General features: G+C 39.7%; 3 protein-coding genes and 1 pseudogene across 4 annotated transcripts; all 4 read left to right on the forward strand.

Annotated features, from left to right (window-relative positions):
• Positions 1-20,872: 20,872 nt before the first annotated feature.
• On the forward strand, positions 20,873-21,337 carry LOC138868755 (uncharacterized). Its single transcript, XM_070146325.1, has one exon. It carries the CDS (start codon positions 20,873-20,875, stop codon positions 21,335-21,337), a length of 465 nt encoding a protein of 154 aa, XP_070002426.1.
• An 8,650-nt stretch (positions 21,338-29,987) lies between these two features.
• Positions 29,988-38,698, forward strand: LOC104235016 (transmembrane 9 superfamily member 7-like). 2 transcript variants are annotated; one of them, XM_070174426.1, is made up of 5 exons: positions 37,071-37,109; positions 37,201-37,311; positions 37,542-37,651; positions 37,727-37,839; positions 38,464-38,698. In XM_070174426.1, the coding sequence occupies exons 3-5, from the start codon at positions 37,586-37,588 to the stop codon at positions 38,696-38,698; spliced, it is 414 nt and encodes a 137-aa protein (XP_070030527.1). In that variant the 5' UTR covers positions 37,071-37,109; positions 37,201-37,311; positions 37,542-37,585. The 2 variants fall into 2 exon arrangements, with proteins under 2 accessions (XP_070030528.1, XP_070030527.1); XM_070174427.1 differs by lacking the exons at positions 37,071-37,109; positions 37,201-37,311 and adding an exon at positions 29,988-30,276.
• An 11-nt stretch (positions 38,699-38,709) lies between these two features.
• Positions 38,710-39,779, forward strand: LOC138891230 (transmembrane 9 superfamily member 7-like; annotated as a pseudogene).
• A 5,080-nt stretch (positions 39,780-44,859) lies between these two features.
• On the forward strand, positions 44,860-45,780 carry LOC138868756 (uncharacterized). The gene is made up of 2 exons (XM_070146326.1): positions 44,860-45,183; positions 45,253-45,780. The coding sequence occupies exons 1-2, from the start codon at positions 44,860-44,862 to the stop codon at positions 45,778-45,780; spliced, it is 852 nt and encodes a 283-aa protein (XP_070002427.1).
• Positions 45,781-72,089: the final 26,309 nt, after the last annotated feature.

Consider the following 72,089-nt stretch of genomic DNA (forward strand, 5'->3'; position numbering starts at 1 on the left):
TTGCGAGGCATTATGATTTGTTGGTTATAGGCACATATGGTGCGGTTCTATTGGGGTCTCATAGTGGAATTCGAGCAGGAATAGTATTGGGTATTGCTCGGTGGATGGTGTATCGGTTGTGTCCTTTCGGGTTTGTGTGGTGTTATGTCATTTGCTCTGCCATGGTTATGATGGTTTACTTTTGGTAATAGACATCAATTACGCGTGGTTGTTGATTTTGAGCATAGTGACTTGAGGTGTTTCATGTGGACCAGTGTTTGGATAAGGTAGCGCATTGTAGCAAAGTTATGTGGAGGTATGATCCCTCGGGTTAGATTCGTGTGTTCTGGTTCTACGATATGTGATGGGTTCTCAGCATTGTGTGGTGGTGGTACTGGTGAGCTTGCGGTATAGCTCTCTCATTTGATCATTTTTCCATGAATTGAGTACATATGGACTGTTGTTTATTGGTGTGCAGGCCGCACGTGTTGTGGATCTAGATTGTATCAATGTTTCATGTCACTAGAGTAGTCGTGTTAGATGAGATGAGGTCACTGAGATCTAGAATGAATACTATCGGATTCCATTTCAGCATGTTGGAAGGATAATATCGGGATTCGGCTTAGAAATTTACTATGCTCCTTGCCAAAGGAGAGGGAGCTTCATGAATGGTTGATCTGAGGAATGTTTATGACTTTTTGCGTCTTTCTTTCATCATTGGTAGTATACGAAAGTGTTGGAATGAGACTTTATTTGATAAGAGGTTTATTATCGATATTCGGTTGTTGTGTGCAGCTGCCAAGATTTGAAGTTATCGATACAAGTGATTGAGTTATGTGGTATATCATGCAATTTCATCTAGGGTTACATATATGGTTTGTTACAACTTGTTTGGACTTATCCAGTGTATAGATGAGAGATTCTAACATTATAGATAAGTACAGAAATGGAAATTTGGTTCTAAGGCTCATGGGCTTGGTTGGATTGCGAAATTTCAGTCATGTTGCGTTATCAAACCTATATGGGATAGGGTGATGTGGGATCACCCCCCCCCCAGTATGTGCATGGTAAGGTTATGCAGCGATTTGATGGCTTTCGGAACAACTCTGGGCACGTTCGAGGTAGAATGTATGTTTAAGTGGGGGAGCATGTAACGACCCGACTGGTCGTTTTGAGCAATTGCACTTTGCTTGCCAGTTCTCGGGCATGACTATCCCCGTATGATGTATTGAGACTTATGTAAATCGTCGGTTTTGGTTTTCAGGATAATCGGAATAGATTTGGAAGAACAATTCTCAGCTTGAAGCTTTAAATTTGAAAGGTTTGACCAAGTTTGACTTTTTAGTATTCGATCTTGAATTTGGATTTTTATGATTTGGTTAGCTCTATTAGGTGATTTTGGATATGGGAGCACATCCGGAATGTGATTTGGAGGTCCGTGGTAGATTTAGGCTTGAATTGGCGAAATTGAAGTTTTGGTGTTTTCCGATTGGTAGTGAAAATTTTGATATCGGGGTCGTATTGGAATTCCAGAAATTGGAGTAGGTCCGTTGTGTCATTTGGGGCATGTGTGCAAAATTTCAGGTCATTCGGATGAGGTTTTATAGACTTTTTGATCGATGGCAGAATTCGGAAGTTTTGGAATCCTTAGGCTTGAATCCGAGGGTGTTTTGAAGTTTTGATATTGTTTTGAGTGTTCCGAAGGTTTGAACAAGTTTGAATGGTCTTTTGTGACTTGTTGGCATATTTGGTTGAGGCCCTGAGGGCCTCGAGATGGATTTGGATGGTTGTCGAAAAATTTGGACTTGGAGTTGTGTTGCAGAATTTGCTGCTTCTGTTGTTTCTGCACCTGCGGATTGGGGACCGCAGGTGCGATGATCGCAGGTGCGTGGAGGCAGCCACTGGAGCGGACTCAGTCGCAGGAGCGGATGATTAACCGCACCTGCGAGCCAGCATGTGAAGGCCTGGGGCACAGCTGCAGAAGTTGGGCCCCTTAAGTGAAAACCATAGAAGCGGTAGCGCAGGTGCGCTTAAGGGACCGCAGATGCAGGATCCCTGGGTAAGAAAACTATATAAGTTTCCCTTCGAGATTTTTAGCCCTGTTTCACCATTTTTGATAAGGGCTTGGAGCTTTTTGATAGGATTTGAAGAGGGATTCAAGGGGTAACGCTTGGAGGTAAGATTTGTGAACTCAGTACTCGATTCTATGGTGATTTCTAACTGATTAGACATGAAATTATTGGAATTTAAGGGTTAAAATTGGAGAATTAGGGCTTGAAATTGGAGAGTTTTCATTGGGGATTTGAGGGGTCATTTGAGGTTCGATTTTGATGTTCTTGGTATGTATAGACTTGTGGGAGGATAAGGATTCTAGTGATGTAATTTTTGTCAAATTCCGAGGCATGGCCCAGGGTCGGGTTTGAGCCAATTTCGAGATTTTTAAGTTAATTTGATTATTTTCGCTTGGGCTTTGTTCCTTTAGTGTATATTGATGATAATATACTGATTTTGGTTAGATTCGGAGCAATAGAAGGCCGAGTCGAGAGGCAAAGGCATCGCGGGTTAGAGTTTGGACCGGTTTGAGGTAAGTAATGATTGTAAATGTTGTCCTGAGGTATGAAACCACGGATTTTACATTGTTTCACTACTTTGAGATGAGGCACACGCTAGATGACGAGCGTGGGGGCATGCACCTTTAGGGATTGTGACTTGGTCCGTCCCGTACGACTACTAAGTCGCGCATTTAATTGAAAACTATTTGATACTATTATGGTTTGGAAAGTATTACTATGTTTTGGGTTGAATGCCATATTTGGACCTCGTGCCAACTGTTTGGACTCTTAGGGGCTTTTTGCTACTATTCCTCATTGTTTTGACTTAATATTTCTACTCAGTCATGCTCTGTTTTACTGATTTCATAACTTAGCCTTATTTACTCAGTTTTGATACTATAAATGATATTTTAGGTTGAATGCCCTGTTTTACTGTTAGCTTGAGTGGATTGAGAGGTTTCTGATTGAGTGAGGTCGAGGGCCTGTGTTGTGAGGATATTACGGGATCGGGCTGCACGCCGCAGCAAGTTGATACTGATTCATGATATTGTGAGGCCGAGGGCCTGATTGATCTAAGCCATGAGGTGGCTTGTTGTTATGTGAGGCCGAGATACTAATGGATTATACCACGAGATGGCTTGTTATAGCGCTTGGGTTGTAAGAGCCCCTTCGAAGTCTGAACACCCCCCAATGAGCGTGGGTACCCAGTGTGAGTGATGTGATGTAGCCCGAGGGGCTGTTGTTGATTCATATATTTGCCCGAGGGGCTAATTACGAGTGATTGTGAGGTAGCCTGAGGGACTGTTCTTTTGATATTTCGCCCGAGGGGCGGTTTATGATTCATTTTTCCCTAGGGGCTGTATACGAGTGAGTTTTTGCCCGAGGGGTCGATTATGTCTTCCTCATTTCTACTCATTGTTTCATCACTTGTTTGAAAACTGCTGAAAGATGTTCTAAATGGATTTTTACACATCTTCGAATGATTTCTACCAAAAATTGGATTTTTAACGAAATGATTTGATTTATATGTTGTTTAGGAAACACATTGTACTTACTGTGGTCTTATGATGTGGATTATGTGTTTTCTTACTGCTCAGTCTTTATTTACTCTTATTACTTACTAATTTGGCATACTCACATTACTTCTTGTACCTTATGTGCAGATTCAGGTATTTCTGAACCCGGTAGCGGGTGTTGATTGCTCAGTGGCGGGTTCATCAGAGTTAGCAAGGTGGTTGTCTGGCGTTCGCAGCCCTACTCTTCTCCCTCTTATTTTCCTTAGACTGTTTTTAGAACATATTTAGACTCTTCGTAGTATTCAGAACTTAGTAGATGCTCGTGACTTGTGACACCCCGATGTCGGGCTTATGTATTTATTCCGCACTGGTTATTTAGACTTATATTATGAGATCTCTTGTTAATTAATGGTTTAAAAAATGACTTTTATAGAATAATGGTTTGATTTGGGAATTGTGTCGACTAGCCTAGTTTCACGATAGGCGCCATCACAACGGATCTGTTTTAGGGTCGTGACAGCTAGATTCTGCATGACACCTGACTTATTTCGTTCCTAACTAGTGATATCAGAGCGAGGTTCAAGACAGGTTCATCTTAGCAGTTTCAGTTCTAGCCACAACATGTTTGACGATAATCGTGATTTTTGTCTGAGAGATTTGACCGGTGTGCTATGCACGTTGAGACAAACATCGTGGTGGAGAGTTAGAGATGCGATCTGTTGAAGATTATGTGAAGAAGATGAATCAAGTTTATTTTGTCAGAAAATTCAGGCCAAGGGAGAGAATTGTTAGGTGTTGTCCTGATTTTCTTACCATATTTGATTTCATATCTCTAGAAGAAAAGGAAAACATATTTACCATAGTTGGATTTCCCTTCTTGTAAAAGGAATTTATAAATCTCACATATTCGGCTAGTACTTTTTCTTGTAGGAAAAGGTTTGGACTTCTATAAATTGAGGATCATTCCTTCTTATTCATTAGCATCCACAATGTAGCCATAGAGGGCTTGAGAGTCTTGTTTAGGGGGAGAAGTGTTAATGTGTCACTTGTGTTTGACTCTTCGTGAGGTTGTTCTCTCAATATTTTGTATTCTCTTTTATTATAGTGGATTGATCATCTCCTTCGTGGACATAGGTCAATTGACCGAGCCACGTTAAATGTTTGTGTCTTTTTTTAGTATATTTCTCTTTTGTTGTCACACTTATCGTCGTTCAAAGTTTGTTTTGCTAGATTTCGTATGACATCTGACTTATTTCGGTCCTAACAAAAGTGATCATATTCAAGAAGCCATGAATAATATGGTCACCTATATTATCTGTCTTTTAACCCCTTTTTTGTCCGTATTAAATATAGGTCGGGACGGATAATATATCCATGTTTTCATTATCCCTTTTCGACCCGTCTCATATCCGACCCGACCCGCCCGTTTGCCACCCCCTATCTAGTATTGAAGAGTAACTTGGGTGAGTAGTTCCTGGTTTTTTTCTTAAGATTGGAAAGCCTATGATAATCTGCAGTTGCAAAGAGCTAAATAGAGCAGAAAAAGTAATTTCTTTTATCTCGGCTTGTTTACTCTTTATTCTCTGTTTTTAATGTGTAGTCTTCGTCTCTTCTCAGTTTCTTGCTCAAAGTCAAAGGATCAGAATGCCTATATTTGGGTTGTGCCTGCCAGAAATGATGTTTTGTAAAAATGAATTTTACCATGCATAAAGCGTTGCGGCTCTTGTCGTTAACCTCTAAAATGTTTCTATAATTATATATTCATGGTTTGAATGTTCATGATTCTTATCATGCTCTTATGTACAATGGATGGATTTAAGAACTTACTTGGTTAAGTCAATACATACGTACGTTAAAGTTGCAGGTTTTAAGTCCAAGTAAAGAGGTTAAGTCAACCAATAAACATATTTTAAGCTTTAGATTTAATTCTCATGTAAGGTTTTTCAAAGAAATTACGAAACACGCACGAGGTGGCGTGGTACTGTTAAAAAGGCCGACTTCTAGCTATAGACTTTATTTCTCATATACGTTTTTGGACCTTTTGGTAGAACCATAAGCATTTTACATTGTGTGTTTATAATTATTAATCCAAATTACTTATGTACGCTCATAAATTTAGGGTAGCAGATATTCCTTAATAGAAAATGTATAATGCCATTACATTTTATGCATAATGAGTATCATTTTGTAATCTGCACCTCCTGCTTTGCAAAAATGTTTATGATGCACAGATTGCTCTTGCCAATTGAACTGTAAGCAGCCGATGACAATGCAACTTGTGCTTAAAGTTCCCCTTAAACAAGAATGTATACGGTCGTAATCGGGTATGCCCGTATTTACCGTGAAAATGGTAATAATAATTAAATTTAATTTTGTGGTTCTCAAAATACGTGATCTACTTTTATGCTAGTTATTAGGCAATGGGTGCTAAGTAGAAGACTAGAAAACAAGATTAAAGCTTAGAGACGATGTGATAATCGAACCGAGCGGCTGGAGGTCGGGGCCCTGAGTTGCCGTATATGAAGCCTCGAGGTCGAGTCTGGAATTCGGCTTAAGGCAATCGAAGAGGGACTAACAGTTATGAGAGCTAAAATGATAGCTCCTTATGATCAATGATAAGTAATAAATGAAGAACAATAGATAGAACACAATAAATGTAAGCAATAAATGGGAGTAATGAGAGCAAGAGAATATGTTTTTGTGTATTTAGTATTGAGCAACAGATGTCTACAAAATGATAAAGATCCCCTTTATATATGAGGGGGAATCCTAACATAGTACAAATACATTAATTACAAAGATATGGAGATGGTACAGCTAGTTAATGCCATGATACAGGCTTAGACTAGCCTGACAGACTTTGTCGGCTCTAGCTAGGTGCCTTGGGAACTTCCAACTTTTTCACCATAACCGCTGATCTATACGGCCTCGAGGTCGGGCGTCGATAGTCCCTCGGGGTGAGTCCCGACCATAGCCTCAAGCCTTTGAAAACGTGTTGACGAGGCATCATAATAGCGGAAAATTGGGCCCTCCGATTTTACTGTATACAGATAGTCCCCGCGTTTCTTAGAGTAGAACGATAAGAAACGACTTCGATACCCATCTCTTCGAACTTCCCGTGATGATGTTATACTAATAATGTCATACTTATGTCGTAAGCCCTTGTGACAACTGAGGCGTCCCATCGATCCATCTTCCCAGGATTATTCAATGCATTGCCGACTTTTATTCTTCAAAGCAAAAATATCGCCGCCGGTCCAGCTCCCAAAAATGCATTGGTTGCGCCTGCCGATACGTCTTTCAAAGACATTGATGGCGCCGTCAGTTACGCTGCCGCCTTTCTATAAATGGGGACCTCCTGGAACCAATTCTTCATTCAAATGTTCTTCAACAGCCTTTCACCCTTTCTCTCCATCCTCATCCATTGTTATTTCCCATGTTTGAGGCTTGTGGCCTTAAGGTTACATGGCGACGTTCTCATCAGTTACGCCATGGCCTTTCTCCAGGGCTTTTCCTAATCGAGCGAGATTGTACTTATTTGTTGTTGTTGTTGTTGACCCGAGGTGATGAGAGAGAAATCTCAAATTATCCTCGCATTAGAGGATATGAGGACTATGAACTTCTTCTCATCTCTCCTGACTACCCGGCACGGAACCTCAATCCTTTTGCTTTCCGTGGAGTGAGGTGGTACTATCTACTAACTGTTGCATTCTGCGCCGGTGTAACGTCTCAAGAAGTGGCTTCACAATAGTAGTGCTGGCAAAATTCATAGTAGCCAGAGTTTCACCCAGCCACTTCTTTATCATTTTCTGCTTCTTCCACGTCACTTTCCTCTTCTTTATCTTTCCCTTGAACATGCCTCTTTTGAAGACCGAGATGTGACCCCCGAGGAGATGGTGCTCGAAGATACTGCCGTCGAGGATGCGCCCCCGAGAATAGATCAGGCTCTTGGATTTTACTTTATGTCTACTTTTTTGCTTCTTTGTTTCTGTGTAAGGACCCCTCGTGGGCTTTTGTAATCATATGTAAGGAATACAAATATGTTTCTTCAATTTGTCTTTGATTTATTCTACATTTCCTTTTATTTGCATTTGTGGAGAATCTGAATGCATGACTCCACCGATTGGTGCGAATATCGAACCCGGGTGCAAGTATTTCTTTCTGCCCTTGATTGATTAATACAATTCCATGTAGGACTCTTTTTCCATTCCTTGGACCGAGCCCGGATTAGATTGATAAACTCGAGTCGTCGGGATCCCCGACTTCTAGTTGAATGAGAGTGGGGTTTCGAAATTTTAGTACGAGACTTAGCCTTTTAGACCCCGTGATAGTCTTCGATGGGGGGATTTGCTTGGACGCCTAAGAATAAATATAGCCTTTAGACTTTCGGGAGCAGTCCCCGAGTGGGCGTTCGCTCAAGCTCGGGCTACTTGGAGACTTGTTTTGAACTCAGTGTAGATAGCCTCAAGGCATTGCAGATAGATCCCGGATGAGGGCATACCTAAGTATAGCTGGTACCTCAAGGCCAAGTCCATATGAGTAGAGTTTTAGCGCTTATCTTTTTCTTGAGAAAAGCCCTCGAAATCGGGTACCATCTCGAGTCTCGTAACAATATTAATGGCCCCTTAGAGCATATCTTCTACTTGGTGGAGGTCCTCGAGATCGGGTTCCATCTCGGGATGTATAGTGATGTCATTGGCTTCCTGGAACCTATCTTCTTTTTTATGGAGGTCCTCCAGATCGGGTACCATCTCGGGACTTGCAATGATGCTAATGGCTTTCTGGAGCCTATCTTCTTTTTGATGGAGGTCCTCGAGCTCGAGTACCATCTTGAGGCTTGGTTGATGGGGGGTCTCTACCGCCGAAACGTCGTATGGCGGTGTTAAGTGTATGGCAAGGTTATGAAATGACCGAGGAGATTTCGCCGGCACATCGTCCCAGGGCGATAAAAGCTCTAGCCAGCATTTTGTAATTGGCCTTTAAGGTAGGCGGGTAGTTGCCGCTTTTTCCATATATAGTGTTATCTTCGCCCTTTTGAAGAATCCGCCATTCTGAGTAGTTATCCTCTTTTGTAGAGTTCTCCTTCCCTGCGTTAAGTCCTCCACCATTTTAGTTTTGATGCTCTTGCTCAAATTCCCGCTCCAAATCTCTAGTTTTACCACAGTCATGGCCGCTACATCGGGGTTCGCTCGGCAAGGAAAAGGGGGTTCCAACTCTGGGCATTTTGTTTCAGGGGGGATTTTCTTGAGTCGGCGAGGAAGTATTATGGATGGGTGGAAGAGGTAGTACTGCGGGTACGTTCCTCGGAAGAGAGCATCATGGACCATGCCGAGGGGTTTTTGAACGTGTATACGTACCCCTTTACGCTGGGTCTCCTTGAGAGGGTCGTGCTCGACTTCTATCAAAAGTACTAGGTTACCTTGGCGCAGATTCATCCGTCATCTTGGAAGATAGTATTGATGATGAGGTTCTTTACGGAGAAAGCAGGGCTCGAATTCACTCTTAGCCATCTCATCAGGTTGTATTGGCCTTTTTACCATCGAGGTCTGCTAACCCTACGATGCCGATAAAGTACGCCTTTCGTTGTTGATGATGAAGAAGATGGAGATCAGGGGTGGATGAGCCGATTTGTCCGAGTACGAACTATCGATATTATCCCTGCGGAGTTTCTGCCATTTCCTTAGGAATGAAATTTTACATGTAAGTGGTACTCTTGTGCCTTCGTTGTTTTGTTTATGGCGAAAACGGGCTCTGTAAATGCGCCTTCCTTTCCTTTTCTGCAGCGATTTCGTGGGTACCGGGCGAGGTTCGTGATCTACCAGATTGGGTTTAGAAGTTGGCGACCCACTCGACCTACAATGAGCATAAGTGGCGAGTTTTATCTAAGGATAGGTGGGAGGCCAAACACCACGATACGTGCTATGTGATTTGCTCCCCCCCCCCCTTTTTCTCTCGAAAGGGCGCTTTTTCTTTCTATGCACTAACTCTGTCATTGTAGGCATTGGGGAGTCCCTTAAAGCGAGGTCGTGCCCTTTAGGAGAGGGAGAAAGACCGCCGGCTTCAGGATTGAGGGGTGATAATAATAATAATAATAAGCAGAAGAGGCCTTTGCAGGACGATAGTGTTTGTAGCAAGACGAGTCCGGCCCGGAAGCTTAGAGAGGGCGTATCAGACAAACCTGCAATACCCGAGGTCTCTGTCTTTAGAGAAATGGTCCCTCCTCCACTTCCATCTTCCTTTACTGTCGAAGGTGCTTCGAGGAGCGAGGGTTCTCTGCCGATAGCTTCTTCTCCCGTCGAAGGCACTTCGAGGGATGTTCGACGCCAAAGGGCGCATATATTGGGCGATCACTTCGAGAAGGCCGTTTGTACTGGTTTTATAGTTTTGTAATTTTCACTTTCTTAATATGTTTCTCCTTCACAGGTTTTTAAAAAGCTCAAATCTGAGTTGCTTCGCCGTGAGGCCAGATTGCGAAAAGCCGTAGACGGGGAAAAATTCCTTAGGCTTCTTTGCGATGAAAGGGAAGACGAGTAGGCACACTTGCGGTATGAGGCAAGTCGTAGTCTGAACTACGAAAGCTACCTCGAGGAACATGCATCTTCTGTTTTAAGGGAGTGCGCATTTCTTTTTCCGTCCTCTGAGGCTAATGTTTCATTTATTTTAGCTGCAGAAAAAGATAGAGGACCCGGAACGCCTTTGGAGCAAAGTTGGCTGATCCAAGCACGAGTATTATGAGTTGAAGGATCGGGTGGACGTTCAGGGTTCAGCGAAGAAGGGTGCTTTAGCTAAAGCTTCCGCCTTTGAGGTTCAACTTCGCTTAGCTCGTAATAATAGCTTGGTTCGAACAGATATGATTACAAAGCTCGAGTCTGAGCTTTTGAAGATAAAGGCCGAGGTTGTGGATGCCCGGGCTGAAGCGGTAATGAGCTGAACCAAGGCTAACAAAAAAGTGGCAGTCTATTTGAAAGACGCTACTCGTGCTAAGCTAAGGAGGGCTCTCGATCGAGAGAGTAGGAATGAAGAGTACGCGAGATTCAAATCTCGGAGGGAAACCCTCGAGGAAATTCATGCCAGGAGCTTCGATCTCTCGGAAGAGATAAAACAGGAGAAGGCGGAAGAATATGATGCTAGGTTCCTTCTGTCTGATGCCGAAGATGGCGAGAAAGAGGCCGACGGACCATAGTCACTGAGGGCGACATGGATTAGGCCTTTTCCTTTCTTGTTTTATGTATAGTGCTTTCAGGGAACCTTGTAAATGACACTTGTATTCCTTTACATGTATGTATAAAAGGAAACCTTGCAGTTTTATTTTTTATGCATTTCTGTTTGCCTTGATTTTAGCCAGACGAACTAGTTTTCGAGCTAAAACGAATCCTTAGATTTGTGGTATAGCCCTAGGGCTTATTGGGTTAGCTCGTAGGCTCTTACGCGCTTGGTCGGTACGACCTTTTAGTGTGAGCTGACGACAGTGGCTCTCATGCTCTTGCTTTTAGGCATATTTAGATAATTGTTTTGGGTTCAGTCTTCGAATCGGGTTTTGACTCGAGCTCATTCGACCCTCAAGTTTTGAATTTAAAGTTGGCCCTTGGACTCGTACGCGTTGGGTTGGTACGACCTCTTGTATGGGCTGGTGACAGTGGCTCTTACGTGTTGGGTCGGTACGAACTTTTATATGGGCTGGCAACAATGGCTCTTACGCATTGGGTCGATACGACCTCTAGTAGGCTTTGTTTTTCCCTCGTTAAGTACTTTTGAAGTTGTGTTTGCCTGACTCTTCGACGATTTGACAAAAACCTCGATGGTGAGTCGTTATATGGCGATAGTCGAGCACTTCGGGAGATTTGTCTCGGTGGTTGAGTATCTCTAAGCCTTATAATTAGGAGCTGACATGGTCGAAGCTCTTTTGCTTGTATCGAGGGTAGCCTGTTTAACAGGTTCTTTTCGAAGTATATTTGAAGTAATTGAAGGCCTGTGATTTTATAGCGACGGTCGGGCATCCCCGAGTCGTGTTAGTTTGACTGGTACAGCCTTGTGACCGTAGTCATTTGTGTTTGGCCGGAGCCTTTTAGTCCCGAGTAGGGGTGGAAAAATGGTTCAAAAAAATAGTTAACCACCCATATTATCCACTAAGAAATGGATTGGATAATGAACTTTTTAAAAATGGGTCAAATATGGATAAGAACCATATTATCCATTTAGAAAATGGATAACCAATGAGTAACCAATGGATAACCAATGGGTCTAACTTTTATATTTGTAAAGCCTCAAATTGGGGGTTCCTCAAGTTAGGGAGACTAAGAATTCTCCCAAAAGGGATCATATACAAGAAGTCATGGATAATATGGGTAACCCATATTATCCGCCAGTTAACCCATTTTTTATCTGTATTAAATATGGGTCAAGCCGGATAATTGATCCATTTTTTTATTACCCGTTTTGACCCGAACCATATCTGACCCGACCCGCCCATTTGCCACTTCTAATCCCAAGTGAAGTAGTTTCGGCGTCTATATCGAGGGTATGACTTTTTAGGGGACTTACAAGTTTGATATATAGCTTTAACTTTGAGATCGGGTTTATGCCTTTAGTAAGGTCTTACAAGTTTTACATGCCTTTGAGGTCTTACAGTTATTGTCACTTGGTACAAGTGTGGTTCATGCCTTGCTTGAGGTCTTACAGTTATTGTCACTTGGTAGAAGTGTGGTTCATGCCTTGCTTGAGGTCTTACAGATATTGTTGTTGCCTTATATAGGTCTTACGAGACCGAGACTGCCCGCATGTGGTCTTATGGCCTCGGGCTTTGATAAGTCGATGGAGATGGAGATTGACGGCATTCCCCGAGGCATCGAGGATTTTTTGGCTCGGGAGCCATTACTTGTAAACTTGGTATTGCCTCATTGAGGGCTTACGATTTCGGAGTTTCCGAACCGAAGGTCATGTGACCTTGAGTTTTTGACGCCAGTCCCCAAATGTTCGGGACATTTTTAGCTCTGGAGCTATTTTGTGATCTTAATGTTGCCTCATTGAGGGCTTACAAGTTAGGAGCTTCGACCTGGGGGTCGCATTGTTTTGAGTTGTTGATGCCAGTCCCCGAGTGTTCAGGATGTTTTTGACAGAGGATCCGTTTTTGCAAAAATATCAAGTTTCTTTGATTACTTGGTACAAGTATACACATTTTTGTTGTTACGGGCTCAGTTGTTCCATGTGGACATGGTTCGTTCGACCGTTTGGCCCGGTACATTATTTTTCTATCGAGACCCCACTTAGCGCATATTGGCTTCTCTGAGTAGGTGACCTTCTGGGGGGATGCCCCCCAAGTATTTGAGGTTGATTGCAAAAGAAGCCTTGAATACTTGTTGAGTCTTCCTTAGGTAGCATATAGATGTTGCCTCGTTAAAATCCTTGCCGGTAAAACCCTTCTTGGGATAAAAACCCGGTCGAAGGAAAAGAGTGCAACGCATGCTTTTGAAACCTAAGGTCTTCGAGATGGGAAGAGCTTCGGCCGTTTTGATCGGGTACCTACATTTAGGTCAGTATAAAAGTTAACTAAAAAAAGTGATGGCCATACCTTAGTGTTGACGGCTCTTCGGATCTCGATGTGATTCAATCACTTGTTACGAGGACTCGGTACGGTCCTTTGTTTTTTTTAGTCGGGGTGACCGAGAGTGTAGCTCGTTATCGCTATTTTACTGTTTGCTTATCCTTTGGTTCCTTCGAAGGTGGAGGTACTGGTGTCGGTGTCACATCGTGTGCTGCGAACATCTCCCTTGCTGCATGTTGTTCCCCATACATGGTTTTTATTCCGTCCTTTGTTGGGAAGTACATCATTTGATGAAGGGTTGAAGGTACTGCTCTCATACAGTGTATCCATGGCCTTCCAAGCAAGGCATTGTATCTCATGTCTCCTTAGTTGACATGGAATTTGACATTTTGGGTTGTGTCGGCCATGTTGACTGGGAGGGTGATTTCCCCTTTTGTTGTTTCGCTCACCATGTTGAATTTGTTTAGGACTCGAGAGGTGGGCACAATTTGGTCAAGCAGTCCGAGCTGCTCTACCACCCTCGATCTGATAATGTTGGCCGAGCTACCTGGATCCACAAGTACATATTTAATTTGAAATGTATTTACAAGGAAAGAGATTACCAGTGCGTCGTTGTGAGGCTGAGACAAGGTCTCGATGTCCTCATCGCTGAATGTGAGAGCATCCTCGGGTATGTAACCCCGAGTTCACTTTTATCTTGTGATGGATATTTTTGTTCTCCTGATCATGGGTTCTTCTGGGGCATCAATGCCTCCCAAGATCATGTGGATGACATGTTGTGGCTCATTTGTTTCGTTTTTCTTGGTCGCCTCTCTTTCCCGAAACTAATTTTGGCCCGGTCTCTGAGGAATTCTCAGAGGTGGCCTTTGCTGAGTAGTCGGGCTACTTATTCCCAGAGCCGGTGGCAATCCTCGGTCCTGTGGCCGTGCATGTTGTGAAATTCACACACCAAGTTAAGATTTCTTTGCGAAGGATCCGACTGTATAGGCCTAGGCCATCTGGCGTCTCTGATTTTGCTGATGGCAAATACGATGTCTGAAACATCGACATTGAAGTTTTATTCTGACAAGCGAGGTGCCTCTGTCGGCCCTGCGTGCCTATCGAACCCTGCTCTACTGACAAGTCCCCGAGGGTTCTAACCTCGATCCATTCTTCGATCATTCCAGGGTATGTTACACCTTGGGGAGTTTCTTCTATCTTCGGTGTATGGTTGGTATCTCTATTTATTCGGCTTCGACTCTTTTGCCAAAAGCCTGCTTGGGTATACCGAGCCCGATGGGGATCCTAACTGGTCATCCTCGACCCTAATCTTCGATTGGTATCGGTTGTGGACGTCCGACCAAGTCACGGTGGGGTATTCAATCAAATTCTATTTCAGCTGCTTCGAAGCCACCGAGCTTCGTTTATTCAAACCTTGAGTGAAGGCCTGCACTGCCCAGTCGTCGGAGACCGGTGGTAGTTCCATTCGTTCCATTTGAAAGCGAGACACAAACTCTCGCAGCATCTCGTTCTCTCTTTGCTTGATTTTGAAGATGTCAGATTTCCTTGTAGCTACTTTGATGGCACCAGCATGTGCCTTTATGAAAGAATCTGCCAGCATGGCAAATGAATCTATTGAGTTTGGGGCCAGGTTGTGATACCATATCATTGCCCCTTTCGAGAGTGTTTCCCCGAACTTCTTTAGCGGGACAGACTCGATCTCATCGTCCCTTAGGTCGTTGCCCTTCACTGCACAAGTGAAGGCAGTAACGTGCTCATTGGGGTCCGAGGTTCCACTGTACTTCGGAAACTCGGGTATTCTGAACTTCTTCAGAATAGGTTTTGGGGCCGCTTCTTGCGAGAATGGCTTTTGCATGAATTTCTACGAATCTACACCTTTTAGAATCAGGGGGCGCCCGAAATTTGATCGACCCTGGAATTGTAGGTCTCTACCTTCTTGTCGTTGGCTTCTATCTTCTTCTCGCCTGACTCGACCCTCTTTATGAGGTCCTCGAGCATCTTTACGATAGCGGGGTTGGCTGCCGACCCATTGTTTCTTGATCTCTCTAGTACCTGCTCAGCTGGGGGAGCCGTCCTTGGTGCTACCGTGCTGGGAGTTTTCTGGTGACTTTACAGCTGCGCAATTGCAAGCTGTTGTGCCTGCAACATTTCAAAAATAACGTGAAGGCTAACCTCCCGTTCTTCCCTAGTTGGGATTTTATGATCTTCTTGTTGGTCTCCTTGGTGCATGCTCCTATTAGTGTGGGAGCTTATATCGACGTGTTGGGCATCGCATTAGACCGCATCCACGGGAATCGATTCTGGTGCATTCTCCGGGTTTCGTGGTGGTACACCAACACCTGGAACATCCACACCATTCTCTCCATGGTTCTCAAGATTGTTGTTTACTGAGTTAGACATTTTGACCTGAAATCAAAGATCTTGGGCAAGAAAATGTGTGAAAGATAACTTGCATTATGTAGTAAAACCAACAAGAAAATAATCACTATTATTTTTAGCCTCACGGTGGGCGCCAAACTGTTTACTGTGAAAATGATAATAGCAATTAAATTTGATTTTATGGTTATAAAAATACATGATCTACTTTTATGCTAGTTGTTAGGCAATGGGTGCTAAGTAGAAGACTAGAAAGCAAGATTAAAGCTTAGAGACGACGTGATAATCGAACCGAGCGGCTGGAGGTCGGGGACCCGAGGTACCATAAATGAGGCCTCGAGGTCGAGTATGGAGTTCGGCTTAAGGCAATCGAGGAGGGACTAACAGTTATGAGAGCTAAAATGATAGATCCTTATGATCAATGATAAGTAACAAATGAAGAACAATAGATAGAACATAATAAATATAAGCAAAATGGGAGTAATAAGAGCAAGAGAATATGTTCTTGTGTATTTAGTATTGAGCAACATATATCTACAAAATGACAAAAATCCTCTTTTTATATGAGGGGGAATCCTAACATAGTACAAATACATTAATTATAAAGATATGGAGATGGTACAGCTAGTTAATGCCATGATGCGGGCTTAGACTAGCCTGACAGACTTTGTCGGCTCTAGCTAGGTGCCTTGGGAACTTCCCACTTTTTTTACCATAACCGCTGATCTATACGGCCCTGAGGTCGAGCGTCGATAGCCCCTCGGGGGTGAGTCCCGACCATAGCCTCGAGCCTTTAAAAACGTATTGATGAGGCATCATAATGGCAGAAAATTGGGCCCTCTGATTTTACCGTATACAGCCCGATTTCCCTAGGTTCGAGGGATCTCCCTAAGCCCGAGTTCAGGTAAGGTTGAGTTCGAGCCCAACGTGCCAGACCCGAGATCGAAGACAGAATGCAAGGCCCGAAGATTGAACTACGATGAACACCAAAGTCGAGTGTACTTGACCCCAAAATAATGCCATTATGGATTTCTAACAGAATGAGCGAGATTCCTGCCACGTCCCCAAAATCATGGGCAAATCCCAGAATAGAATTGTACGATTTCGTACTAGGCAGTTAGACGGCTGTACTAATAAGATTCTTTACTGTAAATAGAAATGTACCTTATTTAGGGTTTCCCTATTATATAAAGGGGACCCCAATCATTTGTAACATTATCTAATCATTAGCATAGAATATACTGTCATACGTTTTACTTATTGTTCATAAGAATTGTTCTTTAGTTTTATTATTCTTGCTTTATTGTTCTTGCCCGTCTCAAGATCACTTGGCTCGAGATCAAGACTGTCCTATCTATTGGTTTGATCTTATTTATTTTCCTCATATATACTTCATATTTCTTGATTATTAATTGGTATTGAACTAAATCACGTATCTTTAAAGCCACAAATCAAATTTAATTGTTACTCGTATTTTCGAGGTAAACAGTTTGGTGCCCACCGTGGGGATAAAGATAATAGTGATTATTTCATTACTGATTCTCATAACACATGTTATTTTTACACTTTTTCTTGTCAAGAATTTTTGATTCTCAGGCTGAAACATGTCTAGCTCACAAAACGCGCATGTTCATGACAATGAAGGTCTTGGAGAAAACAACAATATAGAGGTCGGTGTACCACCAATAAACCCTAAGGAAGTGTCAAATATGGAACCAGTTGATGTTAGTTCGTACATTGCTCTAAACATGGATTTAGGCACAGACACCGGTGGGAGTGTAAGCAGGGAAGCCCGTTCTGGTGGTCAAGGAACATAAGGAATGGAAGATGGGGGAATCAACCTTCAAGTGATATTCGAGATTCTCCAAGCTCAACAGATCGCCATCGCTCAACTTCAAAGTCAGAATAAGACTCCGAGTATAGCTAAACTAGAAAACACTCAGCGTGTTGAACCAGCCCAAGAGAGATTGAACGAAAATGACTTGGGGACTGACCCCACCATTATGAGGATGCTCGTAGAGCTCACCAAGAGGATCGAGTCTGGGGAAAAGAAGATTGAAGACAATGACAAAAAGGTGGAAACTTATAACTCCCGTGTCGATCAATTACCGAGGGCACCTCCAGTCTTGAAAGGTTTAGATGCCAAAAAGTTCATACAAAAACCATTCCCTCAGAGCGCGGGTCTGATGCCCATTCCCAAGAAGTTTTGCATGCCCCATATACACAAATACAACTGGACAACTAACCCTAATGAGCATATTACTTCGTACATTTGCGGGATCAAAGGAAATGACTTGAATGACGATGAGATCGAATCAGTTTTGTTGAAAACATTTGGAGAAACACTGTCGAAAGGAGCTATGATTTGTTATCACAACTTGCCTCCTAACTCTATTGATTCGTTTTCTATGTTAGCAGACGCGTTCGTGAAAGCACACGCCGGGGCCATAAAGGTGGCAACGAGGAAATCGGACGTCTTCAAGATAAAACAAAGAAACGACGAGATGTTAAAGGAGTTTGTGTCTAGGTTTCAGATGGAGCGCATGGAATTACCACCGGTCTCAGATGACTGGGCAGTACAAGCTTTTATGTAGGGTTTGAATGAAAGAAGTTCGATTGCGTCTCGACAATTAAAGCAGAATATGATCGAGTATCCACTTGGGAGCCCCCTCGGGGTCAATTCATCCTAACAGGCTGGCGGCTAAGCCCCCGAGGGATACAGACAGGGAATCAAGATTCAACAAAGAACAGTATCAGCCATATGTTGATCGGAGAAACAACGGCTCGAGTCGTAACATTCCTCGGAATGATTGGAGAAATGATCAAGGTCAAAGTTCTCGGGGACTCATGAGTAAGAATGGGTTCGATAAACATACTGACCTTGCAGAGGCACCTCGATTGTTAGAGTATAATTAGTGTAGATGCGTTGGGGATTTTGTCAGCTATTGGAAGGATCAAAGATACCATGTAGGCCAGGCCTATACAAACCGATCATTCTCAAAGGAATCCAAACTTGATGTGTAAGTATCATGACACACATGGCCATAAAATCGAAGACTGTAGGCAACTAAGGAGGAGGTAACTCGGTTGTTCAACGAGGGTCATCTTCAAGAATTCCTTAGTGATCGAGCTAAGAATCACTTCAGGGAGAGAGATGCAAATAGAAAAAATGAGCAGGAATAACCACAACATGTTATCCATATGATCGTTGGCGGTGTCGATATCCCACAAAAACCTGTGCTTAAATGCACCAAGATGTCAATCACAAGAGAAAAACGGACCCGGAGCTATGTGCCCGGGGACGTCCTATCATTCTATGACAAGGAAGCAGAAGGCATATCCCAACCGCACAATGACGCCCTGGTAATTTCTATTCTTTTAAATAAAATTCAAGTTAAACGTGTTCTAGTGGATCCAGGTAGCTCAGCAAACATAATCAGATTGAGGGTCGTGGAACAACTCGGCCTACAAGATCAGATTGTACATGCGTCCCGAATCCTAAATGGCTTCAATATGGCAAGCGAAACAACGAAAGGGGAGATAATCCTACCAGTAAACGTAGCCGGGACCATACAGGATACAAAATTCCATGTCATCAAAGGCGACATAAGGTATAATGCACTCCTCGGGAGACCATGGATACACAACATGAGGGCGGTACCTTCGACTCTTCGTCAGATCATGAAGTTCCCAACAGAGGATGGAGTGAAAACAATTTATGGAGAGTAATACGCTGCAAAGGAGATGTTTGCAGTTGATGAGGTGATATCGGTACTAGAGCTTTCGACCTCGGAAAAGTTGAACACCAAAGGTAAGCAAGTGGCTAAATAGCAATCACCGTCTCCAGACTCGATGGAATCGGAGCAACAGATAATCGAAGATGAAGAAGAGGATTTCCTTACTCCTCGAACTTTTGTTGTTCCCGATAAATCTGATGTAACCAAGTAACCGATCGAGGAATTGGAACAGGTCATACTGATCGAATACATACCCGAGAGAAAGGTATACCTGGGAACGGGATTAACCCCCGAACTCAGGAAAAACCTAATTCAATTTCTTATTGATAATATGGATTGCTTTGCTTGGTCCCATTTAGATATGACAGTGATTCCATCGGAAATAACAACACACTGGTTAAGCCTCGATCCCAGGTTCAAACCAATAAAGCAAAAAAGGAGGCCTCAGTCCGAGGTGAAGCACGTATTCATAAAGGACGAGGTAACCAAACTTCTCAAAATAGGGTCTATTCGGGAGGTAAAATACCCCGAATGGTTAGCCAACGTAGTAGTAGTTCCTAAAAAGGAAACAAACTTAGAATGTGTGTAGATTACAAGGATTTGAACAAAGCATGCCCAAAAGACTCTTTCCCACTACCCAACATCGATCGTATGATCGATACCACGGTCGGCCATGAGATCCTAACCTTTCTCGACGCCTACTCGGGGTACAATCAAATTCAGATGAACCTGGAGGACCAGGAAAAGACTTTGTTTATCACCAAATTCGGAACTTATTGTTACAATGTAATGCCCTTCTGGCTAAAAAATGCAGGAGCCACATACCAACGCCTAGTTAACAAAATGTTCGAAGAACATATAGGTAAAACAATGGAAGTTTACATTGATGATATATTGGTTAAGTCCCGGCGCGCAGAGGACCATTTAACTCATTTGCAGGAAACATTCAAAATCTTGAGGAAATACAACATGAAGCTTAACCCGGAAAAATGTGCCTTCGGAGTCGGCTCGGGTAAGTTCCTCGGCTTCATGGTATCGAATCGGGGTATAAAAATTAACCCTGATAAGATCAAGGCTATCGAGGATACCATGGTCGTGGATAATGCGAAGGTCGTGCAAAGGCTAATAGAGCGAATAGCTGATTTGGTTCGATTCATTTCGAGGTCATCAAATCGAAGTCATAGGTTCTTTTCCTTGCTCAAAAAGAAAAAGGATTTTGCATAGACCTCGAAATGCCAGCAAGCCTTAGAAGAATTGAAGTGATATTTATCGAGCCCACCATTGCTTCACACCCCGAAGGTAGATGAAAAACTTTACTTATATTTGGCAGTGTCTGAGATAGCGGTAAGTGGAATCCTAGTTCGAGAAGATAAAGGTACACAATTCTCTGTTTATTATGTAATCCGAACCCTGGGAGATGCTAAAACTAGATACCCTCACTTAGAAAAAATAGCATTTGCATTGATAAGTGCATCTAGGAAGCTAAACCCATATTTTCAATGTCATCCCATATGTGTATTAACCAATTTCCCCCTTCGAAATGTTTTGCATAAGCCCGAACTATCGGGCCGGTTGGCCAAATGGGACGTTGAACTTAGCGGGTACGATATCGAGTATCAACCCCGAACTGCCATCAAGTCTCAAATCCTTGCTGACTTCGTGGCCAATTTTATGCCGACCCTTATACCCGAAGTGGAGAAAGAACTCTTGCTAAGGTCGGATACATCATCAGGGGTATGGAACCTTTTCATGGACGGTGCCTCGAATGTGAAAGGGTCCGGGCTTGGCATTGTCTTAAAGCCACATACAGGTAGTGCCATTAGGCAGTCCATCAAAACTTCTAGATTGACTAATAATGAGGCCGAGTATGAGGCCATGATTGCAGGTCTCGAGCTAGCTAAGAGCTTGGGAGCAGAAGTCATTGAAGCCAAGTGCAATTCATTATTGGTGGTAAACCAAGTAAGCAAAAATTTTGAAGTTCGAGAAGATAGAATGCAATGGTACTTGGATAAGTTACAGGTGACTTTGCACCGCTTCAAGGAGTGGACTCTGGATCATGTGCCTAAAGAACAAAATAGCGAGGCCGATGCATTTGCTAATCTGGGATCCTCGTTCGAAGAAGATAATATCGTCTAGGGGATTGACATCCAGTTATCGAGGTCTGCGGTTGAAGAGGGTCATGCCGAGATAAATTCAACAAGTTTGAATTGGGACTGGAGGAATAAGTACATCAATTATTTGAAAAATGGAAAACTCCCATCGGACCAGAAAGAATCGAGGTCCCTACGAACCAAGGCTGCTAGGTTCGCATTAGATGAAGATGGAACACTGTACAGGATAACATTCGATAGGCCATTGGCGGTATTTTTAGGGCCGGGGACACCGATTATGTTCTCGAGAGATCTACGAAGGTACTTGTGGGAATCACTCCGGCACTGAGTCTTTGGTTTAAAAAATTATCATAACAGGGTATTACTAGGACAACATTGGAAAAGATACTAAGGAATTTGTCAAAAGATGTGACAAGGGACAACGGTTTGCACCGATGATCCATCAGCCTGGGGAACAACTCCACTCGATCCTATCCCCGTGGTCGTTCATGAAGTGGGAATGGACATAGTCGTCCCTCTACCAACGGCCCTAGGTAAAGCCAAATTTATTTTGTTTATGACTGATTATTTTTCTAAATGGGTGGAAGCATAGGCCTTCGAGAAGGTCAACGAAAAAGAAGTTATTGACTTCATCTGGGACCACATCATATGCCGGTTCGGGATACCTGCCGAGATTGTATGTGAAAATGGAAAGCAATTCATCGGTAGCAAGGTGACGGGGGTTCCTCGAAGCACACAAAATAAAGAGAATCTTATCAACACCATACCAGCTAACTGGAAATGGACAGGCCGAGTCAATAAACAAAACCATCATTCAAAACCTAAAGAAAAGGTTGGACGATGCGAAGGGAAAATGGAAAGAAGTTCTACCCGAGGTTCTTTGGGAATATCGAACAACATTGAAGTCTAGCACAGGGGCTACTCCTTAGTATATGGCTCCGAGGCCCTTATCCTTGTCGAGGTCAGAGAACCCAGCGCCAGGTTTTGAAATGCATCGAAGGAATCAAATCACGAGGCTATGATTGCTAGCCTCGAGCTATTAGATAAAAAATGAGGGACATCACTTGTTCGGATGGCCGCGCAGAAGCAGAGAATCGAGAGATAATACAATAGAAGTACCAACCTTCGACACTTCGGAATCGGGGACATAATTCTATGGAAATTCACCCTCAATACTCGAGACCTGAATGAAGGGAAACTGGGCTCGAATTGGGAAGGACCGTACCAAGTCCTCAGAGTTGTCGGTAAAGGATCTTACAAACTTAGCACAATGGAAGGTGAACAACTGCCAAACAATTAGAATGTATCATTACTTATACGATACTAGTGCTAAGGTATGACTTTCTCTCTTTGTTCATTTGTTTGAAACTAACCCATTGTAGGTGTTCGATCGAAGCTATCGAAGGACCCTTTTCACACGAAGGCCTTAGGTTTTAAAGCATGCGTTGCACTCTTTTTGCCTTCGATTGGATTTTGTCCCAAATGGGTTTTACCGACAAGGTTTTTAACGAGGCAACAACTATGTGCTACCTAAGGAGAACTCAACAGTATCCAAGGCTTCTTTTCAATCAACCTCGAATACTAAGGGCATCACCCTCGGAGATTATATTTTCGAGGAAAATACTTCATGCCAAAGAGGGCCTTGATAAGAGAACTTTGTAATGGGCCAAACGGTCAGATGAACCGTGTCCATATAGAATAGTCGAGCCCCGAAGGCAAAACATGTACGCATGTATCAATTATTCAAAGAAGTATTCTTTATATACGAAACACTTTGTGTCTCAAAGAAGTCTACTATTATACGAGCTCTAAATTTATAATTCTACGAGAAACCACCCAACGGAAAGAACGCAAATACACCTCGAATACCCGGGAATTGTCATCGACATTCAACACATTCGAGTCATCAAAAACTCGAACTCATAAGACCTCAAAGAGGCATCCCCCCCCCCCCCCGACATAAAGGTCAAGCCCATCATACTCGGGGACTAAGCTTTCGAAAAAGTTCGAAAGATTATTGGGAAACAAGTCCAAGAGACATACCCGAAGGTTGCGGCCATATTAAAGACTATGGTCATATAAAAAGGCTACGACTGAAATAATATGACTCGGAGACGTCCGACTTCTACAATAAATAAAAGGCCTTCAAACAATTTGAAAAAAACTGGTTAAATCAGGCTACCCACGGTAAAAGCAAACGATAAAAAGGCTTCGATAAAATCAGCCCTCGAACAATTTAAAGGCTTCGATAACATCAGCCTTCGAAAAACCTTAAGAGGAATTCGATTATCTTTACACAAACAAATTACAAATAAGGTACAAAAAACCTCCAAAAAACCCAACGGGTACAAAAAACACATGCTAAGGCATAAATAAATTTTCACTAAGTCTTTTAGCCGAAAAAGGGAAAAATTATAGCCACTTTAGACGCTGATTTGGCCCAACCTAAAAGAGCCTAAGGGTCAACCTAAAAGAGCCTAAGGGCCGATATAATAAGAACCCAAGGGCCAAAATATATAGGGTTCGAGACCTTGCTCTCACTCAACTCAGACTCAAGAGTCCTGACATCCCGAGCTCGCGCCAAATCAATTTAAGCTCAACTTGACGATTAACAAAAAAACTTAAGAGGTATTGTATTGATCAATAAAAAACCTAAGGGCTTATTATGTTCTGAGTTCAGGCCAATGCTCGGACTGATCATTAAAGTTATAACATCAAATTTATTTCACAAATATAGACGAGACGGAATTCGATACAAATCAAAGATGAAGCAAAAGAGATCCTTTTATATTCATAAGAGGTTTTTACAAAAGATAGTTACAACAACCACAAGGGGCCCTTACACAAAAACAAAAAAAGAAAAACCTAATCTATTTCGGGGCTACACCCTCGGAAGCAACATCCTCGGGAACTGCATCCTCAGGAGCTCTATCTTCGGGAACCTCCTCCTACTCGAGGGCTCCTTCTTCACCTTCCCCGCCCTCGGAACCACTCACAACATCTTCATCATCATAAGAAATGAGAAACCTGGCATCGGTTTCCATCGCCTTTGCTTAGGCTATTTCTTTAGTGAGATCAAATCCTCGGGCGTGGATTTCTTCGAGAGTTTTCGTTCGGGACTGGCACTTGGCCAAATCATTACTCCATTTTTCCCGGTCGGAGGCCTCCCTCAACTCCGTTTGAACTACCTCGACATCTCTCAAGTATACGACGATAGTCTTATCAGTTGTAGCCTTCATCTTCTCAACCTCGGCCCCAGCTTTAGCGAGTTTTATCTCTAGCTCCTCAATTTTCTTGGCCTGGGCTAGATTATTCACTTTAATACCTCGGAGCTTAGTCTCAACCAAGGCTAGTTGGGCTATAGAAGCTTCTTTATCGGTAGCAAGACGATCCATGTTCTCTTTCCATCGGTGGCAGTCATTCTTAACTTGATCAACCTTGCCCCGGAGCTGCCCAATCATCTCCAAATTTTGCTGCAGCCGAGACATCAAAGTGTTAGCCTCCGAAGTAAGGCCAAGAAGACCATACTCTATTAAAATCACAGTTACCTGCTCATCTAGCTCGGCCTCATTTTTCCAAGCTTTGGCCAATTCAGTCCGAAGGTCCTTGAGCGGCTCCTCCTTTTGGCTATAGAGGAGCCTCAAGGCCTTCTCTTCACTCGAAACCTTCTTGAGCTTGGCGTCACATTGGCTCAACTCGCCTCTAGACTTGATGATGGCCTACACATGTAATGAAGATATGGCAGTCAAAGGAAGAGAAGAAAAGAAAATATTTACAACAATAAAAGTTAGTATTTACTCGAGAGATAAGATGTTGAGCCTCTTCGAAGAGGGTGGATGCATCATTGACGTCAACAACATCGTCGACCCTGGTAAAACAGTCCCGAAAAGGGTCTTCTTCAAGAACCTTGCTCGGGTTGGGTGTTCCCAGAGCCTGAGCATCCTTTATTGCCTCCTCGAAGTAAGATGGGAGAGAACATGAGTGACCCATTGTCACGGCCCCGAGCTCCTCACTCGGGGCGCTCTGATTAGTTTCGGCCCTTTCAGCACTTGTCCCCTTTGGCGTATTTATTGAAGGAGGAGGAACGATCTTGATCTCGGGGAACTCGAGGGCTTCACCGATTCTTTCTTCGGAGTTCCTTTACCGAGAAGCAAGGTATCAGGTCTGGAGGACTTGGCAGTCGACTGGTTTCCTAGTTCGGGGCACCAGCGTCGATTCTTCACCTTCGTTCTCTTCGTCTTCAGGTGTTGAATGGCTGAATCCAAGTCCACATGAATAAGCTTCCTCCTCGGCTTCCGAGTAGGGGCCGCCTCATCCTGGGTATCTCCGGGCTTCAAATCCCTCTTTCTTTTGTTGTCTTTCCCTCGGTCCTTTCCCTAGGCGGGCTGGCGTCACTTCAGAGACATCTCCAATGCCTGCACAAATAAACATGAATGAGATGACATCACCAGTAAAAGAAAGGTTTCAAAGCTTGGGGAGAAAACTTACCATGATGTTTGGCCTCCCATTTACCCCTCGATAAATCGTGCCATTTGCGCTCATCATACGAGAAGGTCACAGCTAACTTTCGGATCCAGTCCTCGAGGTCAGGGATAGTGTGAGGTGTCCAAGCAACAGTTGCAGAAAAGGTGAAAATATTATGGAACACAGAAGTAGAATATGAAGAGGTATTTGGAAAGAAACTCCACTTACGATTAAAGTTCCATATCTCCGGGAACGGCATCTTGTCCCTAGTGATGACATCCGAAACCCTTACTCTGATGAACCGGCTCATCCAGCCTCGATCTTTATCTTCATCATTACTAGCAAAGAAGGCCTTCTTTGTTTGATGTTGCAGCTTGATGAGCCCTCGAAACAGCTGGGGCCGATACAGCCGAATGAGATGGTTGAAGGTAAAATCCAATCCCTCGGCCTTGCTTGAAAAATAGCGTAGTATGATCACGATGCACCAAAAGGATGGATGGATTTGGCCGAGGGTAACCTCGTACCTTTTGCAAAAGTCAACCACTACCGGATCGAGGGGACCCGATATGAAGGGGTAAGTGTAAACACTTAAAGAACCCTCCACGTGGGTGGTGATGCTTTCCTCAGGGCCTAGGATCTAAACCACGACCTTGTCTCCCCAGCCACAATCCTTCTTCTTGGCTTTGAGGTACTTCTTCGATATCGAACTAATGTATCGAGATATATGTTCGCACCGGCCTGGGATATCGGGAGGATTTTCGACATTAAAATCCTTCTTTATCATGCAAGGGCCGGGGTGATTTCGCGAAGAGCTAGCGGCGCCACCGGTTTGGCCGACCGAGAAATAGAAGAAGACAATGCTTTCTCTTTTTGGGGGGACTGTTTTGGAAGTTTTATCCATAGGTTTAAAACTAAGGAATACAAGCGGTAGCAGAGTGTGGTGTTTTTACGAGAGCTTGAAGTTTTCTGGTGACCGAAGTAAAAAGTAATTAGAGGAGAAGGATATGAAGAGGAGAAAGTGAGCAGAGTAAATACAATGAAGTGGTAAAGTTTTTAGCTCAAAGAAGGAACCCCATATTTATAGATGGGGGCAATGGTTGGGCGACGCTAGTGGCCGACCATTACTGGCGTGCATTTAATGTTTTGGGGAAGCGAACCGACAGGACATTTCGGTCACTTCAAATGCCTACGTCATGGGAATGACCTCGTCGTCGGAGGCTCCAAGAGATCGAGATTCAAATTGTTTCTTATCATCTTATCCAAAGAAACGCGGGAAATATCTGTATACGGTCGTAATCGGGTATGCCTAATTTCCCCAAGCTCAAGCGATCATCCTAAGCCCGAGTCGAGATAAGGTCGAGTTCGAGCCCGACGTGCTAGACCCGAGCTCGAAGACAAAATGCAAGGCCCGAAGATTGAAGTATGATGAACACCGTAGCCGAGTTTACTTGACCCCAAAATAATGTCGTTATGGATTTCTAACAGAATGAGCGAGATTCTTGCCACGTCCCCAAAATCATGGCGCAAATCCCGGAATAGAATTGTACGATTCTGTACTAGGCGATGAGACAGTTGTACCAATAAGATTCTTTACTGTGAATGGAAATGTACCTTATTTAGGGCTTTCCTATTATATAAAGGGGACCCCAATTATTTGTAACATCATCTAATCATTGGCAAAGAATATACTGTCTTACCTTTTGCTCATTGTTCATCTGAATTGTCCTTTAGTTTTGTTATTCTTACTTTATTGTTCTAGCACGTCTCGAGATCACTAGGCTCGAGGTCAAGACTGACCTATCTACTGGTTTGATCTTACTTATTTTCTTCATCTATACTTCATATTTCTTGATTATTAATTGGTATTGAACTAAATCACGTATCTTTAAAATCACAAATCAAATTTAATTGTTACTCGTATTCTCGAGGTAAACAAAGAATTGATCTAAATAGTTGCCCACCCATAGTAGAATATTATATATATATATATATATATATATATATATATATATATATAATCGATATATAATCGATATATAATCTATGTATACCAATTAGGAAAAACATAATGAATTCAACCGATCATTTGTGGAAAAAAAATCCCATTCTTAAATGGGTTGTCTAACTTAAAGGATCAAAACTTGTATTTCTCCAATGTATCTTGCATGTTAACTACTCCCTCCGTTTACTTTTAGTTATTCACTTTTGACTTTATATTCCATTTTTTTAAAAGGTATGTGTTTTATAATTTTATCCATAATAATAATTGTATTTTCGAAAGTCTTGTAAAATGATTTGAGGAATGCGTAGTTAATGATAAAGATAAAATAGAAAAGAAAAGATTGTCTTTCTCTTGATTTATAATGGACAATAGAAAAGAGAACGGAGGGAGTAAAAAATAAAACATACTAAGAAATAATATAATGTTAAATGGGGTATTATCACTTTTAGTCCGCACCAAAAACTATTTACCGCTGGTAGCCTAAAAAATGTATAAAACTTGTATAATTTTTGTATATAACATACAATATATATATATATATATATATATATATATATATATATATAATCTACAAAATTTATACATTTTTTCGGCTATTATTGTTATACCGACTATACAATGCAATTTTTCCATCTTAAATTCCCAATTGCAAAACCCAGGCGTGATATCGAAACCACGCACATGCAATTGCTTTGTCTTAGCCTGCCCTCTACTCTTTTTCCTACATATTTAGAAAGCAATATATATCCAATTGGAGGACAATAGTTAGGAGGGCAACCGTGATAGAAATTAATATTCTCTTCTTTAATTTCATGTAATCTTGTTTGACGGAACATGAAGCCGTTAAATTTATATGATCTTATTTTGCTACGCTTAGTATTTAAAAAAAGATAAAGATAAAGAGTTTGAAAACTTATTGTTTAGAACATGTCATAATATTTATCTGATTATTTATATAACTTTTGAAACTTGTGTTATTAAAAATGTCATAATATTTGCGAGGCTACGTAAATTTGTCATTAACGGTAAACAAAGGTTTTTTACTTATATTGTTTCAAAAAAGGATTGCTCAAGTGAGCTTTCTCCGTCAGAAATGGAGCAAAGTGAGGAACTAATGGGAAGTTGTAAAAAAAATGAAGGGATTCTTCGTAGAACAAACTAAAAAAGCAACATCACATTTATTAGGACGGATGGAGTATGAATTGTTGTTTCTGTATATCTGGTTTTTTTGATAACTACTTTTTATGTGAAGCTACTAGGCACATTATCCAGGAATTCTTGTTTTTCACTTACGGATTGTATCATTCAACTTTTAAATTTTAGGGTTTTAATGTATTTTTAAGAAAAGAAAATTATATTTCAATACTAATTTTGTAAATTTATAAATTGTAAAAATTTAAAGATTCATGTAAGCCCCAATTTTCCAGATAAACACCTTTTTCCTTGCACCCATGGGCAGAGCCACGGTAGCGGAAGGCGGTTCTTTCTAAAAAAGTACACTGTATATACAAGATTAAAAGTATTTTAAAAAAAAGTATACTCCCTCCGTTCCAATTTATGTGAACATGTTTGAATAGGCACGGAGTTTAAGAAAAAATAAAGACTTTTGAAATTTGTGGTACTAAACAAGTCAAAGAGGGGCCCAGAATATTTGTGTGATAATAAAAGCTTCTCATTAAGGGCAGAATTGTAAGTTTAAGCTAAATTGTTACTAAATTTACAAAGGGGTCATTCTTTTTAAAATGGACTAAAAAAGAAATAGGTTCACATAAACTGAAACAGGGAGTATTAGCTATTGAATCCTCTAATTCTTTTGTTTGTTTACTTTTTTATTTTTTAAATACCGTTGGTGAAAATTATGCTTCTGCCGGTGCGACCTGAATTCTAAAGGTACATGCTGCTTCGTTTTAGAGTAACACTGCAATTTATCAGGGAGTGCCTGAATATAATCATTACTTCCCCTAAATTAGATGACTGTCTATGTATATGAGGTTGAAACATGATATCTGGACTAATCATCTAGCTAGCCGTCCTAAATATTTTGATGAATAGATAAAAATTAGGTGCGGTAATAGAGTAATATAAATGTGGGGACGCGGTTTCCTAAATATGGAATACCGAGGAAGTTAAATCGCCGTTCCGTGCACGCATATATCCTCCAATAAGCAAAGCAAATTGTGCAATAAAATCAATTAGTGTAGTAGACTTTTGGAAGACCTGCAGCTTACCATCGAACGGCGTTGTATACGTCCTTCAGTCATAAATTCCACTCTTGCTTCTACTTTGTAGACTACGAGAGTACTGGCACTTGAGCGACCTCCATACTTGAGCTACAATCTGATCAGAAGAAAATGTGGAAAGCCTTTGGACTGACGATGATGTATCGCAGTTTGTGGTCACTACAGCGGCTTTTGTGGATGATCATACTACTGCTATTTCAATGTCACTTCTTGCATGCTTTCTATCTTCCCAGCGTTGCTCCTCGCAATTTTCAAATTGTAAAAAGTTTTCTCCTCTCTCTGTTCTTGGCATTTTAAATTTAGTAGATAAATATTCTCACGTTCTTCTTCGCGGAGACAAATATGATATTACTCCTTCCTTCTATTTCCTTATTAGTTCGTTCAACAACAATGACACATTTCTATATTTTCTTAATAAGAAGCTTTTCTACTCATACTAATGTTGTTACATGTTTAAAATAAGAGATTTTAAAAGTGTTATAGCCACAGAAATATTACGGACACTATTTGCACCTTTGATCAGTCGGATTCGTCAAATTTGTCATGTTTAACGCCACAGGTTTTAATTTTTTTTTTCTTTTTAAACTCGTGTCGAGTCAAACTATGTCAAGCAAAATTAGTGGAACGAATGGAGTAATTAATATAAAGATGATAGCCACATATTGTCTTGTCAGCTATTTGTCCTGATTTTCTTACCGGATTTGGTTTTCTTATTCCTTGAAAGAAGTATAACATATATACCATAATTGATTTTTCCTTTTATGACTAGAAAATATAATTCTTTCATATTTGGCTAGTCCTTTTTCTTGGATGAAAATGTTTTGTACTTCTATAAATTGATTATACTTCTTTCTCATTTAGTAGTATCCACAATGTTGTCATAAGTGGTTTGAGAGTTTCGTTTAGGGGGAGAATTTATGAGACAAGTGTTCGCCTACCACTTGTGTGTGCCTATTTGTTATGTTGTTCTATTGATATTTTGTACTCTCTTTTATATAGTGGATTGATCGTCTCCAACGTAGGCAAATTGACCGAACCATATAAAATGTCTGTGTATCTTTTGGTATATTTCTCTTTTGTTGTCTGGTTTATCGTCATTCAATGTTTACTTTACTAGATTCCGCATGATACGTGTTTATTTCGATCATAAATGTTTGGTATTGAATCATTACTAGTTCCTGGTATGATCGTTTGGCAGATGTAGTGTGTCGAAAGCTAGCATGGTTGCACCCACACTCCTAATCTTGAGATACATATACCTATATCTATCCTGAATTGGTACTGTATGCCAAAATATTTTCAATGAACGCATGATACTCTGTATACTAAATAATTGTCTGTTTGTGATTAGGAAAATGAAGGTATAATGTATACAAGAAATTTGGTGTGGGGGATAATGACTGAGAAAAGCTTTGGTTTTCTTGTTTGTTTTTTTTTTTATTTTCTGGTACTTTTCTTCAGAGGCATTATCAATTAAGTGCAAAAGTTTTCTCACCTAATCAAATGATAATTCCTGAGGATTCATGTCATTGTTTTTATTATTTTTTTGGGCCTTTGTTTATGCCTTGTTCATTACAAAAAACATTCAGTAAACTTGGAAATATGCTTGATAGACATTCTGGTTTAGTAACTTTATCGATACATCAAGGCAGTAGCAGAATAAAAGCTTCGACAGTCGTGGTCATAGCCACTATTTTAGGTTTCATTGAACAATATATACGTAGTTTGAAAAATCTTTAAAATATTTTAATTATACCGAGACTGCACATATTGCCACAAAGATGTAGAGGATACAGTGTTGTTTGCGCCAATTGACTTAAAATCTAGGATCCTCTCTGTATAGAGGATAGTTTGATAATAGTAATACTAATTTACATTAAGGTGTTTTTTTATTTGAAATGGTTCTGCTTGTGAATAATGTTGAAGTTTGGCAAAATGCCAAAGTCCCACATTGGTTGGGAGTTAAGTTTGGGGGAGATTTTTCCCCTATAAAAGAAGGCCTAATGTTTAGGATTGAAACACACCTCTCATTTGCCTTCTCATCTGTTTAAGGCATTTGTATTCTTCTCTTTTTAGTATTATTTCACTTGTATTTTTGGAGTGAAATAAAATATTGGTTGTGTCCGAGGAGTAGGCAAAATTAGCCGAACCTCGTAAATTCTGGTGTTCCCTTTATTGTTGTTTTATTGTCTTATTTATTATTTGGTGGCTGTCATAATTTTTGGTATAGTAGTTGTGACTTATTCACACTATATACATTTGGCTTCCGCAACAATTGGTATCAGAGCCAAGGTACTGTCTAAGTATGCTCTGTGGTTGCAGCATAGTCTGATCTTCCACATCAGAAAAGATTTATCTTGGTAACTGAGTCAAGGTTCTGTCTGAGTATGCTCTGTGGTTGCAGCTTAGTCTGATCTTCCACACCAGAAAGGAAATAATCTTGATTTGTGTCGTCAGCTATTAAATAATATTTGTGTCAAAGATGGGAGACAATAAACAAGAAGAATCTACATCAAGTGTCAACAATACGTCATCATTGGCATCTTCGCTTATGACAAGAATTGTGTCAAATGCGAAATTTGCGGTAGAAATTTTTGACGGGTCCGGACATTTTGGGATGTGGCAAGGCGAGGTTCTAGATGTCCTTTTTCAACAAGGGCTAGATCTGGCCATTGAAGAAAAGAAACCAGATGTTATTGGAGAAGAAGATTGGAGAATTATCAACCGTGTTGCTTGCGGTACCATTCGATCCTACCTTGCTAGAGAGCAGAAATATCCATACACAAAGGAAACTTCTGCAAGTAAATTATGGAAAGCACTGGAGGATAAATTTTTGAAGAAAAACAGTCAAAATAAATTGTACATGAAGAAGAGACTGTTTCACTTCACCTATGTTCCTGGTACCACGATGAATGAACATATCACCAGTTTCAATAAGTTGGTCACAGATTTGCAAAATATGGATACAACTTATGATGATGGTGACTTGGCCTTGATGTTGTTGGCGTCACTTCCTGATGAGTACGAGCACCTTGAAACTACTCTACTCCATGGAAATGACGAAGTTTCTCTCAGAGAAGTTTGTTCGGCTTTGTACAGCTATGAACAAAGAAAGCGAGAAAAACAGAAGGGCGGAGAAGGAGAAGCACTATTTGTGAGGGGTCGTCCTCAAAATCAAACGAGGACAAAGAAGGGAAGATCCAAGTCAAGATCCAGACCCAGCAAAGATGAATGTGCCTTTTGTCGAGAAAAAGGGCACTGGAAGAAAGACTGTCCGAAGTTGAAGAATAAGGCCAAATATAATAATGGAAAGGCCATTATGGATTCAAATGTAGCTGATTGTGATGATTCAGACTTCTCATTAGTTACAACAGAGTCATCAACATCATCAGACATATGGTTGATGGACTCGGCTTGTAGCTATCATATGTGTCCCAACAGGGACTGGTTCGTGGAATTTCAAGAAGGAGAATATGGAGTCATCCACACAGCGGATAACAGCCCTCTTACCTCATATGGCATTGGTTCAATACGATTAAGGAACCATGATGGAATGATCAGAACATTGATAGATGTTCGATATGTACCGGATTTGAAGAAGAATCTCATCTCTGTAGGAGCCCTAGAATCAAAAGGGTTCAAAATCATTGCAGAAAATGGAGTGATGAGAGTATGCTCTGGTGCACTAGTGGTAATGAAGGCTAATCGGAAGAATAATAATATGTACCGCTATCGTGGCAGTACAGTTATTGGGACAAGCGACAGTGACATCCAGTGACGACAAAGAGGCAGAAGCAACCAAGCTATGGCACATGCGCTTGGGACATGCTGGAGGAAAATCCTTGAAAACTCTATCAGATCAAGGATTGTTAAAAGGAGTAAAGGCTTGCAACTTGGAGTTTTGTGAGCATTGTGTCAAAGGGAAACAGACAAGGGTTAAATTTGGTACAGCGATCCATAATACTAAAGGCATTTTGGATTATGTACACTCTGATGTTTGGGGTCCTTCCAAAACACCTTCATTGGGTGGGAAGCACTATTTTGTAACCTTTGTTGATGATTTTTCTCGAAGAGTGTGGGTGTATACAATGAAAAACAAAGATGAAGTGCTGGGAATTTTTCTCAAATGGAAGACGATGGTGGAGAATCAAACAGGCAAGAGGATCAAGTGTATTCGCACAGACAATGGAGGTGAATACAAAAATGATCATTTCAATAAGGTCTGTCAAAATGATGGCATAGTCCGACACTTCACTGTCAGACATACACCACAACAGAATGGAGTGGCTGAACGTATGAACCGGACCTTGCTGGAGAAGGTACGGTGTATGTTGTCCAATGCTGGCTTGGGCAAAGAATTTTGGGCTGAGGCAATTACATATGCATGCCACCTCATTAATCGTCTACCATCTGCTGCTATTGATGGCAAAACACCATTTGAAAAATGGTACGGAAAACCTGCTGTAGATTATAACTCTTTGCACGTGTTTGGCTCAACTGCATATTATCATGTGACGGAGTCAAAATTGGATCCAAGGGCAAAGAAGGCTATTTTTATGGGAATTACTTCTGGAGTCAAAGGATATCGCTTATGGTGTCCTATGACAAAGAAAGTAATATTCAGCAGAGATGTTACCTTTGATGAATCTGCTATGGTAAATAAGGTAACAGAAGACACCAAACAAAATAAAGGTGCTTCTAAGCAGGTGGAGTTTGAGGGAAAATTTATTTTTCCTACACAAGAAGCAGAGGAGGAAACAAATGAAGATTACCCTCTGGAAGGAGAGCCAGTAGAGGAGATTCCAACTCAGGAACCTCAACAACAACTTGAATCAATAGCAACCAGCAGGCCAAAAAGAACAATAACGAAACCTGTTCGTCTCATAGAGACGGTTGCTTGTGCAACCTCAATTGTAGCTGATGATGTTCCTACCACTTATAAAGATATTGTCCAAAGTTCAGAAGAAGATAAGTGGAGGATTGCCATGAATGATGAAATACAGTCCCTTCATCAGAATCATACATGGAGATTGGCCAATCTCCCGAAGGGAAAGAAAGCAATTGGGTGCAAATGGGTATTTGCAAAGAAGGAAGGATTTCCTAACCAAGTAGATGTTCGCTACAAAGCAAGATTGGTGGCCAAAGGATATGCTCAAAAGGAGGGAATTGATTACAATGAAGTGTTTTCTCCAGTTGTAAAACATTCCTCCATTAGAATTATGTTGGCTTTGGTAGCACAATTGGATTTGGAACTAGTTCAGATGGATGTAAAAACTGCGTTTTTACATGGAAACTTGGAGGAGAAAATCTACATGACTCAGCCAGAAGGATTCAAAGTTGCTGGAAAAGAAAATATGGTGTGCAAACTTGAAAAATCGTTGTACGGATTGAAACAATCTTCTAGACAATGGTACAAGCGATTTGACGAGTTTATGTTGCGGCAAGGGTACAAGAGAAGCAAATACGATCATTGTGTGTATTTGCGCAAGCTTAAAGATGGTTCCTTTGTATATCTTCTCCTATACGTTGATGATATGTTGATAGCTTCCAAGAATTCGGAAGAAATTGATAAATTGAAGAATCAACTGAAGAAGGAGTTCGAGATGAAGGATCTGGGTGAGGCAAAGAAAATTCTTGGCATGGAGATAATTAGAGATAGACGTTCAAAGAAACTCTGTTTATCTCAGAAAGAATATTTGAAGAGAGTACTACAACGTTTTGGCATAGATGACAAGACTAAGCCAGTTAGTACTCCACTTGCTCCCCATTTTAAGCTAAGTACTAACTATGTCGCCAATGGATGAAGCTGAACGAGAGTATATGTCAAAGGTACCATACGCAAATGTTGTTGGTAGCTTGATGTATGCAATGGTTTGCACAAGGCCTGACATTTCACAAGCTGTTGGAGTTATTAGCAGATATATGCACAATCCAGGGAAGGAGCATTGGCAAGCTGTGAAGTGGATTCTACGGTATATTCATAATACTGTAGATGTCGGGTTAGTTTTTGAGCAGGAATACAATCAGTCTGTAGTTGGATATTGTGACTCAGATTTTGCGGGTGATCTGGACAAACGAAGATCAACTACTGGTTATGTGTTTACTTTTGCAAAAGCACCAGTTAGTTGGAAGTCTACTTTGCAGTCAACAGTTGCTTTGTCTACAACAGAGGCAGAGTACATGGCTATTACAGAGGCTGTGAAGGAGGCAATTTGGCTTCAAGGATTGCTAAAGGAGCTTGGTGTTGAACAAAAAGGTATCACAATTTTTTGTGATAGTCAAAGTGCTATTCAATTAGCGAAGAACCAAGTTTATCATGCAAGGACGAAGCATATTGATGTTCGGTATCATTTCGTACGAGAAATCATAGAAGAAGGAGGAGTCACAGTGAAGAAAATTCATACTACGGAGAATCCTGCTGATATGCTAACTAAGGTGGTGACTGCGATCAAGTTTCAACATTGTTTGGATTTGATCAACATTGTTGAACACTGAAGATTGAAGATGAAGACACAACCAAAATTTGTTATTGAGAGAGAATTGAAAATGTGGAATTTTGCCAAGGTGGAGATTTGTTGAAGTTTGGCAAAATGCCAAAGTCCCACATTGGTTGGGAGTTAAGTTTGGGGGAGATTTTTCCCCTATAAAAGAAGGCCTAATGTTTAGGATTGAAACACACCTCTCATTTGCCTTCTCATCTGTTTAAGGCATTTGTATCTTCTCTTCTTTAGTATTATTTCACTTGTATTTTTGGAGTGAAATAAAATATTGGTTGTGTCCGAGGAGTAGGCAAAATTAGCCGAACCTCGTAAATTCTGGTGTTCCCTTTATTGTTGTTTTATTGTCTTATTTATTATTTGGTGGCTGTCATAATTTTTGGTATAGTAGTTGTGACTTATTCACACTATATACATTTGGCTTCCGCAACAATTGGTATCAGAGCCAAGGTACTGTCTAAGTATGCTCTGTGGTTGCAGCATAGTCTGATCTTCCACATCAGAAAAGATTTATCTTGGTAACTGAGTCAAGGTTCTGTCTGAGTATGCTCTGTGGTTCTTCGAGGTGACCGCATTGAGAATTCTATCTATACTGTGAGTGTCTTTTAGCAATCCATTACTAAAGAAAATTATGGTATGGTTTGAATGTATGTTAGTTCTGAGCTAATTTTAAAAAGTTCTCCAGTTCAAGATTGAGAGAGACAGAGTCCTGCAAAGTGGCATGTAGAATCAAACTTGATGCAGTTTCTGCTAAGAATTTCAAAGACAAAATTGATGACGATTACCGAGTTAACATGTAAGGGTGAATAATTAATTGCGACTCCCTTTGTTTTACTTAAGTCATTTTGCTGATTGTGCTGTTTTATTTCTACTTATGTGGTGATGGACTTGTGGATGCCTAAATACTTTTGCCTAGATAGTTATAAGTTTTGAAGTTAGTTTTGTGCTGATTAGATTTAGTTTTGTGCTGATTAGATACTAAATACAGTTTTTGGATACATCTCATATACATTTGACATTGTACAGGATTCTGGACAATCTTCCTGTGGCAGTTCCTCGGCGAAAGATGGATGGAAGCGGAGAAAAAGTTTATGAACGTGGATTTCAAGTTGGATTTAAAGGGAGATTTGCTGGGGGTCTGAATCTTACTGTTTTGTTGTCATCTCTGAATGTTGTTAATTGTTTGTTGACTGTAAAAGTTGGTTTTGCAGAGGAAAGAGAAAAGTTATTTTATGAATAACCATTTGAATTTCAAGGTTATGTATCACGAGGATCTAGAGACGGGCACTGCTCGTGTTGTTGGTTTTGAGGTTATTCCCCTCAGGTTTGAACAACTTTCAAGCTTTCACTACTTGAATGAAAGTCTTCTTATACCACTTCCCTTCTCTCTCTCATTTTCCTTTGACCTTTTTTTCTGTTGTTCTCTTTTGTGAAACGATGATTAGGCATTCAGAAATAGAATTAGTTTTGCATGCTTAGTGATGATTTCAGAATGTGCAGCGGCAGTGGTCTTTTGTAACTGGTACATTTCATTTATTGTAGTTCTAGGACATTCACGTTTCCGAACATTCGTGATGCAGCATTCAACTCTAAGTTTCTGCTGGTTTATCATAGTTTCATGGCCTGTTTAGCAGCTCTCATAGTTTCTACTTGCTCAAGTTTGTGCACTTATTTGAGTGATAGAAGTGTTCAAGGTTTTCCAGTGTCTAATTTGACTATGTTTCCATGTAATTTGGATCCAGCAATATCAAAAGTCCTACAGATTAATTGGCCCTGATCTTTCATTGCATTGGCAACCTTGAATGATGAAATTTGAATGCATAATTTTGTTACTAGAAGGTATATTTATTGGTTTGCTTTGGCATTTCTATGCATATCTATTGGAGATAACTTCTTTTTCTCTCTCGGTAACTCTCGTGTTCTGAGCTCACATGCTGATTTGAATCAGTATTAACCATGGCTACAAGAAGTGGGATGAACAGAACACTAAACTTACGACATGCAAACCTGGGAAGCCAACTGTATTCCGGACAAACTCTGTACCTCAAGAGATTGTTGCAGACAACAAAGTAGTATTTACATATGACGTTTCATTTGAGGTACATTGTTTTTTAATTAACACCTTCCTTGTCCTTCCCCTTGACATTCAGCTTGCTACATGGAGATGTCTTCAGGCCACCTGAAAATTCCAGTTTACTGTGTGTTCATGTTGGGACAGGAATCCAAGTTCTCGGAATGTCCCTTGTCACAATGATATTTGCTTTACTTGGATTTCTCTCGCCTTCTAATCGTGGTGGGCTAATGACCGCCTTGGTTTTGCTATGGGTGTTCATGGGCTTATTTGCTGGTTACTCCTCAGCTCGATTGTACAAAATGTTCAAAGGAACAGACTGGAAAAAAATGTCATTGCAAACAGCCTTTATGTTCCCTGCTTTTCTTTTTTCCATCTTTTTCATGCTGAATGCTCTAATATGGGGAGAGAAATCTTCTGGAGCTGTACCTTTTGGGACAATGTTCGTCCTTGTGCTTCTCTGGTTTGGTATTTCAGTACCATTAGTCTTCCTGGGAAGCTTCCTTGGTTATAGAAAACCTGCAGTTGAGGATCCTGTTAAACAAATAAGATTCCTAGACTGATACCTTTGCAGCCTTGGTACATGAATCCTCTATTCACTACGCTTTTCGGAGGCATACTTCCGTATGGTGCAGTGTTTATAGAGCTATATTTTGTCTTGACATCCATATGGCTCAACCAGTTTTATTACATATTCGGATTTCTCTTCATTGTCTTTACCATACTTATAGTCACTTGCGCGGAGATAACCATAGTACTAGCCTACTTCCAATTATGCTGTGAGGACTATCGCTGGTGGTGGCGAGCCTATTTGACTTCCGGCTCTTCTGCATTGTACCTATTCTTGTATTCCATCTACTATTTCAGTGCCAAGTTGGAAATCTCAAAGCTGGTCTCAGGTATTCTCTACTTTGGTTATATGCTGATTGGGGCTTATGCATTTTTTCTACTCACCGGGACTATTGGCTTCTTGGCATGCTTGTGGTTTCTTCGGAAGATATATTCTGCTGTAAAGATTGATTGATCACTGCTCTTGTCAATCCCACCTATGTAAAGATTGAATTATTACAGAGACCAAAATGTTTGGAACATAGAGCTCTTTTCTTTCCCCTCCACTTTTACCTTATGGAAATTGTGAGGGAGCTATAAACACCGGGAAATCTTACTGTAACTTTTCTATTTCGCCATTTTGATATCAAACAGTCATTTTCTGGTTTTTTTTTTTACAAATTAAATTGCTTAATTTCACCAACTTTACTTGTTGAAAAGGAGTTATAGATTAGGTAAATAACTGAACGAATATAAATTCAGGAGTTTGAGCTCAATACTTGTATATATGACTAAAAAGGTTGCAATTTTATCAACGCCCTAGGGAGAATACGAAGCAGTTAATGTTTGTATATAATGAGAGAAAATGAAAAAGAAGATCAATTGAGTACTTCATACAGATCTAGGTCATAGAAGATCTTGAAAAGCTTAACTGAATGGGTACCGTAACAAACTATTTTTTCCACTACTCCGACTTTTAACTGATTAATATGAAGAAGCCAAAAGAGAATAAATAAATAAAACTACAGGTACTATGAATAAAAATGAAAATTTTAATACCTGATTATTGAAATCTTTAGTTGAAATTCTTCCTATCATCCACTTTTTCATTGTTGTGCATGAGCAATTTACCACGGTACATTACTCCCTTGTGATTTTAGAGATCACAAGTAAACTGATTAAATAGAATATTGAGCTGTAGCATAACGGTTACTATATCATTATACACCGTTTAGATACTGGGGTTAAACTTCTTTGCCCTCGTTTAGTCGTATTCGTCCCTTTTCTCCCTACCTATCACGACTGTTGTTATCAAGGATCCATAACATCAGAGTCAAAGTTTGGAGTTTATGAATTACTCTTTCCATTCCAGTTTATGTGAACTTATTTGGTCCGTTCCAAAAAAAATGACCTCTTTCTAAATTTGAAAACAATTTAGCTTAAACTTACAATTATATTCTTAATGAGAAACTTTTATAATCACACAAATACGATGGACCCCTTTTTGACTTGTTTAGGACCACAAATTTCCAAAATCTTCATTTTTTCTTAAACTTTGTGCCCAGTCAACGGGTTCACATAAATTAGAACGAAGGGAGTATGAACTTATTTATCCTATAGTTCATTTTTAAATTATAAAAAATTCAATATTACATCAAGGTTGTTTGGGGGAGGGGGGGGGTACGCTAGTGATGGGGTTGTGGGAGGCAGAGAGCTCACCACCAAGTGAGCCCTCGACCCCACCTATAACCTTTTAGTTGCAAGATTCGCAATTTAATAGTTATACATATTTAATAAATTTTTTAAATATGAATACAGGTTCTAAGTACAAGTTATTACATTTGTCCGAATACACACAGTATTATAATTCTGCTCCTGGCGACCGGGAACTAACGATCTTTTTGCCGACCGACCCCATCAAATAAATTATCACTTAATGTTAATTCGAGTACTCCTAAATTTGTCTAATGAACCTGGTTCTTTATGTAATTTAAGTGCGATAAACTGAAGCACGGATAAATAAGAAGACAAAGATTTTTACATAAATATCACTCCCCTCAGAAAGTGCAAAAAAACTTGATTAACCCAATAAGTAGCATTTAACTCAAACTCAACAAAAATAAATGAGCCAAAATTTTAAAATTATAACTCGTGCAAGACTTAATTCTAAGCCTTTCCCCTAACAGTCCCACGACTGTTACATGCTTTCAAGTCAACTCCGACTTAAAAATGTAAAAGATTCGCTAGAGGCGGCCCAAGGAATTTTGTGGTCTAAACCAAACTTTATGAGGGGCTTTAACCTCTCTTTTTTTAATTATTTATTTGACTATTTCTTTTTTAGCTTTTTTAGACACAAAATTATTAATAATTTTCTTATAATCAATAACTCCTAATAAGTATTTCTCAATTGCCAATATAGCTAACTCATTTAACCTTTCTTGTAACATTGTTGTTCTTGGTAAGATTTTATCAATTTTAATTTTGAAAACTTCTTTCCGCTGAAGCAACGGTAACATGGGTTATGAACATTATTCCATAAGCAATTCAGACATTTGAAAAAGAATTAAATCTTTTTATTTGATTAAGTGTATCAATTAAACTATTATGTTCTAATTGTACTATTTTTCTTAATACTTTTAATTCAGAAAATAAATCTAAACCATCAATATCGAATTGATTATTATGCTTTAAGAATATTCAAGATTAAGGCAATACTTTTTCAAATTCCAACATCTAGTGATCTTAGTTTTTACTGCCAAATAGAAAACCAAAAATATTTTCATATGCTTCGAATTGTTCAAATTTATTTTGAAGTGAAAAAAATAGCCTTGTCTATTATGTATAAAGAAATCAACTCTAAAGAACTCGTCGAAAGATTTTGAGATTTCATTATCAACATTCGTATCAAATTGTTACTTTCTATATATCACACGTTTCTTACGAAATTCGAGTTCGATATTTATTTTAAGTGCAATTTCCTTGGTAGAAATCATAGTAGTTGCAAATCCTTCTCCTCTATATTTGTTAAAGAAAGAAATCAAACATTTTACTTTACAGAACTCTTTTTTAAACTTATAAATAGTCTATTATGTGTAAAAAAAAAATGGGGCTTCCATAAATATGGGGCCTAAAGCGGTTGTTTTATGCAAGGGTGACCCCTGAGTTTCACAAACTTAAACAATTATACTTTTAATAGAACTAATATACGTTACACGTTAATAATAGCACGTGATGATTTAAATATTTATTTATATGAAGAAATAATAAAATTTAATTAATGAGAAAATTTTTATATTTAATAATACAACAATCATTTAAATACCGAAAAATATTTACATTAGCATAATACATAAATTTAAAATAAAAGAACATCTTCATAACTTACACTAATGATCAATTTTGTCATGTTAGTTAGATAATTATGTATTATAGTTTAAAAGTATTTAAAGTAATGATATCTTAACGAACACTTATTTGTGGACAATATTTTTTTGTGTATGTTTCCTCATAATGCTTTGGTTGCTTTGCGTTAACCACAACTCTTGTTGTCGATCTTGATATCCCTTTTGAAAGTGTAATATACAGTTGTTCGTGCAAGAAAATATATTGGCGGTGAATATAGTCCAATATATAGGATGTTTATCCTTGTGCTTTGATATTAGGCTAGATTTATGTCATTTGACGATTGTTTTGCCCCAGCTTGATTATGTTTCAATGCTCTAATATAATTAAATGATGAAAAATGAGCTCTAAATTGTGTTGCAGGAATGAGGAGATTGTATGAGGCCTTAAAGTTGTGATTGGAGCTACATTAAAGCAAGAAAGACCCCTAGGAGCTGAGTAAGCGAGAAGACGAGAAAAAGAATCAACCAGATGAAGGACTGGACTAGCGCGTCCACTAGCACGACCGCGCTAGCCCAGATGGTCGAGGCAGAATGGTAGGCTACTAGAGCGGCCATTAACACGCCCACATGCGTGACCGCGCTAGCCCAGTTCCGGAAAATAATTCTCAGGGGTAAATTTAGAAGTCTGGGGGCAAATTCACTTAACCTATAGAAGGTCAAGCTCGCCCAAAAGGGGGGGGGGGGGCAACTTTTGATAGCTGAGAGCAAGAAAAGGAAAGGCAAGAGGCAAGGAGGAGTATTTTACATCAAGTTCTTCTCTTCTTCCTTTTATTTTTATGATTTGTAATGAATTTGATTATTGTGATGAACATCATTGTTATGAGTAGCTAACTCTTTTAATCTAAGGTTTTGGGTGAACCCGTTGTGGATGAACTTGTTGTTATATTAATATAGTTTTGAGTTGGTTGTTAATCTCTATTTGTTCAACTACGTTTTGATTTTGGTTAGTTGAAAGGATCCTCAATAAGCTGTTCCTATTTATTATGTATCTGCTTGAGAGAGAGTGCATATTTAGGTAATTGTTTGAACAACATCACTCCCGAAGTATAGGCGAGAGTCATAACCGAGGGTATAGAGGTTGGAGTAGAGACAACGACACCTTGGGTGTGATCTAAGTGAGTTGTAATGTGAATCTAACTAGCGTAGCTTGAGAGAGTGCGTCTAGTAAATTATCATAATTACTTGAGAGAGAGTTATGATAGTTGGAGAGTTCATGATCGATATAGGCAACTAAATCGAAGCTATAAGAAACATACAACTAAGGAATTCAACAACGGGGGAAACCATTACCTTAGACCTTTATTCCAATTGTATACAACTGCGTGTTAGTTAATCTTCATTTATTAATTCTATTAGCTGTAGTAGTGACCATAACACCACTTGTTATTCACAAAGTTTGAGAAGGTTGACTAATAAGAATTTAGTACTTTAAAGGATTCTCTTGATACGTTAATTCCTTGTGGGATTCGACATGGGGCATAATACCTCGGATTATATTTGCAACGCCCGCTTAGTCTTTTAATAGACACAGTTGAGCGTGATCAAATTTTGGCGCCGTTGTCGGGGAATTAACAGTATTATAAATTACGATTGAAACAAGTACAAAAATTCTTAATGTAGTTAGTTTTCTCTATACCCAATTTTTACATTGAAATTTTTAATGTTTGTCGACTTGGTTGCACAGGTGCATGCCTAGAAACTCATTGAGAACTGGTAAAGTATTTGAAGCATTATCAGATCCCGAGAAAGTTTTCAAGGCCTTGAACCGGGCCAACCGAAAAAACAAACAACTGACCCATTAGAAACAGCAATGCGAGATCACGAAGAACACCCAGCTATACCAATAGCTCCAATGGCACCTGTTGTGCCCGAGGCAGATCTCTATGACTGGCCACAAACCACAACTAAAAATCTGGCCACCTCAATTTTAGTCCCGCAGATACAAGCTGAATCATTCCAAATCACGAATAACATGCTGCATTTGTTGCAAAACAAGGGCCTATTTTCGGGGTCACAAGTCGAAGATCCTTAACATCACTTGAAAAATTTTCTATCAATCTGCAAAACCTAAAGGTAGCCCAATGTAACTTCGGAAGCAATCAAATTGCTATTATTCCCATTTTCAGTGACAGGAGCTGCCCAGACATGGTTAAACTCACTCCCCATAAATTCCATAACAACTTGGGAGGAGTTAGTCAGGCAATTCGTGAACAAGTTCCACCCCCCCCCCAACAAAACCGCGCAATAGATTGATGACATTTTAAGTTTTAAACAGAGACCAACGGAAACATTGCATGAAACATGGGAGTGTTTTAAAGGGATGCTGGTCATATGTCTGCACCATGGCATTCTAGATTTGATGTTGGGACAGCGGTTCTACATAGGATTGTCAGATAGCGTGAAGAACATTGTTGATGCTTCAGCTGGTGGAGCATTTTTGAGTAAAACATGGAGAGAAGGTCAAGGTTTGCTTGACAAGATGGCGCAGAATTCTGGATGGATAACCAGAAATGCACCTATCACTCTAGTGATGCACTCAGTGCCTCGAGATCCATCCAATTCAATGGCTGAAAATATGGCTACCTTATTGACACATATGAGCATACTCACCAAAAAGGTGGAAGAGTCAGGGCAAAAACAGCAGGTACATATTGTAGATACTACTAATGGGGGCTTCTGCACATCTTGCATTAGTCAACCAATTGGTAACTAGTGGAATGCAGAACATGATCATCAACACTACCCTGAAGATATGAATTATGTGTCTAATTATGGAGGTCAGAGACAGGGTGGTCAGAGTTGGGGTCAGCAGAATCAGCAGTACAGGCTATCCCCATCACAGTTCAACAATGGGAATATGGGAGGTATGAGACCCCCCAACAATGTAGCACCTTACCCAAGGCCACAGGGATACAGTAATCAGAATCAACAGCAGGGGTATCACCCTCCTCAGCAGCAGTATAGTGGAAGGCAGAAAGATGGGTTTGCTAGACTTGAAGCAATGATGCAACAGGTTATTGAGTCTAATGCAAAGATTAGTGAGAGAGTATATGCACATGATTTAGCGATCAAGAATATTGAAATGCAGATGGGCCAAATTTCGGTGTCTCTAAACAATCGCCCTTATGGAACACTACCTGCAGATACCCAAGTAAATCCAAAAGATCAAGTCCCGAAGCAGCTGATGGCGGTGAGCCTACGTAATGACAGAGATTTGGATGTCGAGCAAGAAAGGGCTTGAGAAGCCAGGGAAGCTGAGACACTCATATCAGTGCCCATTGAGTTGGATGAATCAACGAAACTGACAGAGGTGACAGTCCAACCTGTCCAGGAAGAAAGTAGCATTCAAATGGAGACCGAGAAAGAAGTTGAGCTAGCACAGGAACCAGTGGTTGATGTGGCAGCTGATAAAGATCGATCCCAGATGATTGGGAAGAAGAGACCTCTTGCACCCTTCCCTCAGAGGCTATCTAAGTACCAAAAAGAGGAGCAATACAAGAAGTTCTTGGAGATGCTAAAACAAATCCAAGTAAATATTCCCTTAATTGATGCTTTGAAAGAGATGTCTGGGTATGCAAAAATGATGAAGGACTTAATGTCCCGAAAATTTGATTTCCAAGATTTGGCCACAGTTACTCTTACTCAAACCTGTAGTGCAGTGGTGACTAGACCAATTGCAGAAAAGTTGTCTGACCCAGGGAGCTTTACAATCCCATACACTATTGGTGATTTTGCCTTTGCTAAAGCACTGTGTGCTCTAGGGGCCAGCGTTAATCTTATGCCCCTGGCAATTTATAAGAGGTTGGGTATTGGAAGAGCTAGACCCACCTCTATGTTGTTGCAGCTGGCTGACAGGACAATAAAGCGACCCCTCTGGTATTCTGGATGATGTGTTGATTCAGGTAGGGAAATTTGTGTTCCCTATAGATTTTGTAATCTTAGACTATAAAGTGGATGAAGAGATTCCCATAATTTTGGGAAGACCATTTCTGGCCACGGGTAGAGCTTTAATTGATTGTGAAACTGGGGAGTTAAAGATGAGGTTGAACGATGAAGAGATAACATTCTACGTGCAGAAATCTATGAGGCGACCAAGTGAATTTGCCAATTGCTCTCTTATTGATGTCGTGGATGTAATCGTAGAGACCGATGATGAACTGCTGACTATTGAAGACCCCCTCGCTGCGTGTCTAATGAATTTAGATGAGGTAAAGGGAGAAGAACTGGCTGGATGGGTGATGGTATTAGAGGGTACAGGGTTCTGGGATAGAAATCTTGAATTTGAGCCCTTGCACTTGGAAAATAAAGAAACTCCTCCAGCCAAGCCATCAATCGAATAACCACCAAATATAGAGTTAAAACTATTGCCAGCCCATCTCATGTATGAGTTTCTTGGACCTGACTCCACATTACCTGTTATTATCTCATCTAGTTTGTTAGATGTGCAGGCTCAACAACTTCTGCAGGTACTCAAAGAGTGTAAAACTGCCATTGGATGGACCATGACAGACATAAAAGGGATCAGCCTCGCATACTGTATGCACACAATTCTACTGGAAGAGGGACACAAACCTTCTAGGGAACACCAAAGAAGACTGAACCCCAATATGAAGGAAGTAGTGAAGAAAGAAGTGATCAAGTGGTTAGATGTGAGAATTATTTTTCCAATTTCTGACAGTAGCTGGGTTAGCCCAGTTCAATGTGTACCTAAAAAGGGTGGCATGATGGTAGTTAAGAATGATAACAATGAATTGATCTTTACAAGAACCGTCACAGGCTGGAGAATTTGCATGGATTATGGAAAGCTAAATCTAGCCACCCGGAAGAACCACTTCCCACTACCTTTCATTGATCAGATGTTAGATAGATTGGCAGGGAGGTCACACTTTTGTTTTCTGGATGGATACTCGGGGTACAACCAAATTTCTATTGCCCCGGAGGATAGGGAAAAGACTTCATTTACTTGCCCTTAAAGAGTGTTTGCCTTCAGGAGAATGCCATTTTGCCTTTGTAATGCGCCTGCAACATTCCAATGGTGCATGATGGCCATTTTCATAGACATGGTGGAATACATTGGAGGTCTTCATGGACGACTTCTCAGTGGTGGGAAATTCATTCGATGAATGCCTACCAAATTTAACCCGTGTACTGAAGAGGTGCATCGAGACGAATCTAGTATTGAATTGGGAGAAGTGCCATTTCATGGTACAAGAAGGAATCGTCTTGGGGCACTTAGTGTCGAGTAAAGGGATTGAGGTGGACAGAGTCAAAGTCGACGTGATAGAAAAACTTCCACCTCCCACATCAGTCAAGGCTATTCGTAGCTTCCTGGGACACGCCGGCTTCTACCGGCGATTCATCAAGGACTTTTCCAAGATCGTCACTCCCCTCTGTAAGTTGCTCGAAAAAGATAACCCATTTGTGTTTTCTGATGATTGCAGGGTGGCTTTTGTGGAACTAAAGAAGCAGCTAGTCACAACACCGATTATAGTTGCTCCCGACTGGGAGCAACCATTTAAACTCATGTGTGATGCCAGTGACTATGTTGTGGGAGCCGTGTTGGGACAATGCAAGGATAAGTTAATGCACCCTATTTACTATGCAAGTAGGACACTGAGTGGTGCTCAGCTGAATTACACGATAACTGAAAAAGAAATGTTGGTTGTTGTGTTCGCCTTTGATAAGTTCAGGTCTTACTTGATCGGGTCGAAGGTGATCGTGTACACAGATCACGCAGCCATTCGGTATTTAGTTGATAAAAAAAAGTCCAAGCCGCACCTAATTCGTTGGGTTCTGCTTCTGCAAGAGTTGGACTTGGAGATTTATGACAGTAAAGGCACGGAGAACCAAGTTGTTGATCATTTGTCACGCCTTGAAGGTGCTGAAAATGCAACTAAGTCTGAGGATATTCTGGAAACCTTTCCAGACGAGCAGCTGCTAGCTACAAGTGTGGAAGATGTGCCATGGTATGCTGATATTGCAAACTATTTAGCCTGCGGCATTGAACCATATGAACCGCATTTGTTTAAAATTTGCATTGATAACATGATCAGGAGATGCGTCCCCGAGATAGAACAATGTTCTGTTTTGCAGGCTTGTCACGTGTCACCTTATGGAGGACATTTTGGAGGAGTTCGGACAACAGCGAAGGTGTTAGAGGCCGGGTTCTACTGGCCAACAATCTTTAAGGATGCTCACCAATGGGTAAAGGGATGCAACGAATGCCAAATAACGGGCAACATATCCCGTAGACATGCGATGCCAATGAATCCAATTCAGCAAGTTGAGGTGTTCGATGTCTGGGGAATTGATTTCATGGGTCCCTTCGTCAGTTCTTACGGCAATAAGTACATACTTGTTGCGGTAGATTATGTATCCAAATGGGTGGAAGCTGCAGCATTCGCCATCAATGATTCGAAAGTGGTGGTGGGGTTCTTGAAGAAGAATATATTCACCTGATTCGGAATTCCGAGAGCCATGATTAGTGACGGGGGCACGCACTTTTGCAATCGTGTCTTTGATAAGTTGCTGGCTAAATATGATGTGCACCACAAGGTGACGACCCCATATCACCCTCAAACAAGTGGGCAGGTAGAGGTCTCAAACTATGAGATCAAGAGTGTGCTTACTAAAACTGTAAGCGCCACAAGAACTGATTGGGCGAAAAAGTTTGACGATGCACTCTAGGACTATAGGACTGCATTCAACACACCTATTGGTATGTCACCGTACAAGTTGGTATTTGGGAAGGCCTGTCACCTGCCTGTGGAGCTAGAATATCGAGCTTGGTAGGCACTAAAGTAATTGAACATGAACCCTGATGAGGCTGGAGAAAATCAACTTAAAAAGTTGCATGAGTTGGAGGAATTCAGATATCACGCCTTTGAAAGCACGAGACTCTACAAGGAAAGAATGAAGAGGCTGCATGACAAACATATTGTGGATAGAAATTTCAAACCAGGAGACAAGGTATTATTGTACAATTCAAGGTTGAGATTGTTTCCTGGTAAGCTTAAGTCCGGATGGTCTGAGCCGTTCAGGGTGACCAAAGTGTTCCCGTCTGGGGCTGTGGAGATAACCAGTGAATATAGCACTAACACCTTCAAGTTTAATGGACAACGACTCAAACTGTATGTGGGGATGGATAAAACGAAAGTGTTATCCGTCATACTTCTCGTTGAACCATAAAGGTCAAGCGAGCCTTAAATGCGCTTGATCTATGTCGTGCTACGACGTTAACTAATGCGCTGGTCGGGAGGTAACCCGACAGTAGTAGTAGTGGTTAATTATGAGTTTTTGAAAATACTAACCAATACAGGTGACAATGGGCGGGTGATAAGGCAATCGAAAATGGAAAAATCAGGTGAAAAGTGTAAAAAATATTTCGAAGCCCAGTAGCGCGGTCGCGCTCATGAACGCGCTACACGCTGCACTACTAGCGCGATCGCACTTCTGAACGCGCTAAGACCGCGCTAATTTGGCAAAACATTCTGCCTGGACCGCGCTAGTGAACGCGCTACTGGCCGTGCTACTAGCGCGATCGCGCTACTGGCCGTGCTACTAGAGCGATCGCGCTAATTTGGCAAAACTTTCTGCCTTGGCCATGCTAGACTAGCGCGATCGCGCATTTGGCTGCGCTACAAAGGTGTGATTTAAGCCCATATAATTGACGATTTTTCACTTGTTCTAATTTTTTTTTATGATTCAATTTCCTCTTTTTCTTTAGTCTAAATTACCTCCCCCCTCATCTAATAACCCACATCTAACAACCCCCCCCCCCACCAAACCACACGCCCTAAAAACTTCATAAACCTTCCCCAATCTCTCACAACTCAATTTCTTTTCTTCTTCAGCTCCCCTCTTCCAAAAAAATTTCATCTCTTTCAAGTTTCTCTAAGTCTCCAACAACATTCCCCTTTAACCCTCTTCTCTACTCCTCACTCTCACTACAGGTATGTTACTCTTGTTTCAATTTTCTTTCTTTGTTTTCACATAATCTCTGCAGATTTTTGTGTGTTTAAGTGTGCTTTCTTTTATATGGTTATTTTTTTCATTTATTAGTTGTAGATTTGGTCATAATTATTGTAGTATTTGTGGGTGGTGCAAATTGTAGAGTGTTGTTTTACTTGAATTGTGACCTTTGGAAGATTTGGTGGTGGGTTCATGTTGTAAATTGCTTTGAATGGGTTGTGAGTGCCTAATGCCCACAAGGTGTTTGTAAAAAGGCCTCAATGAGTGTAATTATGTAATTATGACCACATATGCGTGTGAAGTCTGAGTAACCGCAGTGCGTCACAATTTTTGTTGTTGGGAGGTACTTATTTGTTCCCATTTTTCAGGTACCATGGCTCCATCGAAGAAACGCTGCACCACTGTTCCATCTTCTAGCAAACAAGCCAGCTCATCCAGGACACGCGGGGCTGCCCCTGAATGCCCTTTTGATAATAACAAATTTGTCTCAGCTAAATCCCAGGACCACTTTGCTGAGAAGACTTCTAAAAAGCCAATTCCTGAGAGGGGTATTGATGTCCGATCGCTCCAGCGAAATTTCCCTCACATGTACAATGAGCTAATGAGACGGGGGCTACAAACATTCATTAATGAGCCCGGTGAAGGTAATGTAATGGTTGTGAGGGAATTTTACGCCAACGCGCCTGAGCATGACAATGGCATCGTCACATTACGACGTAAAGCGGTGAATGCCTCTGTTGAGGCGATAAGGACGGCATACCAACTACCCCCTCCTGTGATTGATTATGATGACTTTTATGAGTATGGCCGTAACCCAACACAGTAAAAGTGGCAGCAATTCTTTGAAACAATCTGTGCAACGGGGAAAGATGTGGTTTGGATGCAATATGGTGAGAAGTTCCACTCCTCCGCACTCACTTTTGAAGCAAAATGCTGGTTGTATCTCATCAACAACCGTTTCATTCCATCCCACAATACTACAGAGGTAAATGGGCCCACAGCTGCTTTGATTTGGTGCTTCATCAATGGACACAACTTCAATGTGGCTAAAGTAATATATGACGAGATGTTCATCTACAGCCGAATAAAAAGGTATGGATTCTTCTTCCCTTCTTTAATAACTCAGCTTTGCAGGGATGCTCGAGTGCCCAAAAATCTAGCTGCGGATGGGCTCGTAAAAAAGGACCACAAGTTCCGAACGGACAAAGTAACCACGGGTAAGGAGCCAGCAGTAGTAGAGGAAGAGAGTAGTGGTAGCTCTGACGACTCAGACGACGAGGATGAAGAAGCGGAGAATGTGAGGGCAGAACCCCAGGCCCCAGAGCACACTGTAGAAGCTGCAGTACCATCTAGGGCATCCACATCTTCATAGCCAGGTAGGATCACCCACATGACCAATTTGGAACAAGAGATGGCTGGGTTACATACTTCAGTCACAGATTTAGGTGCCCGTGTTGAGGTGGTGGCTAACAAGCAGGTGAAGTCTGAAAAGAAGTTCTTGGGCTGGTTGAGAGCTCTGGGACGCGCGTGCAATGTGAATCCAGGCACCATCTCCGACCAGGAGTGAGCCTTCAGGAAAGTACCTCTACCTCACTGTTCTTTTAATTTTTAAAGCCATGGGGACATGTCTTCAATATAAGTGTGGGGTAGGGATACTTCATTGTGTATATGTAATTGTAACCTTTGACTAGTTGATTTTGGTTGGTTTTGTTTTGTTTTGATTGTTTTGGTTGTTTAGCTTTGATTGCTTTGGTGTTAAGTAAGAGTTAATTAGTTTAAAGTAGGTGAGTAGCTTGGACTAAGTCGAACAAAAAATATGAAAATGAAGACTCTTCCTGATGACGGATCCTTTAGATAATTTTCTTGAGGGAAGTAAGTAATAAAAAAAATACAAAAAGATTTTAGGTAGTGTCGTAACTCCCCCTTGGTTTTTCTTTGGGCCACAGTTCTTTTCCAAGGGTTTATCTTGAATCGGGTATAGGTAGTTTTTATTCATTTTGTTTTTTTGTTAGTTTTTAAATTAGGATTAATGGGCTAACGAGCTGAATTCAAAAAGAAAAGCCTCTAACGTTATTACACCTGAACACAAATAGACACTAGAGCGTAACACTTATTCTCAGTAGTTGATTCTTGATAAAGTGCCTTAAATTGTATATTTGTCACTGACTTGAATACTTAGAAGAGAGTTTCTTGATAAGCCAATCTTGAATGAGTCATGTGCCATATGTGTGAGTTTTACTGTATTCCATGATTCACATTTGATGCCTAGAACTTGCCCTGTCTGTTTGCAACGCGAAATAGTAGTTTTATTCAGTCTTAGAAGTGATATATGCAATTCCTTATTGAGCCAGACTTATAAAGTAAACCCACCTAACTGCAATATATCTTAGTTAACTTCGTTGAGCCTATAAGCCTATTTCTTTGGCAACCACATTGCAAACCTTACCCAATTGTTTGAATAGTCTGCTGTTTGAACCCTCTTTCCTCACATAAGCACTTGAATGGTATTGATAATTATACAAAGGCAAAAGTGTGGGGTGGAGTTTGGTTTTTGAGTGGAACCACTAAAATCGAAAAAAAAGAAGGGTGTAGAATTTTGTCGCATAAAAGATGAAGCAACAACAAAAAAAGAGAATAATATAGTGGTTGAGAAGTGGTGGTTTGCTATAATTGCCCCTAATGAATGGGGTTGTTGTAAATAAAAGAACGGTGGTGAAATGTTTGGTTGACAGAAGTATGGTTTTGAATGTTAATAATTGTAGTAAAAAGTGTTTAGGGAGGTTAGTCACTATACCAAATATATCCTACCCGACCCTTAGCCTACATTACAACCAAGTGAAGTCCTATTGATCTTTGACTGAGTGGCTCAATTAGTAGAGTAGTACACTACGGGCAAGTTTATGGTGCATCTTTGTGACATGTGAATGTTCTTTTCTTTTTAGAGTGAGTGAATTTCATCTATCTAAGTTCCTAATTGTTCTAAATATCATTATATGTGGAACTACTCTCTTGTGTGAATGTGAGGGCATGTGATTCATGAAGGAAAGGCAAGTCTTGACTTCTGTGTAGAGTAGCTTGAGAAAGTATGAATATTGCACGGCATGTGCGAGTCAACCTTTAAGCTAGAATTGTTCACTACTAGGTGTAACTCATGTGATTTGTTCTCGGTGTGATGCGTTAGGGAAGAATGCTTAGTGAAGGAACCTCTATAAAGGGTGGTGGATTGCTCGAGGACTAGCAAAGATTTAAGTGTGGGGTGTTGATATTAGGCTAGATTTATGTCATTTGACGATTGTTTTACCCCAGCTTGATTATGTTTCAATGCTCTAATATAATTAAATGATGAAAAATGAGCTTTAATTGCGTTGCAGGAATGAGGAGCTTGTATGAGGCCTTAAAGTTGTGATTGGAGCTACATTGAAGCAAGAAAGACCCCTAGGACCTGAGTAAGCGAGAAGACGAGAAAAAAAAATCGTCCAAATGAAGGACTAGACTAGCGCATCCACTAGCGCGACCACGCTAGCCCAGATGGTCGAGGCAGAATGGTAGGCTACTAGCGCGGCCATTAGCGCGCCCACATGCACGGCCGCGCTAGCCTAGTTCCGGAAAATAATTCTCAGGGGTAAATTTGGAAGTATGGGGGCAAATTCACTTAACCTATAGAAGGTCAAGCTCGTCCAAAAGGGGGGGTGCAGCTTTTGATAGCTGGGAGTAAGAAAAGGAAAGACAAGAGGCAAGGAGGAGTATTCTACATCAAGTTCTTGTCTTCTTCCTTTTGTTTTTATGATTTGTAATGAATTTGATTATTGTGATGAACATCATTGTTATGAGTAGCTAACTCTTTTAATCTAAGGTTTTGGGTGAACCCGTTGTGGATGAACTTGTTGTTATATTAATATAGTTTTGAGTTGGTTGTTAATATCTATTTGTTTAACTACGTTTTGATTTTGGCTAGTTGAAAGGATCCTCAATTAGCCGTTCTTATTTATTATGTATCTGCTTAAGAGAGAGTGCATATTTAGGTAATTGTTTGAATAACATCACTCCGGAGTATAGGTGAGAGTCATAACTGAGAGTTTAGAGGTTGGAGTAGAGATAATGATACCTCGGGTGAGATCTAAGTGAGCTGTAATACGAATCTAACTAGCGTAGCTTGAGAGAGTGTGTCTAATAAATTGTCATAATTACTTGAGAGAGAGTTATGATAGCTGGAGAGTTCATGTTCAATAGAGGCAACTAAATCGAAGCTATAAGAAACATACAACCAAGGAATTCAGCAACGGGGAAAACCATTACCTTAGACCTTTATTCCAATTGTCTACAACTGCATGTTAGTTAATCGTCGTTTATTAATTCTATTAGCTGTAATAGTGACCATAACACCACTTGTTATTCACAAAGTTTGAGAAGGTTGACTAATAAGAATTTAGTACTTTAAAGGATTCTCTTGATACGTTAATTCCTTGTAGGATTCGACATGGGTCATAATACCCCAAATTATATTTGCAACGCCTGCTTAGTCTTTTAATAGACACAGTTGAGCGTGATCATGCATTATTTATTATATTTTCAAAAACATAAACATGCTAAAAATTATTTTCATACAAATTTAAAAGGATATTCCTTAGTTTCGTAAGATGAAAGTTGAATTCATGGATAAGCATATACTTAGAAGCACAATGACCAGTATCATAATTTTTGCATGTATGATGTTATTGTAAAAACTTCTATATACCATATGTGTGCTATTTCATAAGCTATTCGGTGTATCTAAGTTTTTCAGTAGCATGGTGGGCATATTTTTCTTCAAAATTAACGTATATACATTGGAAGATCAATTTTAACTTAGTCTATTATATATACGGTGACACTAATATACATAAGAAATAATAAACTTGACAACAAACATGGATGGTATAAGGTCATTTGGTATTAAAGTATTTAAGTATTCTTCTTGCTAGTAATTATTGGTATTATTTTCTGGCTAATCAAAAACTGAAAAATATTTTATTTTTTACTATAAAATTTTGCAACCAATATTTTATTTAGTTGATCAATATGTTCATTTCTGCTAGCTAGGATATCTTTTTAATTCTATCATGCGATTTTCACAAATTGCGTTTTAACCTAGTGATAGAAATATTTTACTTATTAAATGCACTGTCATTACCATTGGAATTGATAACCAAGTGTTCAAGAAGAACCAAATCATCATTTATTTGATGCTCTTCTTCGTTTCCGACACAAAGCAAGAAGACACCGAATACTGGATCTGTTCTTAGTTTATATTTCTTGTCAATTCAATCTTTTTCATTTGAGACAAGAAGTATAACTTTAGCAAGCTAGCTTTCACAGTCTCTGTTTTTTGTCGATTTAGGAACTACTGGTAGTACTTGATAGAAATCAGCTCCCAACCCATTAATTGTCCACCAAACGGTTTATTAATATTCAATATATCTCTAGAACTTCGGGCAATTATTTCGATCATTTGACACTTAGCCATAAGTGCTTTATCCCATATTATCAAGTTTGCTTTCCTTATAAATTTAGCATCATTGCTCTTCTTTGATATTTTGTGATGGTTATTTAAGTTGTTTGAAGAGGTATATCAAATCTAAAGTGGGTGACCTCACAATAAAATCGTTATTGATATACCACTTGCTATTATTGCTAATAGTGCCATGCCTCTTAATATGATATTTGCTAGTATTGCATGACATATAAATATTATTTTCATTTCGCTGGAAGCATCTACAAAGAATAATCTCGTTATACCAGAGTCGACTCTTTATAATATAGTCTTGAAAGCTCATTCTTGATTAGGATTTAGCTTTAATTGTGCTCCCTCAGACACTTGTATAGCATTTTGATACTTAATAATATACTAACCTTTTTGCTTTGTGTTCTAACACTTTTTTTATGCAATAAATTTATGTACCCTAAGATTTTTTTTTAACTTGAATAAGAATTTTACTCATGTGATGAATTTAAAAAATAATTGAATTGGATTCTCTTGCTAAACAATTAATTAAAAGATTTAATTATTTAGTTTAATATAAAAATAATTTATTTTATGTTGATTCAGATATTAATATTAGTTCATCTCTTGTTTTGAATATTTTATTTTTATTATAATTTTATCCACCATAAAGTTTATTTTCAAAGAGTAAAAGATTAATATGACATTTCACATTTAGATTGTTATGTTTGTAGAATCATTAGTGTATTGACTCTTACCAATCATTTTTTTGTCTTTCTCACACATTTATATTCTTAAATATTTTCTTAGGTTATTATTTAATAATTGGGTATTTTTCAATATTACACAAAAAAATTGATTAAGAAAATATTATTTGAGCAGGAAAATAGTTCAAATATAATATAAAAATATATTAATGTTGGGGTATCTTTTTCTCAATTTCAACTCTTTATGTAGTCCATTTAATTTTACTTTTAATTTTTTCTTGGTATCGGACATTATGGAGTGGTAATGTATTGCCAATACGGAGGATTTTATGAAATTAAATTTATTAAACCTTATTTTTAATGAGAATCTAATAGACAAAATTTTATTAATAGGTTATTACAGTTATGTTCTTTTCCTATGAGTTCTTCCACTTAATATTTTAGGATTATTTTGGTATGTTAATAATGTATTTATGCTTTTAATAATACAAGCTTTCTTTTTTCTAAATAAATTTGGACCCATAGTATATGTATATACGCTCGTAAAACACACAACTAAAATAAGGCATGGAGTAAGCTAGAATCTACCTCGAGCATGAATACCCATAGTATGTGTATATACGCTCGTCACCTCATATACACATCACCCCCGCATGTAAGAAATAATATCAAAGAGTAGGAAAAAATTCTCAAACCAAAGCTAGGCAAGACACTTATCTCAAAAAAGCCAAATTAATATTTTAACAATGCCTTCCCGCGTGAATCGACTTTCGAATGGCTCGAATCTAGCAAAAATAAAAACTCAATAACATCAAATAATTCCATAGGAATCAAACCCAAATGATAAAGGTCGAATCTTTAATCAAATACTCAAAGTCAACCAAAAAGTCAACCCCGGCCCGCATCCCGGAACCCGAAAAAATTCACAAAATTCTATAATCCATTCGAATACGATTCCAACCATATAAGTTTCATCTATATCTGACTCTAAATCGATATTAAAATCTCCATTTTTTACTTTATAAAAGTTTTGCCAAACCCCCCAAAATGTATTTTCTTATCTTTCAAACCAAAAGCCTCTTTTCTTCTTTAAGATTCCTTGATTTATAACCAAAATCATTGATAAATTTATGTTATAATCATAAATTCGAGTTAGGCTTACTTACCCCTATGAAACAGTGAAAACTCCCTCAAAATCGCCTCTCTACGAGCTCCAAAACATTATAAGAAAAAGTAACTAAATTCCGAAATAAGTAAAAATTCAGTTGTTGTCTCAACCTGAATCAGATCCTAGATGATCCGAAACTCACATTTGATAAGCCTAACATGGTCCTTACGAGATTCACCCAACATAACCTTTTGAATCACCCAATTTCACCTTAAAATGAGTGAGATATGATATTTTGAAATTTTAATGGATGTATGAAAATTCTAGGGAGATAATCGGTATTTTCCGAATTATTTACACTAGCAAAATCAGTAACGGCAAAAACCTTCGTTTTAGCATCCAAAACTCATTCGAAACCTCCCGAACACAAACTATATATGCATTTCGATCATAAAACACGTTAGAAAATTGCTCGCGCACTTAAAACACCAAAAAAAGGCCGTCTTAACTTGATATTGACCGTGGTCAAACTCCAAATCCTTAACTTAACTAGTCTCTCAACTAATATCCAAAACATACTCGAGCCCCTCGGGACCCAATTCAATCATACCAACAAGTATTAATATATTATCCAAACTTATCTAAAGGCTCAAAACACCCACGAGAACATCACAACAAAGAATCGAGGCTCAAACCGAATAGAATTTAGGAACTTAGGCTCAAAATCGCTTCAAAAAAGCTTCAAAAAGCTTTTTAAATGAATCCCTCTTTAATCCTCTTTAAAAAGCTTCAAAATCGCCCACAAATAGAGGAACTTAGGCTCAAAATCGCAGAATAGGACTTTTAAATCATTCTGCCCACGCATTTAAATCCTTCTTCGCGAACGCGGTCAAATCCTCGTATTCGTGAAGCACAAATTAACGTTGAACATTTTTCCTTCTTCGCAAACGCGAAGCCTCGGCTTCCCAGCCCATCGCGAACGCAGCCCCCATCTCACGAGCGCATAGTTCAAAGACCCCAGCCCTTCGTGAATGCGGGACCTCCCTCGCGAACGCGAAGGCCAAACCTTCAGCTCCACATCCTAACCCTTCGCGAACACGAGGGTCCACTCATAAACGCGAAGAACAACTAGTCTGCAACACACACAACAGTTTTCTGCAACTTCAAACATCATGAAATGATCCGATTGACCACCCGAAACTCACCCGAGGCCCCCGGGACCTCAACCAAATCTACCAACATATTCCATAACCTCATTCAAACTTGTTCCAACCTTCATAATGCTCAAAACAACATTAAAACACCTATTTCGCATCGGATTCAATCCTAAGAATTCCAAAATCTTCAAAATTATGCTTTTGATCAAAAAGTCTATCAAACCTTTTCCGAATGACCTGAAATTTTGCACACACGTCACATTAAACACTATGGAGCTACTCCAACTTCCGGAATTCCATTCCAACCCTCAGATCAAAATCTCACTATCGAACCGGAAACTTCAAAAATTCAACCTTCGGTATTTCAAGCCTAAATTAGCTACGGACCTCTAAAACACAATCCAAACATGCCCCTAAGCCCAAAATCACCCAACGGAGCTAACGAAACCATTAGATTTCCATTCCAAGGCCGTCTTCATATTGTTCCGATTGCGGCCAACTTTCCAACACTTAATCTCTCATTTAGGGACTAAGTGTCCCAAAACTCTCCGAAACTCAAAATCGAACATCCCGTCAAATCAAAATAGCAAAAATAAATTCGGAAAAAGCAGTTAATAGGGGATCGGGGCGTTAATTCTTAAGACGACCGGCCGGGTCGTCGCATCCTCCTAAGTTTAAACATTCGTTCGTCCTCGAACGAGCATAGAGACATACATGAAGTAGTGAAAAGATGACGGTAACGGCTACGAATATCCTGCTCAATCTCCTAGGTCTCCTCCTCGACCAGCTGGCCCCACCACTGAACCTTTACCGAATCAATGTTCTTTGACCTCAGCTTTCTAACCTGCCTGTCCAATATTGCCACTGGTGTTGAAATTCAATTTTTCCCTATATATTTTTCATATGCAAAATACTTTCAAAATAGCATATGTATGCATCTATAAGCATGTCCAAGTGTTTTATTATTTTTCCAATTTTTAAAAAAGACTATTAAATCAATTTATCGCCTTATTTTATCATAAAAAACCAATAATTATTTCCCAAATTATCATTTTTGGTAACTCCTTTATTGAATTCTCATATTTATACCAAAATATAGCTAAGGTAATTTTTGCACATTTTTTACAAATTTATTGAGTATTTTTAAAATTAAATTGCACATAATTGCAATTTTAGCCTATTTTAAGATTTAATTGCGTTTATAATTACAAAATTGATACCAGTAGTTTTAATTTAATATTTGTGTATTATTAATTAATTTAGTACCTTTACTGTGTTTTCAGAAATCATTTTACTATTCTTATAAAATAAAAAGGGAAAAAGTGGCTATTTAAATACTAGCCCTAACTATTTCGATTTTAGCCTAAATCAACCCCCCCAATTGACCCCAATTTCAATTTCAAATGGACCGGCCCAATTCCTAAACTACCCGCCCCTGATCCAATTAAGTTAACCCGTCCGGGCCCCCATTAAATCCAGGCCATTGATCAAAATGATCAATGACCACAAACCCTACATTCCTTTTTTAATCTACCAACACCCCTTAAACCTAAATCAGTTCACCTAACTAGCCGCTTCTGAACTCTCAAACTCTCTCGAACATTCCCAAACCCTAACCGCCTCTTACCACCACTTGTACCTTGAAACCCACCGGAATCCATGGTTTCTTAGGCTGTGGGAGTCTCATACCCACCTCCTCTTGCTCCCACGCACTTGATACCTGAAGATTCGAGGCTTGACCTTGAAGTTTTGCACCCAGTCCTCTGCCGACTCGAGGTTCCACGGTCATCTCCGGCCTACCATGGTGATTTGAGCCTGATTTCGACCTCTCCGACTTAGATCGGTGACCTTTCAAAGCCTACCTCACTTCTAAGGTTCTTCTGAAACCCTAACCCTTCAAGGTTTTCTCTGATTTCTTTAGATCCGCTCCTTGAGTTTTCAAATGATTTCCCTAACTTTTCTTTCAAAAATTACTTTCAAAACCGCTTCGCTTCCGATCTAGGGTTTTCTGAAAATGTTTAAGTGTTTCTCTGACTTTCTCTCCTTTTTGTTTTGTGTGTATTTGCCTCTATTGTCTTCTTATGTTTTCCTTCTACCACGTATGTTCTTCTACTGTGTTTTCTATCCCCCGTTCTTGTAAGTTCTTCTATTGTGTTTTCTATACTATGTTCTCATATGCTCTTCTACTATGTTCTAGTATTTTCTTCTACCATGTTCCATTATGTTCTGTCTACTATATTTTTCTAATGTATTCTTAAGTGTTTTTACTATTTTTTCTTCTACTAAGCCTTGTTTAAGCTTCTTCTAGAAAACCTCTTAAGCATGTTTCATCTACTGTTCTTATCAGTATTTTCCATTATGTTCTTTGAATCCTTCTTCTGTGTTTGCATGTTACTTTGCTATCATGTTTTCTTATGAGTTTCTGTTGATGAAAGAAGCATGCAAGAGGTTTTAGTTCTGAAACCTCTGAGCCTATTTCGACTACTTGCCTTCTCATCTCTATACTTGATTCAAGGTGGAAACCCTAGAATTTGGGGGTTCCGCCAAGTTTGATTTTACGATTTGCCTGAACTAGGGGTCTTATTTCAAAACCCCTAACTCTTTCAGACCAATTCCTTGTTTTCATATGATTCTGACCTTTTTACTAAACCCTTCTACTCTGGATTTTTCTACTAATGTTACAGTGACATGACAATCTTCTCTTTCATGCTTAACATGTCTGTATGCTCCTTATATATGATAGACTTCCCTTTAAAGTGGCTTTTAAATTTGTGACTAGTTCATACTTCCCTCTGAATATGGTCTGATTTATTCCCTTTCCATTGTTTGATGATTTCCCTTAAGTTAAAAACCTTTCCTATCTTTTTAACTTGGTTCATTCATACAAAATCCCTAACGGTTGATTTACTGGCTGTCAATTGATTTTCTCACCTTATTTATACAAACCGTGTATTTCAAAAACCATGTCCTTAAATAACTTTTATGTATTCACCCCTAATTGCCTACTTTGCACAAAGTGTTTGATTAATTTCTTTCCTTAATTGGTTTATACCCATTTGAATCTGAATCCCTTAACTAAAGGAAGTCTTGTGTAATTGATTGACAATCAGCTCTTCAATTATTTCTTACCTTATTTCTACTTGGTTTTTACACTATAAAAGAGCACGACCTTTCTACACTTCATGAATAATTCACAATCTCTTCTAAACTCTTACTCACAGAATAGAACTCTCTCTTCTTGTTTGCACTGAGGTTTTTACCAGACTACTGCATTTTTCTCTAATTATTTCTTTGAAATTGGTATGTCCTAATTTCAAATTTCAGCATCCCCACAATGTGTTTACTTACAGCTTTCTGCATCTATGTCTACTTTACTACTTCTGCAGAATTAAATACTTAAACTAGCATGTTGTTTCCCTTTTGCTTTTTTCTGCTATGAACCCCTATTCCATATTTCCCTTTATGTGCTTTGAGTTACAGTTTAAAGCATGGCAATATATAAGTTATTGTCTATGGATTGAACTTGACCTCTAAACAATGTGTTTCAGTAGGCTTATGGTTGTGCCAGCATCTCCCATTGTTGGGTTATGCCCACTACCATGCTTTTTACCTCTTGCAACTCCCCATTCCCTATATCCCTATGTGTGCTATTTCCCTTTCCCTTTCCCCCTTTCAAAATTCTGCACTTACACTCTCTCTTAGTTCCTAAGTTATTCCCCCCTCTTGTGACCCTTGCCTTGGGACCTTGAGTTCCCTCTGAACTTGGACATCAGAGGGCTGGCCCTTCCACACTGCACTTTGGCTTAATATGGTGATACATTTGGGTGTAAGTACTGCCCAGAGTTCTTATGAAACTCTTAGGGAACACTGACATACCCAAGTGGGAGAAAGGCTTTGAAACATGATCTTTGAGTTGGTTTACTTCATACTTCAGACAGTAAGTCTGAATCAGGCTCTCCTTGGTTGTAATTTTCAATTTCTGATGTATTTTTCTTTATTTTATTTGGACCGTAATAACTTGTAATAACTTTTGGGGACGGTTAGTAAAAAGGGAAGGGTAACCATACATGTAAAAAAGGGTAGATAACTTGCCTATAAGATTCCTGCATTTTTCATATAGCTACCATGCCTATAAGATTTCTACATTTTTTCATATAGCTACCATGCCTATAAAATTTCTGCATTTTTCATATAGCTACAATGCCTATAAGATTTCTGCATTTTTCATATAGCTACCATGCCTATAAGATTTCTGCATTCTCACTCACAGAATAGAACTCTCTCTTCTTGTTTGCACTGAGGTTTTTACCAGACTACTGCATTTTTCTCTAATTATTTCTTTGAAATTGGTATGTCCTAATTTCAAATTTCAGCATCCCCACAATGTGTTTACTTACAGCTTTCTGCATCTATGTCTACTTTACTACTTCTGCAGAATTAAATACTTAAACTAGCATGTTGTTTCCCTTTTGCTTTTTTCTGCTATGAACCCCTATTCCATATTTCCCTTTATGTGCTTTGAGTTACAGTTTAAAGCATGGCAATATATAAGTTATTGTTTATGGATTGAACTTGACCTCTAAACAATGTGTTTCAGTAGGCTTATGGTTGTGCCAGCATCTCCCATTGTTGGGTTATGCCCACTACCATGCTTTTTACCTCTTGCAACTCCCCATTCCCTATATCCCTATGTGTGCTATTTCCCTTTCCCTTTCCCCCTTTCAGAATTCTGCACTTACACTCTCTCTTAGTTCCTAAGTTATTCCCCCCTCTTGTGACCCTTGCCTTGGGACCTTGAGTTCCCTCTGAACTTGGACATCAGAGGGCTGGCCCTTCCACACTGCACTTTGGCTTAATATGGTGATACATTTGGGTGTAAGTACTGCCCAGAGTTCTTATGAAACTCTTAGGGAACACTGACATACCCAAGTGGGAGAAAGGCTTTGAAACATGATCTTTGAGTTGGTTTACTTCATACTTCAGACAGTAAGTCTGAATCAGGCTCTCCTTGGTTGTAATTTTCAATTTCTGATGTATTTTTCTTTATTTTATTTGGACCGTAATAACTTGTAATAACTTTTGGGGACGGTTAGTAAAAAGGGAAGGGTAACCATACATGTAAAAAAGGGTAGATAACTTGCCTATAAGATTCCTGCATTTTTCATATAGCTACCATGCCTATAAGATTTCTACATTTTTTCATATAGCTACCATGCCTATAAAATTTCTGCATTTTTCATATAGCTACAATGCCTATAAGATTTCTGCATTTTTCATATAGCTACCATGCCTATAAGATTTCTGCATTCTCACTCACAGAATAGAACTCTCTCTTCTTGTTTGCACTGAGGTTTTTACCAGACTACTGCATTTTTCTCTAATTATTTCTTTGAAATTGGTATGTCCTAATTTCAAATTTCAGCATCCCCACAATGTGTTTACTTACAGCTTTCTGCATCTATGTCTACTTTACTACTTCTGCAGAATTAAATACTTAAACTAGCATGTTGTTTCCCTTTTGCTTTTTTCTGCTATGAACCCCTATTCCATATTTCCCTTTATGTGCTTTGAGTTACAGTTTAAAGCATGGCAATATATAAGTTATTGTTTATGGATTGAACTTGACCTCTAAACAATGTGTTTCAGTAGGCTTATGGTTGTGCCAGCATCTCCCATTGTTGGGTTATGCCCACTACCATGCTTTTTACCTCTTGCAACTCCCCATTCCCTATATCCCTATGTGTGCTATTTCCCTTTCCCTTTCCCCCTTTCAGAATTCTGCACTTACACTCTCTCTTAGTTCCTAAGTTATTCCCCCCTCTTGTGACCCTTGCCTTGGGACCTTGAGTTCCCTCTGAACTTGGACATCAGAGGGCTGGCCCTTCCACACTGCACTTTGGCTTAATATGGTGATACATTTGGGTGTAAGCACTACCCGGAGTTCTTCTGAAACTCTTAGGGAACACTGACATACCCAAGTGGGAGAAAGGCTTTGAAACATGATCTTTGAGTTGGTTTACTTCATACTTCAGACAGTAAGTCTGAATCAGGCTCTCCTTAGTTGTAATTTTCAATTTCTGATGTATTTTTCTTTATTTTATTTGGACCGTAATAACTTGTAATAACTTTTGGGGACGGTTAGTAAAAAGGGAAGGGTAACCATACATGTAAAAAAGGGTAGATAACTTGCCTATAAGATTCCTGCATTTTTCATATAGCTACCATGCCTATAAGATTTCTACATTTTTTCATATAGCTACCATGCCTATAAAATTTCTGCATTTTTCATATAGCTACAATGCCTATAAGATTTCTGCATTTTTCATATAGCTACCATGCCTATAAGATTTCTGCATTCTCACTCACAGAATAGAACTCTCTCTTCTTGTTTGCACTGAGGTTTTTACCAGACTACTGCATTTTTCTCTAATTATTTCTTTGAAATTGGTATGTCCTAATTTCAAATTTCAGCATCCCCACAATGTGTTTACTTACAGCTTTCTGCATCTATGTCTACTTTACTACTTCTGCAGAATTAAATACTCAAACTAGCATGTTGTTTCCCTTTTGCTTTTTTCTGCTATGAATCCCTATTCCCTATTTCCCTTTATGTGCTTTGAGTTACAGTTTAAAACATGGTAATATACAAGTTATTGTCTATGGATTGAATTTGACCTCTAAACAATGTGTTCCAGTAGGCTTATGGGTGTGCCAGTATCTCCCATTGTTGGGTTATGCCCACTAGCCTGCTTTTTACCTCTTGTAACTCCTCATTCCCTATATCCCTATGTGTGTTGTTTCCCTTTCCCTTTCCACCTTTCAGAATTCTACACTTACACTATCTCTTAGTTTCTAAGTTCTGCCCCTCTCTTGTGAGCCTTGCCTTGGGACCTTGAGTTCCCTCTGAACTTGGACACCTGAGGGTTGGCCCTTCCACACTGCACTTTGGCTTAATATGGTGATACATTTGGGTGTAAGCACTACCCGGAGTTCTTCTGAAACTCTTAGGTAACTCTGACACACCCAAGTGGGAGAAAGGCTTTGAAACATGATCTTTGGAGTTGGTTTACTTCATACTTCAGACAGGAAGTCTGAATCAGGCTCTCCTTAGTTGTAATTTTCAATTTCTGATGTATTTTTCTTTATTTTATTTGGACCGTAATAACTTGTAATAACTTTTGGGGACGGTTAGTGAAAAAGGAAGGGTAACCATGCATGTAAAAAAGGGTAGATAACTTGCCTATAAGATTCCTGCATTTTTCATATAGCTACCATGCCTATAAGATTTCTACATTTTTTCATATAGCTACCATGCCTATAAAATTTATGCATTTTTCATATAGCTACCATGCCTATAAGATTTCTGCATTTTTCATATAGCAACCATGCCTATAAGATTTCTGCATTCTCATTTAGTCGTTATGTCTATAAGATTTTCTGCATTCTCATTTAGTTACTACGTCTATAAGAACTTCAGCATTCTCATTTAGATATCATGACTATAGGGACCCTGCACTTTCATGTAGGTATCGTGACTTCTGCATATGCATGTAGAGAACATGTCTATAGGTTCTGAAAATCAACTACAATTAGATGTCATGCCTATAAGGTTTCTGCATTCTTATTATGTCCAAAAGGTTTTTTTAAAAATCAGCAACGCATAGAAAGCATGCCTATAGGAACTATCAACCAAGTATGAAACGTTTCACTCGCTTATAAGTCTAAAACTAGTAACAACAATGTCTAATGTCTGCAGAATTTATGATCTTTTGTCAAAACTCATCTTTCCTGAATAACTGACAACCTTTTCTAAAATCAGTATACTTCATCTTTTCTAAAATCAATGGATATCATGCCTATAGGTTTTCGTCTAATACTTAGGCAAGCCATATGACAATTTATAAACCGAATCAGATTTTATTAACTACAACCAGCAGGCAGGCCTGATTCGGGCTTCTTATCTAAAATATGCAATAAATCAGTCTGCCCCAACTTTTAAGTTTAATCAGACCCTAATCAGTACGTGTAAGACATGCTAAACTATATGCTTTTCTTTGATTTAAGGAGGTCTGTTTGAGCCTTATTTGCTTATGTGCTTCCCATACTTGCTATATATATATTTGCTTGTCGCCTATATATATATTTGTTTGTCGCCTTAGTATTTTTACCTTTGAAACCAAAAATAAGCCCAACTTCTCCTCCCTTTTAGGAATAGTAGTCCCAAGTACCTCCGGGGCTGATAGGATTGGGGTGGGTAATAGCATGCAATAAGTAAACGAGATAGATCTGCGCTTTAATACCTTAACAGGGTGGGAAGGGTAGATGTGGATATGATGACCATGCGATAACATCACATGTAGCCCCTCACTAAGGAGTGATTACCGGATGCTGTGTGTGGTGATCCATATTATATATAACCTAGGATCCCCCTTCCCTTTGTTTTCTTTGTTTCTTTAAAATCTTTTTTTTACCATTTCTTTTAAGAAAATCAACTCTTTTAGTTCTTTTTTCTTACTTTTGTTTATTTGTAACCATTACGTGAAAATCCCCTCTTATTTGAAAGCCTTACTTTCCTACATGTTATTTGTACTTAAAGTCACAACCATAGCCTGGCCGGGAACCACACTAGTGGATCCTGAGGGGTGCCTAACATCTTCCCCTCGGGATAATTTCAAGCCCTTACCCAAATCTCTGGTTTTCTAAATCAAACCCTTCTTAGTGTCCTAATGCACTTTAATCATTAGGTGGTGACTCTTCAATTCAAACCCAATTCCCACAGGGGAACGAGTTGTCCTCCCAAATGTCATAAACCCTATTTCGTGAGAAAAAGGGGGCGCGACAGCATGACGACTCTGCTGGAGATATCTTTTAGGATTTTACCATTCCATGCTATTTGTGACTTTACGCTTCTTTACATGTCTTTATTTAATGCCTTTAAATATTTATTTCCCTCTTTAACTACGAAATTGACTTGGCTCTTTGTTTCTTTCCTTTATTTCTTTTACTGCCTTCCTTTACTGCTTTCCTTTATTACCGTTTTAAATTCTGAGGAATTGTTGTAATTATTAACGTGCAAATACATGACAACTTGTTTGATTATTGCAACTGCATATTCGACATCATATTCCACTCGTGCCAAACAAAATACCATAGCAACGCTTATAATGAGTGATTGCGCTCTTCCGATATTATTACCCTTTAAATCTGGCAAAGGCGTATTTGCGGTAAAACCAGTCGATCAACGGTGTAATCGACGGTTCGGTGCCTTTCCCTCTTGAGTTGTTCGCTCAAGGGTACCAGTCTAAAACCCTCATATAAATCTACTCTGTTTAACTGTGCATGCATCATAGTCAAACTTAGTCGAGTCAGTTATGTTGTCCGCATAATGACTCTTTAAGATAGCCTTATCCAAAGCTTACTGGGTTTCCCAAAAACCCAAACGGACACTATCACGTTTTGTACATTTATTTGGAGAACTAAATGCTTTTATGCCAATTATTGGTATTTAATAGTCGAGTCTAGTGGGGGTAAGGGCCTAACCCTTTTGTCTTGCAGAAACATGAGGCACAAAGTCCCAAGATTCGGCATGGTCACATACATCCACCCAAGGTTGCTAAGCTGGTGGGAGGATCTTCATTCCAGTGCTCAGACTCTTGTCCAGAAATACCTAGGAAATCTACCTTCCCTCCTGGAGGTCCAACCCAACAACAAAATCATAGAAGCTGCTACTCTGTTCTGAGATTGTGATAGGTCTGTGTTTCGCTTCGGAGAGATTGAGATGACACCCCTACTAGAGGAAATAAGAGGATTGGCTGGTATACCATGGGAGACCCGGGTTTGTTAATGCCAGAAAATCACAAGGGTAGAGGTTTTCTCAAAATGATGGGCCTAAAGAAGAATCCATACTTGACATGTTTGAAGGAGTCCTACATTACCTTTGATTATTTTTACGAGAGGTACGGTCACAGCAAATCCTACAGTATATATCCGGATGAGTTTGCCCTTACATTGTTGGGGCATATTCACCGAAGTGTCTTTGTCTTCATGTTCTGCTCCTTGGGGATGATAGTGTTTCCAATGAAGAAAGCAAGGATCCACATCAGGCTACCCATGGTTACCAAAACTTTAATGGAGGGAATTGGTGGACAACCATTTAGCATAGTACCTATGATCATCGCAGAGATATACCGAGCCTTGGAAAAGTGTCAACAAGGAGCCCCACACTTCGAGCGCTGCAACTTGCTACTCTAGATCTGGCTCATGGAGCATCTTCAAAGGGGTGAATATCGGCAAGAGATTAAGCGTATAGACTGGGACGATTATATAGCCTTCCATCAACCAAGGCGAATGAACTACATGTCTAATATGTTTGCTCAACCAGAAGATGCCAAGGGGTGGGTGGAGTTGTTTGAAAATCAAATTGAGGATCAAATACAATGGATGTTCGAGTGGTTCCCTACTGAAGAGTTCATCGCCCGATCCAGGGACGCACCATTTCTGATACTGATCAATTTGAGAGGAACCTACCCTTATGTACCTCTCCGAGTTATGAGAAAGGCTAGTAGGAAGAAGGTTATACCAAGGGTCGACAAGATAAGTCACTTCCGGGCTGACTTCCAAACTGATGACAGTCCTTATAAGTGCCAAGCTCAGCATATGTGGCATTGCAAGATCATCATGGGAAGAGATACTATCGAACCAGACAGATACCATGCTGGCTGCACCCCATACTATTCAGGATGGCTGGAGGATAATCAGAATGGTCTAGGCCAACCCGGGTTTGTTTGAGGTCATAGAATCATCGATGAAAGGGCTGAAGCACAGGTCAAATACAACCAACTGCGCAAGAGGATCCGGGAATGTGAAAGCGAGCACCGCGAGATTCAAGAAGCCCACCAAAAACTTATTGAAGAGTGGAAAGACACGGCTGTCAATGGCAACAAGCGACTAGGATACCTGGAACGAGGTTTAGTGGAGCTGGAAAGGAAGTTTCTCAAGAGGATCGAGGACTGCCAGAATGTTGAAGGAAACGAGGGTAGACACCTAGCCAGAGCCTACCTGCTACTGGGACTTCGCGAGCTGGTGAAGCTGTTCGATGGAGCCAAAGATGCCGAGTCTGGGGAAGGTCCTTCTAGGACCAAATAGCTAGGAGTTTTATTTTACTTTATGAAATATAATAAGGCTAATGGCCACTAGTGACATTTTATTCCTTGTTATTTAGGATCGTTTTGGGATTCGTCTATTTTTATCAATAAAATGAGGCATTTAGCATTCTAAGTTCTCCAAATCAATTTGTCGCTAGGCTTACCTCGGGCACAATGAGGCTCCCAAATTAAGACGCAATTTACATTCTTGCACTATGTGTTTAAATATTACAACACTTTCTTATAATCCTCACTGACTTGTTACTGTCACGACCCAAACCGATGGGCCGCGACCAGCACCTGGTACCTTACTCAACCGAGTACCAACGTAACGTATCTTTCTTATTACATCATTATATACACGTGACATACGGACCTGGTAGACCAACATAATCATTTATAAACTCAAACATAGGCCGACAAGGTCGTACAATCTTTCACGTATACGACATATGTCTACAAGCCTCTAAGAATACATAAATGTCATAGAGGTCGGGATAGAGTCACGCCATACCAAATAATACACGTCTAAATCATACTAACCAAACAAGCAACTCCGAAGCAAATGGAGCGCACCAACATCTTCCGCTGAGCTGATAGCCTACTTGGAGGGCTCTCGACCTGTCTATCGGGACATGCGGGCATGAAACGCAGTGTCCCCAAGCAAAAGGGACGTCAGTACGAATAATGTACCAAGTATGTAAGGCACATAAATAAATACATAAGAGACATGGAAGACATATGGAGTACATGACTCAACCTGTGAGTCTGAATAACTTTGTAAATCATAAATTACTTCCAGCGTCATGCATATGCGTATGAATGTCATGTAGTGCATAGGTACATGTTTCATAACATTATCAGCCTCTGAGGGCATCCCATCATATCATATCGGTCACTGTGGGCAAAATCATCATTGTATACCAGCTGATCAGGTGGTGGTGCGTATATAACGCCATAACTTTTCCCATATCCCAATACATATATATACATACATATATACGCGTATATAATGCTGTTTGAATACATACACATATATACGTATATAACTGCATTTAAATACATACCCATATACGCGTATATAATGTCGTTTGAATTATATTTCAGTCACTGTGGGCAACATCATCATCATATACCAGCTGATCAGGTGGTGGTGCATATATAATGCCTTAACCTTTTCCCATATCCCATATACATATATTTACATATATACGCGTATATAACGACATCTGGTCATGGGTCAATGCACATGAATGCAATACATGAAAAGTACGTTAATAAAATCTTTCGGAATCTCATAAGACCATTTTGCCTTTAAGTAATATCATCAAGTAAACTCTTTTCAACTTTCGTATTTTTTTCTGAGACCCATGAACAGATGATAAAATATTATGACACATGGAAATTCAAGAACATAGATATCTCTAATACTTCTATGAATAGAGTCATTCATAGAATTTGAGCATTTGCACGTTTCGTTCGTATCATATGGATCATGCCAAAAAAAAGGAAGGGATAGCCTTAACATACATGTACCAGTTTGCCCATATACAAATATAGTGCATTTAAATTCGTCAAGAAATTCCTTAACATTGGGCAAAATGCCTTGATCATGTATCGATCTTTGTTGTGCTTTTGGGCCAAAAACTTGTCAAAAGTGAATACTTTGTCTACTTGCTTGTTAGATACATTCTGTTAAACAGAAACTTCTTTTTGAAACAAGAATTCCTTTGCAAGGTCTTAAGGTATATCTAGCTTTTCACATCATTGGCATACACATTTCAAGATGACTTTTAGTATAAAAGCCAAAACTTATAACCTTTTTTCCAAGAACATACACGCCCTATTTTCTTAAATAGTAAACTTTAGACTTAAAAACATTTTATTTTTGGTTTTTAAGTACTTGATACACAAGGTGTATATAAAAGTCTTACACGTGGGTATTAGGTTGAAACGAATCTTATTTGCCTACTTAGTCATTGGT

Source organism: Nicotiana sylvestris, chromosome 5 (assembly GCF_000393655.2).
Source record: "Nicotiana sylvestris chromosome 5, ASM39365v2, whole genome shotgun sequence".
In the NCBI taxonomy this organism is placed as follows: domain Eukaryota; kingdom Viridiplantae; phylum Streptophyta; class Magnoliopsida; order Solanales; family Solanaceae; genus Nicotiana; species Nicotiana sylvestris.

Bases quoted from the DNA above. Each gene is read 5' to 3' on its own strand.
- LOC138868756 (XM_070146326.1), top strand. From the start codon at position 44,860: ATGCTGGTCATATGTCTGCACCATGGCATTCTAGATTTGATGTTGGGA. The intron at 45,184-45,252 runs GTACATATTGTA...ATTGGTAACTAG, and splicing joins AGTCAGGGCAAAAACAGCAG to TGGAATGCAGAACATGATCA.
- LOC104235016 (XM_070174427.1), top strand. From the start codon at position 37,586: ATGGAAGCGGAGAAAAAGTTTATGAACGTGGATTTCAAGTTGGATTTA. The intron at 37,652-37,726 runs GTCTGAATCTTA...TTGGTTTTGCAG, and splicing joins TAAAGGGAGATTTGCTGGGG to AGGAAAGAGAAAAGTTATTT. The intron at 37,840-38,463 runs GTTTGAACAACT...GATTTGAATCAG, and splicing joins TTTGAGGTTATTCCCCTCAG to TATTAACCATGGCTACAAGA.
- LOC138868755 (XM_070146325.1), top strand. From the start codon at position 20,873: ATGCCGACCCTTATACCCGAAGTGGAGAAAGAACTCTTGCTAAGGTCG.